Below are 72,089 nucleotides of genomic sequence, written 5' to 3' on the forward strand. Positions count from 1 at the left end.
GGAGTGTAAATGTTCAAAACAATAAGTCGGGTCATTATAATCTACTAAGGAGTACAATAATAATACAATATCTATCTGGAATACAAGTTAGATAGAAGAATATAAATAACTCTGATGGAGACTCTGTATGTCGCGGATCGTAACATGGGATGCATCTCACCGTAAACTCCCCGCAATAGTCTCTCCCTTGCGCCCAAAAGACCACCAAACATATATATACATGTACCATAAGTGTATCAAGTGTAGCATGAGTACGTAAATCAACGCGTACCCAGTAAGTATCTAGCCTAACCCGGAGAAGTAATGACGACGGGTCGACACCGACACTTACTAGAGGTCCAATAAAGCAATATACTAAATCCTAAATAGATATAAAGCACAACAGTAATAGTAGGATGAAATGGTAACCAGCACAACCTTTCAAAATTTCTTTTAACGATATAAACTTCTTGTTCTCGTATCCTATCTCAACAGCTCGGAAAATATCCAGTGCCAATATCAAATGAATAAGAAATACCATATAAAATGAAAGGCATCAGTGGATCGGACTGCTAGCGATATAACGCACGATTATGCTGAGGTCGTACGACCCGATCCCAGAAGGAATATGATACTGCCGAGGCGAACGGCCTGATCCCATCATAACGTTTACACTGTTGAGGATGCACGAACCATAGATGCATCTATTATACTGCTGAGACAAACGACCCACTCCCATAAGAGTATGGTACATGATCCTGCCGAGGCATTCGGCCCGCTCCACAAGAAAGGAAAGTGATTTTCGTATTACGAGGCATGTGCTTGCGATACAGTATATGAACACAAAGTGAGTATAACCTTTACCGATTCTCAAATAACTTGCCAACAACTCGAGGTGATAAGGCTCAGCCTAATATATATGTAATTTCTAAATCAAGTTCAATATTAATTTCATTTAATTAAGCCAGCAGAATAAGTTCAAATAATTCAAATATTACATGCTAAAGTCCTAGTCTATCCGAACATAAATATGCTTTACCCTGTACGGACTCTCATCACCCTGTGCATACGTAGCACCCACAACTAGTAGCACATAACAATTACATCACCTAGGGGTAGTTTCCCCCTTACAAGGTTTGACATAAGACTTACCTCGCTCTGAAGTTTCAAAACCGGCTTCAACGCCTCTTTAACTCCTCAATTCAAAGCCAGCGATCCGAAACTAGTCAAACAATCATGAAAACCAATAAAAATATACCCCAACATCATAATTTACAATAATTCCCAACTAAGCCCGAAAAGTCAATAAAGTCAATCCTCAAGGCCCACGTGCCCGGATTCCAAAATTTCTTAAAGATAATCCTTACCCATAACACCACGAACTCACATATACAATTTATTCCTAGTTCTATGTCCAATTTCATGGTCAAATTCCAAAAATATCAATTTTTAGGTTTTCTCTTAAAATCTCATATTTCTACAAATATTCATGAATTTACAAGCCTAAATTCGTATATTTAACCCACAACTTGTAGAAATCACTTACCTCATGATTGACGATGAAAATGGTGCTCCAGAATCACTCTAAAGTCGGCTCCCATGGAAGAAATGAAGTGGAAATGAGCCAAACCCCCATTTGTTTTAAAAACCACACTGCCCAGTCCGACCTTCTTCGCGAATGCGGCTAGTCCCTCGCGTTCGCGAAGCAATACCAGCTCCAGCTCCAAACTACCCTTCGCGAATGTGATGCCCAATCCGCGAATGCGAAGGCTAAGGAAATATCCCAAGCCAGCTGTCATCGCGAACGCGAAGCTTTGCCGTCTCACCTTATGCAAACGCGAGGCCTCAGTCGCAAACACGAAGCATAAAAGTCAGCAGCCAACAAATCTTTCTTCACGAACGCATGTATCCCTTTGCGTTCGCGAAGAACAAAACCAGACAGCAGACACCAGCAGCAACAACTTAGCCAAACTTGGTCCGAAAATATGGAACGAACCTGCTCGAGGTCTCAAATCACAACAAACAACGTCAAAACTATGAATCGATGATCAAAATCCTTCTTTAAACTTTCAAACTTCCAAACTTCGATGACCGCGTCCGAACCATATCAAAACATTTCGTATCGATAACACTAAAGTCCACTTCAAACCAAACTTAGGAAATTCTTAAACCTTCAAAATGCCAACTTTTCACAATAAGCACTGAAATGCTCCCGGGTGACCCGATACTCAACCCGAACATACGCCCAAGTCTGAAATTATCATACAAACTTATTGAAACCTTCAAATCCCAATTCCGAGGTCGTTTACTATATAGTCAAACCTTGGTCAATTCTTCCAACTTAAAGCTTCCGAAATTAGAATTTTCCAACCGAATCAACTCTGAACTTCCCGAAATTCAATTCCGACTACGCGTACAAATCATAATACATAAAGTGAAGCTACCCAAGGCCTCAAACCGCCAAACGACGCGCTAGAGCTCAAAACAATCGGTCGGGTCGTTACATTCTCCACCACTTAAACATACGTTCGTCCTCGAACGTGCCAAGAACTGTTCCAGAGTTGTCCAAAATTACTGTTTAACACCTCGTGCACCTATCCCGTGCCACCATAACCCATGTGAGCTCATTAGATTAAGCCAAACTGAAGATCGTCTCGTTAACCTTATCCAACAAGCCTTAGGGCCAAATTCCAACATCCAAAATTCTTCACGAGACCTGATTCCAACATACAAACATCGTAACAATCTCAACCCACAGTACCAAATATGATCATGCACTCATGCTAAGATCACACAATGCACCGCATAATGCGTATGTCCATAATAACATCCTCTGACTACAATAGCTGCAACTTCACGAACCAGATACATGTAGTATACCTCATAACACATATAAGCCCCGTCTTAACCCTCAATATCGCAACAATGAAAGAGATGCGCAGGAACTCATAACCACCTATTAAATCAATAACTCACGGAGTTCCTCCGCTCGACAAGAACCATTACCTCATTCTGAACTGAATAGTGACATTTTCCCTTTAATATACCTTACATAAATCTGATCGCACCGATTTCAGATCCAATAACCTCGTCTCACCCAATATAAGCTACTCAGACAATAAGCCACTTCAAATATTGATCAAGATCTCATATGATGCCATCAATGCGCCAACAAGCTATAACTTGAATATGACACATAAGGAAGAACGAACTCTGAAAAAGAACTACCCAGTACGTGTAACGAATAAAACGGTCGAACGTACGTTATGAACCCTTCTCAGAGAATGAGAAACAAAATGCACAAGAATAGATATAGGAAACCATACTCAACATCTCACTATTGCGGCATGCAACCCGATCCACACATGATACTGTTGCGGCGTGCAACCCGATCCAAACATGATACCTTTGCGGCGTGCAACTGACGAGCTCTGGGCATATATGATTTTCTGCTCGTACTCTGTCAAATTATAGTAAAATTTAACATATCGTCCCATAGAGATTGGAACCACCTAGGCTACAGATTTGTGTTGTTTTTGTCACTATTTGAGAGAATCAAATTGGTAAAGAGAGAGTTGTTAACAAAAATGGTAAAATAAAAGCAATAAATATTTATAGTTTTGTAATAAAAGATAGAGGTTGGGATATTGCGAATCAGCAAGATAAAAGTATTATAATAAAATCAAAAATTTACTATTTATTCTCTGTTTAATGAAATGATTGCTTAATTCTAATTCAATCAAATCACATAAAAGTAATCAATTAATAACACCTCTTTTGATTAGTGTAGTCAATCAATTAACAGTGAAACAAAGACCTTGTTTAAAGAATGACCACTTATTTCTAAGACATCATTCCACATAACAACAATATATAAATAGCACCGCTCGCACTTAATGTTATTAATTTATTGACAGTTAGTGACATTAAATAATAATTGACTAATAACATCTCTTTTGATTAGTGTAGTTAATCAATTGAAGTAATGGCTTCAAACAAGAATTATCTTAGTTGAGTGCACCAAGTGAGAAAAGCCTCTTTCGATTTGCCTTTGAAAAATCCGTAAACTTGTTTAAATCTTTCTCTTCTCCCGAATAAGAAATAAAATAACAAGATAAAGATTTCAGTAAGTGATAGAATTATATCAAATAATAGAAATAATCAATATCAAATACCTTGGTGTATAATGATGATAAAGAGAAAATCTCAACATAAGAAGATAAAAAAAAAATAAGATAATTATTATAATACTTTTATAGCTTCATCTAGTATCCCAACCAAAGAAAATTACTCTATTATGGAGAAAAGATAAAATAGAAAAATACTATTCCTACAATAAGAGAAATAACTTTTAAAACTAAAACAAAGCCAATTAAAGTTGGTGTTCTCTGCACAAGAATGGTTCTCCTTTCAATTGAAGTTTACGCCCTTTTTATAGAGACAAACACAATCATAGATTCCCAAGGATGTCATCCTTGGCCTGGAATGTGGTCTGGGATGTCATCCTTGGTCTGAGTTGCTCAATTTTCTCCAGTTGTTTCTTCCCACGGATGTCATCCTTGGCTCTCTTTCTTTGCTTTTGTATTCTTCTTTCTGTTCTTTTTCTTTCCCTACAGTATTTATTAGATTTACACAAATATTGAACAAAAAGTAATATATTTACAAAATAAAATATTTATTTATTTAATATTATATATACTTAAAACATACATAATTTATACTTATCAAATACCCTCATACTTGAATGTTTGCTCGTCCTCGAGCAAAGTACACAAAATAAAATATTGGCTAAATTTTTTTAAAAAACAATTATGAGAACTTTCTGCAAACAAGAATATAACCAAGATCAAGCCACGAGTTCAAATAATCTTTAATCGTACTCATGTTCACTTATTGAGAACCAAAATTATAATTTTTTTTAGTCCCAAGTGTGTCTCACCAAATGAAGAGAGATGCCCATAAATCACAATATATCAATACAAACAAAGAAGGACATTGAAAAATCTGCTCACTCTCAACAAAGAAGTATCTCAAGCCACTGAAAATTTTCATAAGCTTGACTATCATCTGTTCTCCACTAATATAGGAGTCTTTGAGTTGAGATCATGTAGGAATTTAATAAGGTTGTAATGTATGTACATGGATAGGTAAGATTCATGTGGATAAAATGATTCACGTCCCTTACAAGCACCACAATACTTTTAACAATTAAGCACCAATGTCTTTATTCTTTCTAAAACAAATTAACCTACTTTTTTTTTATTGTCTTTCCCTTTTCAACTCTTTCATTATTTTTCTTGTTTTCCTTTTTTTTGTTCTAGTTGTCAAAATTCTCTTTGTTGCTATAAATTTTTTTCCTCTTTTTTCCACAAGCAATAATTTATTTCTTTTAAAATCACATGACAACATTCTCAAAAGATTAGTAAACCAATAATCATTCTTTCATTTCTTCCTTCCACTACAACTCCCTCACACTTAGTTTTTTGAATTTTTAAAGCGCCAAAAAGAAAATAGGGTGAACAAATAGATGTGATAAAAAAAATAGGCTAAGGGTTAAAGTTTGGCTATCAAAAAAATAAGTGATAATTTATTTAGGCTCAAAGGGGCTGACAAGGGATAAATATAATTAAGGAAGGTTAATTTAGGTAATAGTTCAACAAGAAAGGCCTACTTTCATTTCTCAGCTCAAAAATCTACCTAGAATTTTGCCTCGAACCACATTCAAGACAAGTTCTAGATTTTCGAATAAGCTAGAGAACTTGGCGATATAACCTGACAACATATATATTTGGGATCAACAAATATTATAATTTTAATCACCAATAAGTAAATATGATATTGTAAAAATATTCATAAAACACGTGGATGATACTCAATTAATCCCGTTTTTTTAAATCTCATTCTCAAAAAAACCAACTTATTAGCTGACTTATGTACTAAAAATTCTAGAAAGTGTTCAACTCAAAATATTACGACCATGGCAAAGAACTGAACAAAGAAATTAATGGAGATGTATAAAAGATGTTATACTAAAAAATATAAACATACACAAATATATATTCCTCTACCCCCATACTTAAATATTGTCATGTCCCCGTGACAAATAATGTAAAAGCAAGACGAGGTAAAGTAATTTCCCTGAATGTTTTCTTTTTTCTTTTGGAGCTTGTGAAATCCAACCCCAATTCTGAATCCCTCTTTCTTTTTCGCTCCTTGGGGTTCATCGTGGAGTACACTTGGCCAAGAATATCAAAAATTATATTCTTTTTTTTCACATTCCACTCTTTCTTGGCCTTGTCTCGAGTGGATAAATAATTATACATGGTGATCCTTAACTCCATTCTGCATTTTTCACCAGAATCATTTCATGCATTTTCCTGAAAGTCTCCAATAACAAAATCCACAAAGTCATAATGATCAAAAGAAATTGAAGAATGATGGCCCATGGAAATTTTGTTTTTGTGTATGATGACCTCTTTATTCTCATTTTCTTCCAAATTAATCAATTTATGTAAATAAGAAAATTGGAGTAAGCACTCATCACCTTTTGAATTATATCCAACCAAACCTTTATTGTTAGCCTTCTCGATTGGGTCGGAATTTTCACCTTGAGTGGTAGATTCTTTCTCACAAAGCTCAATATTTTGATCAATTGATCCATCCTCACAAGATGCAATTTCATTTAAAAGCTCACCACAAAAATTCAAGGAGATTGCCATACTTACTAATTGATTTACTTTCATTGTTAGATCAACAATGGCTTTATGATTATGTGAATATTTTTAATCGGTATTTTCTATGAAATTATGCAAGCTTTTTTCAAGTTTACATTCTCCTCTTGAGGTGATTGACTCTCAATATTTTGATTCTTTTGTGAATATTGATTGTACTCCGAATTGCAGTCATATTCACTAAAATCAGTAAGCCTGCAAGAACTAGAAACAATATTAGATTGTTCATTCGATAAACCAAAAGAATAGGAATTACCGAGTTGGCATTCATGAGTAAGGTAACTTCTATCACAATATTCACAAGTAATGGACTTTTGACTGATTTTATTTATTAATTATTCAAGGTCATTCATTCTCCTAGAATCCGCATAGGAGAATGTGTTACTTGTTTGGCATTCAAAGCTTTAGTGGTTGCCTCCACAATAGTCACATACGATGGTGTCACGACCCGAAATTTTCACCGTCAGGACCGTGATGGTGCCTAATATTTTACTTACTAGGCAAGCCAACGTTAGAACAATTTATCCTTTTTAACAATTTAGACTTAATTAATGAAGAAGAACTAATTTAACTGCAATAATCCAAATATAAATGCGGAAGCTAAAACCGTAAAAAAAACATCTTCTACAAATCCCTGAACCCGGTGTCACAAGTGCACGATCTTCTACAGTAATACATACAAGGGTCTGAAATAAATACAAAGCTGTCTGAATGAAAATACACAGCTAAATAAAAATAAAGACGGGGACTTAATAACTCGTATACGTACTCGTCACCTCGCGTATACGGCGCTCATATATCACAACAGCACCAAATCCTAAGAGGATTTCCCCCACACAAGGTTAGGCAAGCCACTTACCTCGAACCAAGCTCAATCAATCGGTAACAATGCCTTTTACATGAATATCCGACTCCGAATGGCCCAAATCTAGCCAAAATCAATTACATACCAAAAATACAACTATAAGAAATTAATCTAATTAATGAAATCAAAGCTAAAGCAAGAAATTAGAAAATCGCCCCAAAAAGTCTTCTCCTCGGGCCCACGTCTCGGAATCGGGTAAAAGTCACAAAATATGAACACACATTCACTCATGAGTTCACTCGTACAAAATTTATCCAAATCCGATGTCAAAATCTCAATCAAAATCCAAAAACTCTTAATTGAAGAACTTATTCTCATTTTTCCCAAATTTTCAACCCAAATCCGAAATTAAATGATGAAATCAACCATAGATTAGTGGAATATAACCATCAAGGAGTTAAGAATCGTTACCCAAATGTTTTCTCTGAAAATCCCTCAAATAATCGCCTAAATCCGAGCTCTCAAAATCCCAAAATTAAAATGAGACCAAACCCTCGAAATTTCCTCTTTTCTGCCCAGCGATCTCACACCTGCGGACCACCAGTCGCATCTGCGACACCGCACCTACAGAATTTCCATCGCAAGTGCGGAAATGGCTTAAGGTGACTGGGACCGCTTCTGCGATCAGGTGGTCGCACCTGCGTATGCGCACCTGCGGACAATGGTCCGCTTTTGCGGTCTCCCCTTCCAACTCACTCTCCGCATCTGCGGAACTTCAAGCGCATCTGCGAGCTCGAAGATGCAGAAATTCACTCACACCTGCGACCCCTGACCATCTCCTCAATCTCCCTTCTGCACTTGGCCTCTCACACGTGCGTGCCCGCACCTGCGGCTCAGCAATTACACAAGTCCATATTTTTCGATCCGTTAAGCATCCGAAACTTACCCGAGGCCCCCCGGGGCCTCAACCAAACATACCAATAAATTTTAAAATACCATACGAACTTAGTCGAGCCCTCGAATCATATCAAACAACGTTAAAGTACCAATCACCCTCCGATTCAAACCTAATGAACTTGAAACTTCAAATTTCTACAACTGATGCCGAAACCTATCAAATCACGTCCGATTGACCTCAAATTTTGCACACAAGTCATATTCGACATTACGGACCTACTCCAACTTCCGAAATCAGAATCCGACTAAGATATCAAAAAGTTCACTACCGGTCAAACTTTCCAAAAATTTAACTTTTGCCAATTCAAGCCTAAATCAGCTACGGACCTCCAATTCATAGTGCGGACACGCTCCTAAGTCCAGAATCACCCAACGAAGCTAACGAAACCGACGAAACTCTATTCCGAAGTTGTCTTCACACAGTTCCAACTACAGTCAAAATCCTAAAGACTTAAGCTTCCTTTTAGGGACTAAGTGTCCCAATACACTCCAAAAATACAACCAAAATCTCCCGGCAAGTCACATAAGTAGAAAGAGATATGGGAAAAGCAGTAAATAGGGGATCGGGGCTATAACTCTCAAAATGACTAGCCGGGTCTTTACATCCTCCCCCTCTTAAAACAATCATTCGTCCTCGAACGAGCATAGAGACATACCTGAAGTGGTGAAAAAATGAGGATAACGGCTGCGCATATCCTGCTCGGTCTCCCAAGTCGCCTCCTCGATCGGCTGACCCCTCCACTGAACCTTCACGGAAGCAATGTCCTTTGACCTCAGCTTTCGAACCTGTTGTCCCAAATAGCCACTGGCTCCTCAGCATAAGATAGATCCTTATCCAACTGGACTGAGCTGAAATCCAGCACATGAGACGGATCACCGTGATACTTCCGGAGCATAGAAACATGGAATACCGGATGAACTCCTGCTAGACTGGGAGGTAAGGTAAGCAAGCAACCTCCCCAACACGCAGCAACACCTCAAAGGGACCAATAAACCTTGGGCTCAACTTACCCTTCTTCCCGAACCTCATAACGCCCTTCATAGTCGAAACCCGGAGCAAGACCCGCTCTCCAACCATGAATGTAACATCACGAACCTAACGATCTGCACAACTCTTCTGTCTGGACTGGGCTGTGCGAAGTTGATCCTGACTTACCTTCACCTTATCCAGGGTATACTGAACCAAGTCTGTACCCAATAATCTAGCCTCGCCCAGCTCGAACCAACCTACTGGAGACCGATACCGCCTACCATACAGAGCCTCATACGGTGCCATCTGGATGCTCGACTGATAATTGTTGTTGTAGGAAAACTCCGCAAGTGGCAAGAACTGATCCCAAGAACCTCCAAAATCTAACACACAAGCACGGAGCATATCCTCTAGTATCTGAATAGTGCGCTTGGACTGTCCGTCCGTCTGAGGGTGAAATGTTGTGCTCAACTCAACCCGAGTACCCAACTCCTGTTGTACGGCCTTCCAGAACCGTGATGTAAACTACGTACTCCCGTCAGAGATGATAGATACCGATACACCATGAAGCCTGACAATCTTGCGGATATAAATTCGAGCCAACTGCTCGGAAGAATAGGTAGTTATCATAGGAAGGAAATGAGCTGACTTGGTCAGCCAATCCACAATCACCTAAACTACATCAAACCTCCGCTGAGTCCGTGGGAGCTCAACAACGAAATCCATAGTGATCCGTTCCCATTTCTCACTCCGGAATCTCTAACTTTTGAAGCAATCCACCTGGCTGCTGATGCTCATACTTTACCTATTGGTAATTCAGACATCGAGCTACATATTCCACTATGTCCGTCTTAATTCTTCTCCACTAGTAATGTTGCCACAAGTCGTGATACATCTTCGCGGCACCCGGATGAATGGAGTACCGCAAACTGTGAGCCTCCTAGAGAATTAACTCACGCAATCCATCTACATTGGGCACACAGAGTCTGCCCTGCATCCTCAATGCACCATCATCTCCAATAGTGACCTCCTTAGTATCACCGTGCTGAACCGTGCCCTTAAGGACAAGTAGATGGGGGTCATCATACTGATGCTCCTTGATACGATCATAAAGAGAAGACCGAGAGACCACACAAGCCAACACTCGACTCGGCTCAGAAATATCCAATCTAACAAACTGGCTGGCTAAGGCCTGAACATCTAACGCCAATGGCCTCTCTACTACTGGTAGATATGCTAAACTCTCCAAAATCTCTACCCGATGACACAAAGGATAGGCCACCACATTGGCCTTCCCCGGATGGTACAAAATGGTGATATCATAGTCCTTAAGTAGCTCCAACCACCTTCGCTGACACAAGTTAAGATTCTTTTGCTTGAACAGATGCTGCAAACTCCGATGATCGGTGTAGATCTCACAAGGGACACCGTACAAAAAGTGCCGCCAAATCTTCAAGGCCTGAACAATAGCTGCTAACTCCAAGTCGTGGACAAGATTGTTCTTTTCATGCACCTTCAGTTGTCTGGATGCGTAGGCAATCACCCTACCGTCCTGCATCAACACCGCACCGAGACCAATCCGCGACGCATCACAATATACAGTATAAGACCCCGAACCTGTAGGCAATACCAATACTGGGGCTGTAGTCAAAGACGTCTTAAGCTTCTGAAAGCTCTCCTCACACTCCTCTGTCCACCTGAACGGAGCACCATTCTGGGTCAGCCTGGTCATAGGTGCTGCAATAGACGAGAAACCCTCTACAAATCGACGATAATACCCCGCCAAACAATGAAAAATTCAGATCTCCATAACTGAGGATGGTCTGGGCCAACTCTACACTGCTTTAACCTTCTTCGGATCCACCTGGACCCCATCACTCAATATTACATGGCCCAAGAATGCCACTGAGTCTAGCCAGAACTCACACTAGGAAAATTTTGCATATAACTTCTTTTCTCTCAGGGTTTAAAGCACAGTCATCAGGTGATGCTCATGATCCTCCCGAGTCCGGGAGTACACCAGAATGTCGTCAATAAACACAACGACGAATAAGTAAAGATAAGGCAGGAACACACTGTGCATCAAATGCATAAAAGTTGATGGGCATTGGTCAGCCCAAATGATATCACAAGGAACTCGTAGTGACCGTACCGAGTCCTGAAAGCAGTCTTCGGGATATCTGGCTCCCGAATCTTCAACTGATGATAGCCTGAACGAAAGTCAATCTTGGAAACCACCCTGGCACCCTGTAACTGATCAAACAAGTCATCAATATGAGACAATGGATACATGTTCTTCACTGTAACTTTGTTCAGCTGATGATAATCAATGCACATACGCATAGAACCGTCCTTCTTTTTCACAAACAAGACAGGAGCACCCCAAAGGTGACACGGCCAAATGAAGTCCTTATCAAGTAATTCATGTAACTGTTCTTTCAACTCCTTCAACTGAGGAGGAGCCATACGGAATGGAGGAATAGAGATGGGCAGAGTGTCCGACAACAAATCAATACCAAAGTTGATATCTCTTTCGAGCGGCATGCGTAGGAGATGAGCTGGAAATGTATCAGGGAAATCCCTCACTACTGGGACTGACTCAACTGTAGGGGTATCAATACTGACATCTCTCACATAAGCTAGATACGTGTCACACCCCTTCTCAACCATTCGTTGAGCTTTAAGAAATGAAATAACTCTGATGGGAGTATACTCTAAGGTACCTTTCCACTCTAATCATGGTAATCCTGGCATAGCCAGCGTCACGGTCTTAGTGTTACAATCAAGAATAGCATAATGGGGCAACAACCAGTCCATGCCCAAGATAACATCAAAGTCGACCATACTGAGCAATAATAAATCGGCTCTGGAATCAAAACCACTAAGAGCAATCAAACATGACCAGTACACGCGGTCCACAATAAGAGAATCTTCCATAGGAGTAAACATATAAATAGGGGAACTCAAGGAATCCCGATATATGCCCAAATATGAGGCAAAATAAGAGGACACATAGGAATATGTAGAGCCTGGATCAAATAAGATCGACGCGTCTCTATGACAGACCGGAACAATACCTGTAATGACAGATTCGGAACTGCCTCTGTACGAGCCGGAAGAGCATAATATCTGGCCTGGCCTCCCCCTCTAGGGCGACCTCAACCTCCCCAACCTCCACCTCGAGCTGGTTGAGCAGGTGTGGCGGTAGCTGGTGCTGGAATCATAGCCTGAGGACCCGGTGGAGTACGCGGTACCTGAGAAGTCTGTGGAGGTGCACCACTCCTAAATCTAGGGCAATCCCTCACCATATGGCGGGTGTCGCCACACTCAAAACAAGCCCTCGGAGAGCGTGGCTGCTATGACTGGCTCGGGCCAGGTCTGCTGGACTGGCTGCTAAAAGCACCTCGTGCATGAGGCGCACTAGATACTGGCGGTGCATAATAAGGCTCCTGGGGCCTAGAAAGGACCGGAATATGTTGCGGCCAAATGCACACGCAAGTATACATAGTCGTCAAGTAATAAAGTGACTAAAAGTCAGATGTCGAACCCACGAGGACTTGTGATTAGCTACTAACTAAATTAGACTATCCTAGTTATCTAAACAAGAATTAAACCTAGAATTATGTGACCTTAATCTAATTAAAATAAAAAGAAAACAAATAATGAACTCTGAGGAAAGGATAGATGATTTTTATGTTATTAATGCGATGAAAATGATCTAGGGATATGGGCTATCTAACAATCATATTGTATTCTTCAGTTGAATTGACTAATTAATTTATCTGGTTTATTGGTTGACAGGGTTAATATTGCTCATAAGAATCTATCGAGTTCTTACTCGCCTATTCAAGCTAACCTAACGCCTATATGTCTATGGAATTAGAACTAACAAGAGAGCATTTATAATTCCTGTAAATCAACCAAGCAAGGCAATTAGGTATATGCCTATCCTAACCACGAATCCATTCCCCGATGCCCAGGTTCAAGAACTTGCTCTACTCAATCCTATATGTAATCTAGAATTCCCACTTTCGAGTTCAACTCTAGATTCGTAGATAGTATTCAATTAGTGATCAAGCAATCAAATAATTAAGCACAAGATTGAATAAATAAACCAATACGATAAATCAAGAAATCAAAATTAATATTCGAATAACAATAGTCATGAAAGAACCACAACCCTAGAACGTGAAATTTTATCTCCACATAGACATGGTAGCCAAATAACAAATCATACAAAGAAACATAAAAAATACTAAGTTTGGTGGAAGAAAAGATGAAACCCGACCTCCACGGTGGCTCTGTGCTCTCCTTAGGTCAAAAGTCTGTCAAAAGTTACAAAAATAATGTTTTTATATGTATTTATACCAAGTAGGGTCGGGTCCAGACGAAAACACCTTATCCCACGCGAAATAGGACTCTAGCTCTGTAAAATTTGCACAGGCGCGCAGCATGGGGCAATGCGCCACACGGTGTGCTTGTGGGGAACTTCAGACAACATGCAATTTGAGGGTAGCAACAATTTACACAGCCGCGGCGCGCTACGCGGCGCCACATGCGACGCGGCTGTGGAAACTTGGAAACATGTAAAACATGAAAGCTGTAGCCCTTTTAAATACCTTTCCAAATATATATTGTGGAGCCCAAATGGATTTCAAAAAATAGTTATGTGCATTTTACCGGACAATGCTCAGTATGCCTGCTCGATTCTTCGTTTTGTTCTTAAAGTGCACTATCATCCATTGATCCCCGAACACAATCCCAACTTAATCCTTAGGCTTTTACTCAGACTTTAAAGCTCCAGAATAGCTTGATTTCATTCCATAATATCTACATAGATTGGAATCACTCCTACAAGGCATAAAACACACATTTAGTACAAAACACTAGTGATTAAAGCTCAAACTCAATTAAACTGCAGTAAATTAGAGTGTAATAAGCGACTAAAATACTTGATTATAACCTATCATCAACACCCCACACTTAAACCATTGCTCGTTCTCGAGCGATCAAACTACACTTTATATAGACACGACCTTTTTAAATAATTCTCCTAACTCATCACACCAAGAATATTTAAAATAGACTACGCATAAAAGTGTAACCTCTTCACCTCAAGATTTGACTCACAAGTACCACGCATTATTCACAACTCACTCACTTACTCTAACATAGAGATCAATGACATTACCTTTCCTTCATGAATCAAGTGCCCACACACAACAAAAGAGAGTAGTTCCACACACAATACAATTTAAGAACAATTTGGAACTCAATATAGGAAGAATTCACTCACTCTCAGAAATAACATTCATATGCCACAAAAGACGTACAATAGACTTACCCGTAATGTACTACTCTACTAATCGAGCTCATCCAGTCTAGGATCAAGTAAGACTTTAATTGGTTGTAATGTAGGTTACGGGACGGGTAGGATACATTTAGATATAATAGTGACTACACCTCCCTAAACACTTTAATACATACACTTCAACATTTAAAACCCCACACTTATGTCAAACCATAACTCCACCATCACATTAATATACATTAACTTCCTACTTCTTTAAGCACAATTACATCAAGTGTCACCACTTATCGAGGAATATTTGCACTACAATACAACTATTTTTTTCTTTCTTTTTCAATTCAAGTGGCTCTTACTTTTTAAAACAGTGCACCTTTCTCCTTATTTCATTAGTTCCACTCAAAAGCCAAACCACCCACCCCACACTTTAACTTTTACAAAGTTCATAACAATTCAAGTGCTTATGAGAGGTGAAAAGGTTCAAATAGATGGTTAATTCAAACAAACGGGTAAGGCTTGTAATGTGGTTGCCAAAGAAACAGGATTACGGGCTCAAAGGGTTAACTACGATACATAACAATTAGGTGGGTAAACTATATATATCTGGCTCAACAAAAAAATGCCTACATCACTTCCAAGACTGAACAAAACTACTATTTCGCTTTGCAAACACACGGGGCAAGTTCTAGACATCATATGCAATGCACAGAATAACACACAAACCTCACACACACACTCAGGATTGGACTCATCAAGACACTCCAGTCTAAGCAGTTAAGCAAAGTTAAGTTCATACAATTTAAGGTACTTATACAAGAGTCAAAAACTGGGCCTATGCGTCACAACTAAAGTACTCATTATTCTCAAGGCATAACAAAGTCAAGAGATATTGCTTCAATTCAAAACATAGCACAAGGTTTCCTACTTCTAACAAAAATAAAAACTAACTATACCCGGTTCAAACAAAACCCTTGAAAAAGAACCGCGGCACAAATAAAAACCAAGGGGGAATTACTACACTACCTACAAAGAAAATCTTTTTGTCCTTTTTCTTTAGACTTAAATCTCTCAAGAAAACTGTCTAGGAAATCCATCGTCGGGAAAAGTCCAATTTTCTGCGTTTTTTTTTATTTTTCTTTTTTTAAATTAAGCTACTAAAACTACTACTACTATACTACACCATTAATTCTACTAACTCTGTAAATAAAAATAAGAAGCTAGCTAACAATAAAAATATAAGAAACTAATAATATACTAATATAATACAATACAAAGCACAGAGAATCTTCCACCCCACAGTTAAAAGAGTGCAATGTTCCAAATGCACAAATATCGCAAAAATTACAAGGGTGAACAAGAAACTCCCTGAAAGGCCAAAGGCCGAAGCAATCGCAGCTCACGGGTACTTAGACTTCCCTCAGGCATGGTCCTTTGTGTGGTCACCCCACACTTAGTTCTCACCATCTAGCTCGCTTCTGCGCATCTTATGGCCTTGCTTCCTATACTCATAATGCTACAACATAAAACAACACTACAAATATAATAGAAAACTAAAATAAACCAAAAATAAACAAAAATAAAAGAAAGCGGTAAAGCTGGGTTGCCTCCCAACAAGCGCCTAATTTAACGTCGCGGCACGACGTGAATCACTCTTTGCCTCCATCTCGAACTTATGAATTGCGCCCCTAATTTGTCTTCAAGCTTTCTGTTATGCTCCCGGGGTGGTGAGACAAATTTAATTGGGCCAAGCAACCAATATTGCATTTTACACTTCTTGGCCTTCGGATGAAGTATGTAATTCTATCTCTCTGGCACGACGAATTCAAGAATGTAAGCACCCCGTTCCTCATCCATTGGCTCCTCCAAAGGCTCAGATGACTCGATTTCCATGTCATCATCCAAACACAATGTTGAAAAATGTATGGAATGAGGAATAATACGCCCTAACTCTAGAATTGTATTACTCTTTACATCCTCATATGTACACACATTAGAGTCTTCACATATAATATTATCTACTTCCTCACATGACTCTAGAGTGATTTCCTCAACATGGACATCATCAATACAAGTATGGGCGAATGATTTACTCTCCACTTTTAGCTCCTCAATTTGGCGTATAAGCTCCCTTTCAGCTTCACACAACTCAGAACTATTTTGTTGGGCGTTAGACGCATAAATCTTTGCAATTAATTTAGCTCCCAAGTCGTGAATATCAGTGCCAAATTTTTCAATCTTTTGTCCCAGTTTAGCTCTTCCTTTTATAAAATATTTCATCCCGTCAGTAATTTCCTCACGTTGAGCCTCATATATTTCTAATTTTTCAGCTTGTTCCACTAGCCATGTTTGGCTCAAAATCTCCACTTTTTCAAAAAAATTATTTGTTGGAACTCGCTCTCTTCATTCAATTCTTCCATATTAGCCTTCATTCTTGTGATTTCTTCCCTCATTCTTTTCATATCCTTTTTTGAGTTCATCATGTTGCTCTGCTACTTGCCTCAAAATATCCCTAATATATGCATAACGTTTCATATTCTGCACTTCATTGCCCCTATCAAACTCACAAACACTGTTAGCAAGATCATAATAAGGGCTCAGAGAAAGATGAAAAGAATTAGGACAACCATCTCAATGGCCATCTTGACCACCACACATATTATAAATATTCCACTTAAAGGATTGAGATTGTGCGCACAACTCGCTCCCGGGAACATTCTGACAATTTTTCACCAGTGGGGTCCTCCACAATATGGACTTGAATCATCAAAATAAGAATAACCATCATTCGAATAATTTTTATTCCAAGATGCCATGCTAAAATAAATAAAAAATACTAACTAAACTAAAGAAAGAATAGGAAAAAAATAAATGTCTAATCTAGAAAAATAGCTAATTTCTAAGTCCCCGGCAACGGCGCCAAAAACTTGTTGCGGCCAAACGCACACGCAAGTATACGTAATCATCAAGTAATAAAGTGACTAAAAGTCGGATGTCGAACCCACGAGTACTTATGATTAGCTACTAACTAAATTAGACTATCCTAGTTATCTAAACAAGAATTAAACCTAGAATTATGTGACGCTTATCACGCGGATAACCCGGGTTCGATCCCCGGCAACGGAGCCAAACACTTGTTGCGGCTAAACGCACACGCAAGTATACATAGTCGTCAAGTAATAAAGTGACTAAAAGTCGGATGTCGAACCCACGAGGACTTGTGATTAGCTACTAGCTAAATTAGACTATCCTAGCTATCTAAACAAGAATTAAACCTAGAATAATGTGACATTAATCTAATTAAAATAAAAAGAAAATAAATAATGAACTCTGAACAAAGGATAGCAGATTCTTATGTTATTAATGCGAAGAAAACGATCTAGGGATATGGGCTATCTAACAATCATATTGTATTCTTCAGTTGAATTGACTAATTAATTTATCTGGTTTATTGGTTGACAGGGTTAATATTGCTCATAAGAATCTATCGAGTTCTTACTCGCCTATTCAAGCTAACCTAACGCCTATATGTCTATGGAATTAGAACTAACAAGAGTGAATTTATAAGTACTGTAAATCAACCAAGCAAGGCAATTAGGTATATGTCTATCCTAACCGCGAATCCATTCCCCGATGCCCAGGTTCAAAAACTTGCTCTACTCAATCCTATATGCAATCTAGAATTCCCACTTTCGAGTTCAACTCTAGATTCGTAAATAGTATTCAATTGGTGATCAAGCAATCAAATAATTAAGCACAAGATTGAATAAATAAACCAATACGATAAATCAAGAAATCAAAATCAATATTCGAATAACAATAGTCATGAAAGAACCACAACCCTAGAACGTGAAATAACAAATCATACAAAGAAACATAGAAAATACTAAGTTTGGTGGAAGAAAAGATGAAACCCAACCTCCACGGCGGCTCTGTGCTCTCCTTAGGTCAAAAGTCTGTCAAAAGTTACAAAAATAACATTTATACATGTATTTATATCAAGTAGGGTCGGGCCCAGATGAAAACACTTTATCCCGCGCGAAATAGGACTCTAGGAGCGCCGCATGGGGAGACGCGCCATGCGGTGTGCTTGTGGGGAACTTCAAAGAGCATGCAATTTGAGGGCAGCAACAATTTACGCAGCCGCGGCGCGCTACACGATGCGACATGCAGCGCGGCTGTGGAAATTTGGAAACATGTAAAACATAGAGTTGTAGCCCTTTTAAATATCTTTCCAACGATACATTGTAGAGCCCAAACGGACTTTCGAGCAAAACATTATATGCATTTTACTGGATAATGCTCAGTATGCATGCTCGATTCTTTGTTTCGTTCTTAAAGTGCACTATCATCCATTGATCCCCGAACACAATCCCAACTTAATACTTGGACTTTTACTCAGACTTTAAAGCTCCATAATAGCTTGAATTCATTCCATAATATCTACATAGATCGGAATCACTCCTACAAGGCATAAAACACACATTTAGTGCAAAACATTAGCGATTAAAGCTCAAAATCAATTAAAGTGCAATAAATTAGAGTTTAATAAGTGACTAAATACGTAATTATAGCCTATCATCATAATACCACTGGCAGCTGGAAGAGCGGAATGAACGGGGTGACTCTCATAGCCCCTACCATGGCGAACTGCAGCTGGGGCACGAGTACCACTATAAGTGCCAGACTCTCGAGGCCTCTTGGCCTCCCTCTCCTCTCTCTCCCGAGCAAGCATACCCTCCAATCTCCTAGCAATACTCACAACCTGCTGGTAAGAAATATCCATCTCTAACTCCCGGGCCATACTAATCCTGATACTGGGGTGGAGTTCCTCAATAAACTGACGAACCCTCTCTTGAACTGTGACAAACAAGCCTAGTGCATGTCGGGCCAAATCACCGAAGCAAACTGCATACTCTGACACAGTCATAGAACCCTGGCGCAACTGCTCAAACTTCGCGCGTCATGCGTCCTTGAGGCTCTGAGGGACATACTCTCTCAAAAACATGTCCGAGAACTGAGTCTATGTAAGTGAAGTTGCCTCAGCCGGACTACTTAACTCATAAGCACGCCACCACTGATAGGATGCTCCTCTAAGCTAGAATGCAGTAAAAGAAGCCCCACTCGACTCCGCTACACCCATAGTACGGAGAATACGGTGACACTCCTTCAGAAAACCCTGGGCATCCTCTAATGCCAATCTGCTAAATGTAGGAGGGTGGTACTTCTTGTACCTCTCAAGTCTGAGCTGCTCCGCCTCAGAAACCGTTGCCCTAACCTCGGGCTGAACGGGAGCTACCAGCTGCACTGGTATGATCTCTAGATCTTGGTCTACCTGAACTCGCTGCTCTGGGGTACCGGCAATGGGAGTCTGTGCTCCTCCCCCGGCCTGAGATGTGGCAGGAGCAAGTGGAATCAATCCAGCCTGAGCTAAGGTGTTGAACATGCTCAGAAACTGGGCTAGAGTCTCCTAGAGGGCTGGTGCAGCAACATGCATCTCAGGTGTCTGCCCTCCAACTGGAGCTACTGGGGGCTCCTCTGTAGCAGCTCGTACGGGTGCTCTGGCTGCACCGCGTAGACGTCCTTAGCCTCTACCCCTGCCTCGGCCTCTCGGGCTCTATCAGGGGGCGCGGGTGCCTGGTCATCAGATCCGCCTGTACGTGTTATCACCATCTGTGAGAGAATAGAGTACAGAAGTTTAGAATTTCGAAGTCAACAATTTTGGACGACAAGGAATCAAAGAAGTGTAATCTTTCCCTACAGTTCCATAGCCTCCCGAAGATAAATACAGACGTCTCTATACCGATCCGCGAGACTCTACTAAACTTACTTGTGACTCACGACACCTATGAACCTAGAGCTCTGATACCAACTTGTCACGACCCAAACTCACTCTTTAACGTCCTGACGGCACCTAGTCCTTACGACTAGGTAAGCCTAACAAATTGCGGAAAATAACAAAACGAAAGCAAAACTTGGCAACTAACAGCAGTGGATAACTGAGTAACTAGTAACAATGCCGCTCGGCATGTACAATAACCAATACTCTATCAATACATAGTCTTCTTAAAACCCGGAACATCATAAGTCACAAGCTATAGAAGGAAACTAGAATCTCTATACACCAGAGTATAATAAAAGAAATACGGAAAGTAGATGACATAGAAGAGAATAGAGGGGGACTTCGAGGTCTGCGGACATGGAAGATATACCTTGAAGTCTCCGTACAGCAGCAAGCACTCTCAGCTAGTAGCGGGGCTGATAAGAAGTATCTGGATCTGCAAACAAAATATGTGCAGAAGAGTAGCATGAGTACACCACAACGGTACCCAGTAAGTGCCAAGCCTAACCTCGGTAGAGTAGTGACAAGGTCGGGTCCGAGCCCTACTGGGATATAATAATAAGGCAGATGCTATAATAAAAATAAAGTAAAACGGAGAAGATAACAGCAAGTATTCACAAAGCATTAACAACACCGCACAATGATATAACAACAAGGGTGCTCCCGAGATACCGTCTCGTAGTCCCAAAAGTAAATAAACAGGGAGAACTCCCGAGGTACCGCCTCGTAGTCTCAAAAGTAAATATGCAGGTAGAACTCACGAGGAACCGCCTCGTAGTCTCAAAAGTAAATGTGTAGGGAGAACTCCCGAGGAAAACTGCCTCGTAGTCTCAAAAGTAAATGTGCAGGGAGAACTCCCGAGGAACCGCCTCATAGTCTCAAAAGTAAATATGCAGGGAGAACTCCCGAGAAACCGCCTCGTAGTCTCAAAAGTAAACACACAGCTCAAACCGATAAATACAATAGTTAACAGCAAAATTTCTACAGTTAATACTGATAAGAAACAAGGAAAAGCAGGAAATCAACTGGGCATGCTTCACATAGTTCAAATAAGCAGTTAAAGCACGTAGACATGCGATATTAGACTAAATAGGATAACTACACATATTGGAACAACTCAATTAAGAATAGACTAATACTCATTTAAACGGTATAACTCAAATTAAAGGAAAAACAAGTTGCTACTTTGTAAAATATATTGGGTTTTACAACAAATAGTCGTGTACATACTCGTCACCTCACGTACACGGCGCTCACATATCACAACAGCACCAAATCCTAAGGGGATTTCCCCCACACAAGGTTAAGTAAATCACTTACCTCGAACCAAGCTCGATCAATTGGTAACAATATCTTTTCCATGAATATCCGACTCTGAATGACCCAAATCTAGCCAAAATCAATTACATACCATAAATACAACTATAAGAAATTAATCTAATTAATGACATCAAAGCTAAAACAAGAAATTAGAAAATCGCCCCAAAAAGTCTCACCGGGCCCACGTTTCGGAATCGGGTAAAAGTCACAAAATATGAACACCCATTCACTCATGAGTTCACTCATACCAAAATTATCCAAATCCGATGTCAAAATCTCAATCAAAACCCAAAAATCTTAGTTGAAGAACTTCTTCCCATTTCCCCCAAAATTTCAACCCAAATCTGAAATTAAATGATGAAATCAACCATAGATTAGTGGAATATAACCATAAAGGAGTTAAGAATCGTTACCCAAAAGTTTTCTCTGAAAATCCCTCAAATAATCGCCCAAATTCGAGCTCTCAAAGTCCCAAAATAAAAATGAGACCAAACCCTCGAAATTTCCTCTTTTCTGCCAAGCGATCTCGCACTTGCGGACCACCAGTCGCATCTGCGATGCCGCGCCTGCGAAATTTCCATCGCAGGTGCAGAAATGGCTTAAGGTGACTGGGACCGCTTCTGCGATCAGGTGGTCACACCTACGGACAATGGTCCGCTTCTGTGGTCTCCCCTTCCAGCTCACTCTCTGCATCTGTGGAACTTCAAGCACATCTGCGGGCTCGCAGATGCGGAAATTGCCTCGCACCTGCGACCCCTGGCCATCTCTTCAATCTCGCTTCTGCGCTTGGCCTCTCGCACGTGCGTCCCCGCACCTGCAGACACTCCACCGCAGGTGCGATTACACCAGAAGCTTGAAAGCTTCAGCAATTACATAAGTTCAAATATTTTGACTTGTTAAGCATCCGAAACTCACCCGAGGCCCCTTGGGACCTCAACCAAACATATCAACAAGTCCTAAAACACCATATGAACTTAGTCGAGCCCTCGAATCATATCAAACAATGCTAAAAGTACGATTCACTCTCCGATTCAAACCTATTGAGCTTGAAACTTCAAATTTCTACATTTGATGCCGAAACCTATCAAACCACTTCCGTTTGACCTCAAATTTTGCACACAAGTCATATTCGACATTACAGACCTACTCCAACTTCCGAAATCAGAATCCGACCCCGATATCAAAAATTTCACTACTGGTCAAACTTCCCAAAAATTCAACTTTCGCCAATTCAAGCCTAAATCAGCTACGGACCTCCAATTCACTGTCCGAACATGCTCCTATGTCCAGAATCACCCAACGGAGCTAACGGAACCGACGAAACTCTATTCTGGAGTCGTCTTCACATAGTTCCAACTACAGTCAAAATCCTAAGACTTAAGCTTCCGTTTAGGGACTAAGTGTCCCAATATACTCCGAAAATACAACCAAAACCTTCCGGCAAGTCACATAAGCAGAAAGAGATACGAGGAAAGAAGTAAATAAGGGATCGGGGCTATAACTCTCAAAATGACCGGTCGGGTCGTTACAAGTATAGGGAGAGAAAGAAGAACTTGCATATGGTGTTCATCGACTTAGAAAAGGCTTACGATAAAGTTTCGAGGGAGGTTTTGTGGAGTTGTTTAGAGGCTAAAGGTGTACATGTTGCCTACGTTAGGTTGATTAAGGACATGTATAATGGAGTAAAGACCCGAGTGAAGATAGTGGATGGGGACTCAGACCATTTTACGGTTATGATGGGGTTGCATCAGGGGTCGGCACTCAGCCCTTTTTTGTTTGCTTTGGTGATGGACGTACTGACGTACCACATCCAAGGGGAGGTACCATGGTGCATGCTATTTGCAGATGGTATTGTATTGATTGATGAGACGCGAGACAGTGCGAACGTGCACTTAGAGGTATGGAGGCAGGCCCTGGAATCTACAGGTTTCAAGTTGAGCAAGACCAAGACAGAATACTTAGAGTGTAAGTTCAGTGGTGAGACTCAAGGAGAGGAAGGGGAGATGAGGCTGGACTCGCAGGTCATTCCTAGGAGAGGGAGTTTCAAGTACCTTGGGTCTATTATTCAGGGAGATGAAGAGATTGATGAAGATGTCACACATCGTATTGGGGCGGGATGGATGAAATGGAGACTCATTTTCGGTATTTTGTGTGACAAGAAGGTGCCACCGAAACTTAAGGGTAAGTTCTACAGAGTGATGGTCAGACCAACGATGTTGTATTGGGCTGAGTGTTGGCCAATCAAGATCGCTCATGTCCAGAAGATGAAGGTAGTAGAGATGAGGATGTTGAGATGGATGTGCGGGCACACCAGGTTAGATAAGATCAGAAATGAGGTTATTCGCTACAAGGTGGGTGTGGCCCCTATTGAGGACAAGATGCGGGAAGCGCGGCTTAGGTTGTTTGGTCATGTGAGGAGGAGGAGCACAGACGCCCCAATGAGGAGGTTTAAGAGGTTGACATAAGAGGGCCTACGGAGAGGTAGAAGTAGGCCAAATAAGAGATGGGGAGAGGTGATTAGGTAAGACATGGCGCAGCTTCAGCTAACCGAGGACATAACCCTTGATAGGAAGGTATGGAGGTCGAGGATTAGGGTAGTAGAGTGGGTAGTCTAGAGTGTTCATAACAGTAGTATTGGCACGCAGTCTCGCTTTCTGTTGGTAGTAGATTTTTATGACTAACCATTGTTTTCTTTCATTGTTGATGACCTCATTATCTTGTTGTTTTTATTCTACTTTTATATGGCTTTTTGGTATTGTCCCTTCTTGTCTATATTTTCATTAATGTGGTGCTTATGCTTTCCTAAGCCGATGGTCTATTGGAAACAACCTCTCTATCCTCACAAGGTATGGGTAAGGTTTGCGTACATACTACCCTCCCCAGACCCCACGGTGTAGGATAATACTGAGTATATTATTATTGTTGCTGCTTCAATACGGAAGATTCTTTTTGGGCCATTTGCTTTCGCGTTGGGCCTACTTGGTTTGATGTTTAAGCCCACTGAAACATTTGTGGCTTTCATCCTAATTTGTGCCTCCATCTAGCTAGCATTGCCTGCAGGTACCATAACAATGTTCGAGACTTCGAATTGACATACAGAAAGCGGATCGAATATTTGGAGTAGAGTCCATGAAAGCAAAAAAAAGGCAAAGATCATTTTTAGTCCGTGGCTAAAACTGTTTACATTCGATAGTTGTAAAAGTATATAAAATTTGTATATTTTTTTGTATATAACATGTATAATATATATATATATATATATATACAAAAAAAAATATTTTTCGGTTATTATTTTTAAGAATGACGTAAAATATACCTTTCTCAATAAAACGATAGGCTAGTTATGAACCAACTCATTTAACTTTTTGCTAAATTTTCTCCCATGACAAGGAGAGGATAAGGTTCTTTTGGAAAAAAACAGAACTTTCAGTTTCTTTTTTTTTTTTTTTTTTTGCGGGGGTGGGGGTTATTTAGTGCATCACTTGATATAAATCAACTCATCTCTTCAGTTCTCAAATTTACAAATCTAGGTTTGAATTTATCTAAATTATACACCATATCTATAATTGATGCCTATAAATTGGTTGGTTAATAAGAGGAAACAATGAAGTGAAACTAAATTAAAATAATATTATTGTGACAAAAGCTGATTGGTCCATGTTAGTGTCAGTCACCTATGGTAATGTTTATTCAGGACAGTTAGATGGAATTTATTCATTTCTATATATTATTATTGGGTATTTTTCACTTTTCAAAAGAAAATTTACAACAATTCATTATAATTGAAGGTCATTTTTCATATTTTCAAAATATAAGTAATGGGCCAATTTGTTTTGACGGCTAATTTAAGATTAAAGAAGTTAACTGTCACAATCAAAAGGTAGAGAGAGTATTATTACGCTTAAATGGCGTGAGGTGGCTGAACCTCGGCACGGAGGAGGCGTCAAAGATGATCGAAATCGGGATTTTTCTATTTAGTTAACACCTTTTCTCATTGAGTATTAAATTCTTAGTGTACCATAGGAGGTAATCTAGCTTTAATCGATTCCCTTCTTATAGTTAAAGATTTCAGTCTGGAAACAAAAATATCAGTAAAGTATTTTCGTTCGGATATAAACATGGCAATCTACGTATGTGAAGTCTCGATGAAGCTGTCCAAGTGTAGATCCAACGCACTACTCAAGTAGGCTTTCCTACTGCCATTGAGAAAGAAATGCCCTTGACGCATTTCCATGCTATTTAGTATTTGGCCAACAATTTTAATGCTGAGCATATATAGCCACTACATTGTTATAATTAATATGAATAGATATTTTTACCCTTTCTTCGTCTCTTTTCTTTTAAACCCTTTTTTATTATCAAAATCTCAAAACCCTCGCTTCTCTCCAATACTTAAGCTCTCGTTTCTTCTCTGAAAATTTGGGTATTTAAAATCAATTGGGTGTTCAAAATATTTGTTGGGAAACACCTTTGTGAGTTGATTCTACAGATTTGGACCATTTGTGATCTAAATTTCTAGGGTTTGTCGAAAATTTGCGAAGCCGATTTTGGAGAAGACGATCTCCCGGGCTTTGTTGATTTCGTGAAAATTGAATCAAATTAGCTACTGGAATTTGTTTGTACTGACATTGGGAAGTTGTATGCCTTACTTGAGTTTGTTTTGTGGGGATTAAATGAGAATCAAATTCAGTTTCTGAAGTGTCCTTAACTTCTCGACATTAAGCGAAACAAGTAAACGTTAGGACATAATTTTCTAAACATCCTGAAATATTGAACTAGGAATCTAATATTGAGGACAAACATTTCTGAAATGTCCTTAACTTCTAGACATTAAGGGAAACAAGTAAATGTTAGGACATAATTTTCTAAACGTCCTGAAATATTGAACTAGGAATCTAATATTGAGGACAAACGTTTCTGAAATGTCCTTAACTTCTGGACATTAAGCGAACCATATTTACACAATACTCATGAAGTTAAGGGCACTATGTCCTTAACATTTACAAAGCACGCATGAAGTTAAGGATAACATGTCCTTAACATTTACACTGCACACATGAAGTTAAGGACATGATGTCCTAAAGTTTAACAACAGAAGGTACAAATAGATGATACTTTGTCCGGACGGGTGAAAGTTTATTAAAGTATTGACTAAAGAGTAAATACATTTTAAACAGTGGTTAAAGAGTAAATACAACTCTAATTAGTGGCTAGATGTGCACTTCCCCCTATTATTTCACAAACACAAAAGACATCTAATTTAGACTAAACATCATACTTAATAAATTGATCAAAAGACTATACTAGTTTAGAAAACAAACCGATAATGCTTGAAACCATTTTACACCAATTTCTTTTTTTCTAATGTTCTATTGTCGTTAAGGAACCAGTTGTACACCATTATTTTAGGGATAATGGAAAAAAAATATGGGGAACACGCAAGAAGATTACTTTTACAAGAAGAAGACTAAAAGGGAGTACAAACCAATTTATTGATAGGCAATTGCAGTTTAACGTTTACCTTAATACATCACCACGTTGAAGAAAACTCAAACTTGTATAAAGTTTTTCTTCTCATAAGGAGAAAGTTATGTTCTTAGTGCTAGTATTGTAACAGAAACTAATAACATTAATAACATAATACTAAATAAGACTAAACATAGAGTAAAATATCAATTAAAAGACAATAGCCATTTGGGAAACAGACCAAACATTAGTAAGTAGTAACTTCCCCAATTTTCTATTCTAATATGTTCTATGGTCGTCAACTCGTTCTAATTCCCTCATCCCTCCAAAAACAAAAAATCTAAAATAAGATATGCTACATATCAGCAAGATAAACTATAATTACTATATGAATGAAAATATTCCTACAACTGCACAATGACATTGTAGGTAGAGGCGGATCTAAAACTTTAAATTTTGAGGTTCTGAATAAAATTTATATATATATATTGAATTTTTACCAGAAATATACAAAGCTATTGAGTTATTTCGAATCATAAGTTGAATTATGGCTCCGCCCCTAAGGAGTAATCCATATTTTTATATAAAGATAATCCTATAAAAACATGTTCAATTTCTCCGTATAGAAAAATCAATGTTCTCTTCTCTAATTAGTGCTACATACTATAACAGAAAATAATAATGGCATTGGTAACCAAATAAGTCCATATGCTAAATATATAAGAAAACATTCCAGTTTCCATTCAAATAACACCATTTAACTAGAAGAGTATTAATTCATGTCATTTTCTTATACCTTGTACGAGTCATTCCTTCCCAGCCTCAACTCCCCCCCCCCCCTCCCTCCAAAAAAGAATCTAAAATAGGAAACGCTACATCTGAAGCAATATATACTATAATTACTATATGAACGAAAACAATATACACATTGCAGCTCATAATTGAGGCATTTGGAAAATACGAAGAACGTCTACTCCATTTGAAGGAGTCTCTCTAGTAGAATTCCATTAATGCATATCCAGACTATCAAAAATGGAAACCAAACTTCATTATAAATTGGCTGAAATCATCTCCACTAAACACACCACTACTACAATATTAACATTTGAAGTTGGCTACATACGTTAATTTTCTCCTAGAAGCACCACGAAAGAAGTTGAAGCTCAGTTCTGACGGTGATAAATTTTCTGTCACTGATAAATTTTAAAATTAATCAAGGTTATATAGGTTTTTGCTTATTAAATATTGTTGCCTACCTTCTAATTCGGTTACCATAATTAAACTTGAGTTCACTGTATATTCTAGTCCATAATATTTTTCTGACTTGAATAATATTTTGATACGTAATGGCTCATCAAGTGCAGGAAAATGTCAGTCAGAGCTATGTGGTTTATTGCAGTTATAGCCATTTTGTCACTCTTTTTATGTGGTGAAGGCCAACAAGTGAAAACACCTCAGGCAGTTGTTGCTAAAGATGGCTCCGGAAATTACACCACAATAACGGATGCCATAATTTCGGCACCAAACAATAGTTTAAATAAATACTACATCATAATTAAGCAAGGGACGTATTATGAATATATTCAAGTAGATAAATGGAAGACAAACATAGTCCTAATCGGTGAAGGCATGGACAATACCATAATTTCAGGGAATAAGAGTTACGGTGGTGATGGCATCAAGACAAGTCTCACTGCTACTGTGGGCAAGCAATCAATTGTTACAATACTCAAACTATAGTAGGATATTTTGAATCTAGATTTTACTGATTCTTTGTTTCATTTCAATTAGGTGTCAATGGGAAGGGCTTCATGGCCCAAGATATCACATTTAGGAACAATGCTGGACGAGAGAACCAACAAGCAGTAGCATTAAGAGCAGAAGCTGAATTTCTCACTTTCTATAGGTGTCGTTTCGACGGCTTTCAAGACACATTATACACAAAAAAAGGCCTACAATTTTACAGGGATTGTGAAATATTTGGCACCATAGATTTCATCTGTGGTGATGCAACAGCCGTGTTCCAGAACTGCTTAATTGAAGCACGCCTGCCACTGCCCAAGCAATATAATACAATCACAGCACAACAAAGAAAATTTGTGAACAACACAACAGGAATAGTGCTGCAAAACTGCACACTAAAAGCAACTCAGGAGTTGGAGAAAATGGGCAATGTTACCGCATATTTAGGTCGACCATGGGGTGATTTCTCTAGAACAGTGGTAATGCAGAGTTACATTGACAATTTTATCAATCCAAAAGGATGGATTGAATTTATAACCAAGTCGTTAGTTCAACCATACTATCTTGAGTATGAGAATAGAGGACCAGGCGCAATTATAGAGGGACGAGTGAAATGGGCGTTTGTCACTAGAAATCCAAAGATTGCATCCAATTTCACGGTCAGACACTTCATAGAAGGTGATAAATGGATTCCTGCCGATGTTCCGCATTATTTAGATCTTCAGGAATAGAGTTTGTGTAATACCCATGCAAGTTCCACTAGTTATCAGAATGCAAATATAGTTTATATGTATTGTAAATGCCAATTTTTTGCATTTTTGAATAAAAAATACTATAATGTTTTCCTTATTTGTTTGTGTATTTTTGTGTATAATTATTTGATCAAGTAATTAAATCAATTGATTAATTGACTAGATGATTAATAATTAATCTGTACTTATGTAGTTTGATAGATTAAATAGGGTTATAACTTGAATGGGTTAAATATAAGGGGATATAGTAGGGAAGAATTAGGCCAAATTTGAAAGAGAGATTGGTCAAGAATGCCAAATCAAGGCCAATAGAGAGGGCTGCCAGGGGAGAAGGCTAAAACGACATGTAAAACTACGTCGTTTTGGTTAGGTCACAGAGATCAAATCTCAGCCTTCCATTATCCTTGATCCAATGGCCCAGAACCAATTTTATTTGTCATATAAAAGGCCCGATGATCAGGTTTTTGGCCTCATTTCACTCTCCTAATTTCTAGTCCCCTCTCTCCTCGCTCCTTTTTTCCCCTTTACCGCCGCCGCGCCTCACCACGACCGCGCCGCCCCCTGCCACCGTCTAACCGGCCGCGGACTACCCTCACCTACCCCCAAAATAACACCATTTCTTCATCTCACTCCCCTCTACCTGATTCCAAGACCCAAATCCCTCAATTCTTACCGTATCTTCGCGATTTTGATAAAGTTAGAAACCCTAGCCCTTTTTTCTTTATGAAATTTGTCAAGTTTCGGTTGCCTTTACCCCCATAATACCTACGTGAGAGTGTATATCTCTACTTGATCTGTCAATTGGTACTGTTTTGAACCCAATTTCCGGTGATCAATTCCAGGTAGATTTCCCGGCGACCTTTTTTTGGCCACAAACCGACTCGAACAGGCTTTTCCTGTTGGTGATGAGACCATAACTGATCTCTAGTTCATCGAGGCCCACAGTTTCAGTCTCTCCCAACAAGAAAGGCGTGTTTTGAGGTTGGACAGCTGCTACCCCATGTCTTCGGCCTCTTCGAGTGCCCTCGATTTGTGAAATTCTAGCCCCTCGCTTCTTCGTCTTTGATTTTTAATTTGTTCTTTTAACTGACTGTAGGTTTTAGTTGAGAATGAGTTTCGTTTTGATATAATTCATGATTCGGTCTAATATCTGATTTCGCCATTGTTTAAGTTAATCGGTTTTGATTAGTTAATCAATGTCAATACGTTGTTTGCCTAATCGTTGAATTTTGTTGTCTCTGATTACTTGTATTAGCATTAGTTTAATTTTTGGAGTTTGGAATGCTAAATTTTCTGTTTTTGTACTTGTTAAAGTAGTAGGATTGTTTGGTATTGATAAAAGCTGAGGTAGTATCGGAATACTTGAGAGTAAATTTGATGTTTGGTTTCTTTTACTGTTTTGGAGCTGCTGGGAGTACATCTACTCTTTGCTTGTGTCTGAAATTGGAGAAGAGGACTGTCCTTTCTCACCCTTTGGACATATTTTTGGTTCAATTTTGGAGAAGAGGTCTTCCTTCACCTGATAGAGGACTCTAGAGTAAGAGAGCAAACTGGTTAGAATAGTTGTTGGTAACTGCCATTCTTTTACTGTTGTTTGGTATTTTCTGCAACTAGGTAATGTTCTTAACCTTCTAAAGTAATTTCTTTCACAATAGACAATGAAGATATTGTGCTTAGAGTAGTTTTGATCTTACACCGTTATAAGAAATGGAGAAATGTTGTGTTCTTTCTTGGAGTCTTTTTTTTTCATTTAGTAGTATTGAGCTGTAGTTTGTAAAAACTAAGCTAGTGTGTTGATAAACATGTTTAAAAGAAAAGATATAAACAAAAGAAGAGGCACTGGCAGTCGCCTCACATAAATTACTCAATTTTTTGTTCTTCTCCAAAGGACAAATTGTGTTACACTTTATAAGTTCTTTTTTAATTATTCAATGCTACAACAAGCTTCTTAAGGTCCTTTCTTTTTCTCTATCTTAATTTTAGTTATTCTACTTTATTTGTTTATTCGAGAATGAGGAAACAACCTCTCTATCTTTCACTAGTTTAGTGAGTTTATTTTGTTTATCCATATTCTTGAGATTTTTGGTCAATGATTCCATGATGTCGTTTACTATTTGGCTTAATGTGCTATTTAATGTAATTGTTGTTTTATAAGTATCTGGGTGTTGATTTATATTTTTATGAGCATGAAATAGAAAAAATGGCATGGTATAACAACCTATTAAGAAAATTGGCATAAAAAAGCCCTAGTTTTAGATATTGACACCCTATAGCCCAACTTTAAGTTTTTATTTGTTTTAATTGGTATATCATAGCCAATTTTATTGTTATTCAAAATCAGACGTAAAGTTAAGCACTTTCCGCTCTCTCCTCCCCTCTCTCCTTTTACGCTATTCTTCTCTATCTTCCCCAAATTCCAAAATTTTCAAATCACCCAAATCTCTCCATTTTTATCTGATTAATACTCTCTTATTGTGTCTTCTTAATCTTTTTCTTAACTTTTTTTTTTAAAATCAAGACTCTTTTGTAGAAATTCGAAGACAATATCATCATTCTTGCCAAGTTGAAAGACGGGTAAAAATTCAACTGGTAAGAAATCAAAATCTAAAGCAATTGTGGTCAAATCTTCATCTCTTCATGTTGATTATGACTCTGATTCGAAGATACGATGCTAAAGGAGTCGAAATCACCTCATGCAATAGTCGTTCGAAAGGACAATCAAAGGGAAAAACGGGTTGATGCATCGCATGCAAAAGACAAAGGAAAAAAAAATCAAAAATGCGTCTGGTATACAACAAAATATTGCCGTTAAACCCAAAAAGAGAAAGCGCGTTAGCACGGAGGAAGTTCAATGTGATAAACATCCTGTGAAGGTATTTTTAATCTCAATTGATTTAATGTATTTTATCTGATTTATCGTTTACATTAGCTATAAGCATTCATTATTTGCACTTGATGCTATGTAAAAGTGGTAAAGGAACAAATATAGACCTATATAGTAGTCTGATTGACATAAAAACTATTCCAAAAGAATAGACAGTCTGGACTATAGGCAATTTTATTCTACTTGAGTACAAAGAAGATACAAAATCTCTATGCATCAGCTGTAACATCCTTATAGACAACCAGGATTACTCACAAATAAATTCTAACTCAGTTCAGACACAGTTTCGATGACTTCCAATCCTAAGGACCCGTATTTTATCTGATTTAAACCTTTTTTTATTTAGTATTAGTATATTTTCTTTTATATTTGAATTCTTTTAACATACATCAGCTGTGAGATTTATGAAAATGTATAGAACTATTCTTCTGAAGATGTGTAGTTGAGGAGAATTTAATGATATACATTGTCTACATATATGGCTTAGTATAATTAATATTTTTTAATGTAGAAATGGGATTTCTATGTCGCATTGGATACAAAATTATCCTGTTCTCGTTGGAGCTCACATACCAATGTTGGGGTTGTTGATGAGTTAAAGTTGAAATTGACGGATGAGCAGATTCAAATGTTTAGGAAAACTTGTTTCGGCTATTTCCTCGATTTGCCTCTTGCTGTTGTACAAAATCAAGTTATACGGTTTGTAATGTCAAGGGAGTTGGTTCAAGATAGTGAGGATGAGTTTTACGTCAAGATCAATCATAGTACCCTGTGTTTTGGGATTAGAGAATTTGCAATTATATCTGGTCTAAGGTGTGTTGGTGAAGTCAACGATGAGGGAACTTATAGTGGATCAAATAGGCTCAAGGATGCCTACTTTCCCGATCGTAATAGAGTCAAAGGACGACCTTATTGATTGTTTTAGGGCAAAGAGATGGCAGTCAGATAATGATGCTCTAAAGATTTCGTTATTGTACTTCATATATACTTTCTTATTTTCCACAATTAGTAAAAGATCCCTTGTAAGTAATCGAGATTTTTTTTTGATTGAGAGTGGGGAATACGAGCAGTTTCCATGGGGGAATGTTATATATCAAGCTTTGATTGGTTCGGTGAGAAATAAGTTTAGATTTGTAAAGAAGTTTCATAGGTTTGGCGGTTTACCACTTGCATTGCAGATTTGGATTTATGAGTGTTGTTCTGAAGTAGATCCCAATATTGCCACTCGTGTTGCAAGCCGAGTGCCACAGATACTAAATTGGAATGTAACAGAAAGGCCTAGCTTTGAGAAATTATGCAACGGCATGTTGGGAGAATCAAGGAACAAGGTAACATTGTTAAATTTATATTCGCACTTTAAAGTATTCTGTTATGTTAAAGTGATTGTTATATTTTTATATTTACACTAAAACACAATAGTACACATTTCTATGCATAATAATATTCAATTTATGATGCTTGATATACATTTTTTATGTAGAATTTATGTACTTAGCATCATAAATTATTTTTTTTTGTTTATTGTAGTTAGTGTTTACAAATATTTCTGCAACCGTGGATGAGTTAAGTGCATTATATTTGTCCAGGAATGTTGAATATGATGTACAAAAAGGTATTGTTTCTGAGGATGTTTGACAATTTAGTGTCAATGAATCTGGTTACATAACGCCGCCTTCGAAAAGGAGCAACAAGCAGCAACAACGAAATATAAATAGTAATGCCCTAAATGATCAAAGCCTTTTGGAGGAAAAATATAGGATAAGTGACTTTGAAAAGGTATGTTTGTTTTCAAATTACATTTGTTGAAATACAATGAATATTTTAGCAATAAAAAATATTATTTTTGAACTCTGTTCAGCTGAGAAGGGAATATGAGTCTTTCAAAAAGTATGTGATGGAATCATTCAAGAAAATGTTTAATGGTAATATACCCGTACACGATTTCGATCAAAGATCCGATGAGAATGTTGAGAATGATTTTGAAAAGGTAAGAATTCTTTCCATTTAATATTTTGTGAATCTTCATTTTTTTTTTTCTTATAAAAAAAGACCTTTTTATTATTTTGTTCTAATTGTGTTCAGCTTAGCAAGGATTTTTTTTCATTCAAGAAGTATGTGATGGACTCTTTTGCTAAATTATTTGATGAAAACAACAATCTTCGTAACAGATTCGCTGAGAAGAGTGATGCAAAGGTATTCTAATAAAAAAAAAACAATTTATTTAAATATTTTAAATTTCAACAATTCATATTGTTATGTATATAATTAATAAAATCATTATATTCACTAATTGTGTAACAGAGTGATGGAATGGTTGATGAGCACGGTAATGCAGACATCGGTTCTCCAAATAACAATCAAGACCAAGGTACTAATTTTGTTCATGTGAATGAGACCACCCAAATGAATATGATAAGCCAAGTCAACCAGGGAGATACCAATGTTCTTCATGGTATATTTGGAGGCATGTTTTATTCTCTTAATTATTTTGCATTTTACAATCAACACGTAAAGTTATTTTAATATCTTTTATGATTTTTTTAACTAGACAGGTTGGATAGTGTGGGTGAATGTCAAAAAGGTTTTCCTACGTTTGATGGTGGTGATTATCCGATTCTAAGGGAGTCTCAGATTGCTATACTTGAATAAACTGCTGTTTAAAAAGCTATTGAGGTGCCAAATGACCCAATGTCAAAACAATCCACAAGAGTAAGACGTATTGAAAAATATGAGAAGTCTCTTATATATGCCACTTGATTCAGGAGATTGCAGTTCTACAGCACTAGTGCCTAAGCAATATTTTAACCTTAAGCATCCTTTTAATGTTGACAATGGGGTTGAACCTGATCTTGCTTTGCGTTGGGCTTTTGGTCAATTTGTTGATGCGGGGACTTATAAGAAACCCAAGTAAGCTAATTTTTAATATCTAGCATATATTTTATTATTTTAATAATTTATTTCTTTTTTGGTATTTATGTTTTTATATTTTTTTGTAAGAGTGGGTGCGATCTACAAAAAGGAAAAAGATTGGATTCGGCCTTATGTCTTTGGAGATCATCATATTGTCAAAAAAGAATGGTTCCACACTTTGAATTATAGTGGTCGACCTTTGGATGACACGGTATGATTTTTGTACTCCTTTTACATTAGATTATATCATTGTATAAATGTATATATATGATGTTAAATCCCGATATATGTTCAGTTATACATGTTAATTTTAAACTAATATGTATAACGCCATGTATATCATAAACTTGCATGTATATCAGTATGTTCTAAGTGATCCCTCACTTAACTGTCTTACTACTGTGGATTAAAGTTACACTTGGGAGAAATAATGTATTGTTAATGCTTCAGGTTAATAGCAAGCTTACCAGGTTGGTTTTTCTATTATTGCTTTTAAGGAATTTAGAGCTCACATGAACTAAATTGATAACATATCTCCTTACATTAGATAATGCACATTATGATAGGCTGAATTGTGTATAATTGAAGATTATCTGCATGCCTCCTTATGCCAAAGTAATTGCTCCAGAGTCATTCTTTTGTGCAGTTGTATGTCCATTGTCTAGTGAAAAATTCTGATGTTTTTATCTCCTTGTGTACAATACTTATTATATCATGTTTTCGGAGGGAAGTTTTAGAATCTTGATTTTCTGCTAGTTATGCATGCCCTTATTTGGTGGTTTACTGTGTGATGCATTACTAATTATAATTTCTGCAATCTGATACCTATTTTTCCTAGTATTATTTTGTAGAGAACTCTATGTATATATTTAACTCTCTCTCTATATATATATGTAACTAATAGTCGTACTGTCATTTATAACCATATATACATAATGAAATTAACTATATAACTGCCATGTATAATTGTATATTAAAACACTCAACTATATGGATATTGTGTATATTTACATGTATATCAAACCCAAAGTTTATTAACTACATGTATACCTTGTAGTTGATGTATTTCCCATGTTCTGACATGTATATTTCTTAAATGTATATCCTGCCATTTATATCTAATAGTAAAACACATAACTATATGTTTATATTAATTTATTTCATGTATATCAAGTCAATAATTGTATATCATACAATGTTTAACTCGAAACACATCTGTCTTTGCTTACATACTTATTTTTTTTTTTATAATCTTTAATTGTTATATTTACTGAATGAAATCTTTTTTTTTCTTTGGGCAGCATATTGATGTCATCTTCTACTATCTAAGGAAAAAAATAAAGTATGATGTTAACATTTCAAAGTCCTTCACTACAATAAATTTTTTATTTCGTGTTATGGTAAAATTATTGTATGATCAATTTCTTGCGAGCAATAGGGACTACGTTGTCATCCCTAAGGATCATGAAATAGCTGAGTATATGCGAGGCTCATACATGCCTTGCAATATTTCGTGGCACACCGTCGATCATGTACCAATTCCTATAGGCTTAAAAGATGAATGGCATTGGATTTTGGGTGTGTTGACTTTTAAGGATAGGTGCATACACGTGTATGATTCCATGAGAGGAGCGCGACATGATGCTAAAATTCGCGAGGCCGTTGAACCATATGCAGTGTTGATTGCTCGTTTCTTGGCTAGTACAGGCTTTTACAGGAAGAGACATGATATTGATTTGACCAATGAACTCTACAGAGGCAAACCACTTGCTGATCCGTTAGCTATTCACATGGTTGATGATTTGCCACAACAAGAAGACGCATATGTTAAATTTCAATCTATTTTATTTCTTAGAATAATAATATATTATTAAAGGGTGTTGAATCCTTCTAACTTATCTTCCCCTTTTTTTTTTAGTGATTGTGGTGTATATGTGGCATCTTTTGCCGAGTATTATATCCATCAAAGATCAATTCCAGCTGACTTCGATGCAGAGCAACATCGCAAACGACTTGGTACATTGTTGTGGGATTATGGCAGAACCAAACAAGAGAATGAAGATGAAAGTGAGCCAGAGTTTTGTAAAAGAAGTTTTAGAAAAAATGCTCATGTAACATTGAAGAACAATTAGTCTTATTCTTTAGTTTAGTTATCTATTATTTGGGGATCTGCAAACACATTAGTATTTTTTTGTGGCTTATTATGGCACAGTATTTTTAATCTATTATTTATCTTTTGCAGGTTAAACGTATCTTTTCCTTTTTTTTTTGTGAAACTAAGAAATTACCAGTATGTAGCATGGGTATTTTGATATTTATGCAATTTTTTAAGTTTTGCTTACTGTTTATTCTATTTTTTAATATTTAGATGTGTATGTCTAAATTTTCTTTCTCATGCTCATTTCTTTATAACATGTGAGTCAACACTTGATAGTGTGTAAATTAAGTTAGACAACAGACAAATATCGTGGACATTAAGCAAGAGAGTAGACAAATATTGGTTTTAAGCACGAGTAAATGCCAAAATTAGGAATTTGAAACGAAGGTTGCAGAATAAGAATGCACAGATTGAGTAAACATTATCATAACTGGTGAATTGTTTATCTTCTTTTTCTTTCGGATATTTTGATAACTAACAGAAATGATTCGTGGCCATTTTGCAATACCCACACCCTAGCTAATACACATTAACTGTCTTTTTTTAATACTTAGTATAATTTAAAATTGAACTATTTTGTGTCATGCTATAAATAACATGTATATCGTAAACTTGGTTATGGATATCCGTAGACAAACCACACCAGTATTGTGTATATCTCTATCCCCATGTATATCAATACTTAATTGTACAACTACATGTATACATTTAATTGAGCTAACATGTATATCTTGATTTGTATATCCATAAACAAACCACACCAGTATTGTGTATCTCTATCCCAATGCATATCAATACTTAATTGTGCAACTACATGTATACATTTAATTGAGCTAACGTGTATATCCTGATATGTATAACCGTGAACTAACTACACTAGTGTTGTGTATATCTCTATCCCTATGTATATCAATACTTAATTGTACAAGTGAATGTATACATTAATTGTTCTAACAGGTATATCTTGATTTGTATATCCATAAACTAACAACACCAGTATTGTGTATATCTCTATCCCCATGTATATCAATACTTAATTGTACAAATATATGTATACATTTAATTGAGCTAACATGTATATCCTAATATGTATATCCGTGAACTAACAATACCAGTATTGTGTATATCTCTATCTCCATGTATATCAATACTTAATTGTACAAATACATGTATACATTTATTGTATATTTGTATGTATAACAAGAACAGAGATGTATATCCTAACTTGTATATCCATAAGTAATGTTAAATCTTTCCGTGTCAATAAAATTCAGTGTTCAGTATGACAACATAGTAAAGCAACTTTATATAAAATGATTAAAGTGTTCAAAATCATGTGCCATAATATTGTTTACATGTTTATGTAGTAATATACATGATGATATACATGTCCTACACAACTTAATGTATTGACCTCGACCAGCTAAATTATATGATACATTTTGATATACATGCGAAAATGCAACCTCTAATAAATTAAAACTTGCATATACAAGTGTAGAATTTAAATAACTTGAGTGTACTTGAAAAGGAATAATATTTCATTCATTTAATAAACTTGCTATATACATAAATAATTTATCTTTAAGGTCACTCAGTGGTTATTAGGTATATTTCTACATGTTCTCCTATTGTGGCCCTCACGTCTACATTGTCCACATGAACTATTTGGCCTCTTGGATTGTGTTTCTGAAACCTTCTTCTATCTCACCTTCTTAGGTCTTCCAGGCATCTTATTCCCGACTGGTGGCAATACAACTTGTTCTAATACCTCTACAGGCATTGTTCATCTACTTTCATCTGGAAGAGGATAAATTGGAATGTCGTATGCTTTCAACATATATTCATTCTTGTAGTACATAGAGCATTAATCTTCACCCTCCAAGTTTTTTGACCTCAAAACCGCCCACGCATGCGGACAAGGGATTTAATCTAACTGGAACCTTCTACAACTACATGTCCTTTCCCTAAGGCAAACGATGAACAACCTCCCATTGTCAATAACTGAATGTAAGTTTTCAGTTGATGGTCTCACCTATATTTTATAGAAAAGTAAGATTAGTCAAAACTTTATGTAACTAATCCAAAAGATTAACCCTATTGAGTGTTTCTGTAGATAAACATGAATTTGAAATAAGGAACATGTTATATAATATAAACATACCATCATATGTTGTGATGCATCAAGATTTTCATCCAGTATAGCATTGTATTTTACGGTAAGCTTTGTAAATTTCGCTTGTGCAGTGTTTCGATTTGTGTAGTTCAACCTGTTGATCAACATTCGAATTTCTTCCAGTAATTGTTGTATCGGAAGTTCCCTTGCTTCCCTAATTGATGAATTTAATGACTCTGCAATGTTAGAAGTCATTGTCATTGTCCTGTTGACTTTTGAATGCGCTCTACACCACTTGTGATACCCAATATCAAATAAGTAATACTTTACTCTTCCATCTATTTGTTCCATCTCTGTCATATAAACTCTTGAATGGTATATGCTCTTGTCGTAGCAAAAAATATCTCTCTTAGCTCTTCTTGGTTCCTCTTATATCTGTCCTTTATGTTATTCCATAGATGCCATATACAAACATAATGAGAAACCTGAGGATACACTATTGAAGCTGCCTTCGCTATGCTCTCATTTATGTCCGATACAATGAACATGTCATCTCTGTCACTGAACGCTTCTTTGAACCTTTCGAAGAACCACCCCCATGAGGCATCATTCTCCTTATCAACAATTGCATATGCAAGTAGTAAAATGTTGCATGTTTATAATATATTAATTATATTTATTCAAGAAAGTGCTTATTATAAATATATTCTATTTATTAAGTGTATAGTATATGCACACATCAATATGGAATATTTTACAATAACATACATGCGCTAGATGGGGTGGTGGGGGTAGGGTGGGGGAGATTAAATACATATGCATGTTTAATCGATATGCACAAATTTAAAATAAATATATAAGTATAAATGGTTATACACAGAAAATTTATACATATACGTATACTCTAATATACAAAGAGATAAATGGATATACACAAATATGTTAATGAAATACAGTAGAGTTTTTCTAGAACAAACCTCCAGCATCTTGCGAGCAAGCTGTGAGTAACATTCCTCTGTACGTTGCTTTAAGGAAGCTTCCATCAACCACAACAATCGGTTTGCAAAATTCTCATCCCTTAATTGATGCATATAAGGCGGCAAAAGTATACATGAAGTGTTCTTCATCTGATTTTCTCAAACTCACAACTGACTCGGGGTTGGAATGCATCAATATATATAAGTAGCTCAGCAACTTTGCATACGACTCACTTGGGTCTTCTCTCAAAAACTTATGTGCATTTTGCTTTGATCTATTTGCCTTCTAGTAGCTTAAGTCAATACCATAATATCTTTTCATATCTTTCATTATGTCCTTTATAGTATATACTGTTTTAGGATCAACATATTTATCACAAATAATTCTTCCAATTATAGGAGCAGTAGGTACACGTTATGTAAACAATCTATCCCTCGCCGAACATGTGTGATCCTTACTGAATTTTCTAATCCTAAATATTTTTGACTTGTTTAGAGATGAAGACATGAAAAAACGCATGCAACGGTCATTGACACATACGAGGTAGTATCTAATAACATCCAAATTTATACAATAGTAAATAAATTAAGATAAACTATCGTGCATCATTACTATAAAAAACGGACGATTGTCTACAATTATTAAAGTTAGATATACATTCATACCTTTATGGACTTGATCGATCAACCTTAAACTGAATTTTTTTTCGAATAGCATAGTTTTTCAACACCATCATCAGTGTCTCCTTGTCCTTGTACAGTTGACCTTCCGAAACTGTACTATTTAGAGGATCATCTATTATTGGAGTTTTATCAAAATCTACAACTTTAGGATCATCTACGTTATCAAACCCAATCAACTGCAGTGCATCACCATTATGTATATCATATGTACTGGCAATTTATAGGCATACAGATGAATTTTTCTCGTTTCGATTAAAAGCGTGCATATCTTTCTCTTTCGTTCTCATACACAGTGGATATTCATTAAACGCATATTTTTTCTTCTTCAACTCGATATATACACACAATCCCATATCATTGTGTATCATCATTGGTGGTGAATCATCATCGCATTTGTATTGGATTTCAAGCAAATTAATTATGGTGTCAACCATCAATTGTTTTGAAATTGTAGAAACAAAATCAGCAAATTTAGTTTATGTACTAATCACCACGCCTTCAACTGAGTAATCCACAAATCAATTGTTGCTATCCCAATGTCCCCCGTGCTGTATCAAAATCGGCAAAGTAGCCACTGAATCTGTATTCTCTATAGAGAGATTGAAATCCTTCTTCAGCCGATTTCTTAGAACTTCAAAAATAAAGAAAATTGTTCTCAAAGAAAGTACTAATTATTGCATCAGAATATAGAAATTTGATATTCAACTGCCGTGATTGCTGAAAAAACTTCGCACCCTTTTTGATTTTTGAAGGAAATATAGTTTCTGCATTTGGTTTTATTTTGGTCGACTGGGTAGTTACGCTTCTGAAGGGATACATCGTGCAAGCTTGAATGGTGGGACAGAATCTTAAGATCCCCCTATTTTTGAGGGGTTTATATAATCGTGTCTGTTGGGATTTGGCTATTTTACGCCAATATTTTTGGGCTACTAGTACCAACCTAAATTTATGGGCAATAAAATGCCAATTATAGTTAAGCATTGTTATACGGTGTCAATTCCCCTTTGAAGGGGTTTTGGCATGGTATAACAACATACCCATATAATTGGCAAAAAATAGCCTTAGTTATAGATATTGGCATCAAATAGCCAATAAATATATATCACAATAATAATATGCATATCACAACCTTTTTCTTCTTCTTTGTCTATATCAACATGTATATTAAAATTTTATTTTTATTCTTTGTATATAAATAATATTATTCTTTGTATATCGATAATATAAAATTATATATATAGTTATTGATGCCTTTATATCAATGTATATCACAATAAAAATATTATATTATTTGTATATCACAGTGTATAGCACATCAGACATGTGTATACCAAAATAGATATCATAAGTTTATTTTTCTTCTTTATGTATATCAAAAATTAATTTTCTTTGTATACCAAAATATTATTTACTCCCGCAATTATATTTATTATTTTTATATTTTAGAACTTGCTTAAACATGCTATATAAAAAAAATCCTTTTTTGATCAATAATTAATAATTATATTATTTGTATATCACAGTGTATAACATAATAATAATGTGTATATCAAAAATATTTATTAAAATTTTATTTTCCTTCTTTGTATAACACATTTCAGATTGAAAACTCAAGTTCAAGACGACTCCACATATGTATCCCCTATTGTAACCCGTGTATATCTCTATATATATCAGTGATATCTCATGTATATTATGTGTATCTGTGTATATCCATGAAATATTTTGTTATATATACGATATACAATGTGATATACACGGGCGTCCATAAAATAATTATGTTGTATACACGATATACAAAGTGATATACACAGACGTCCTTAAAAACTTGTGTGTGAAATACACTGATGTACACGATATACAACGTGATATACACATGTCGCAGTTGGATTTTTAGGTCTGATGTTTTACCCGAAACCAGTCTAAATCACTTCTGATCTTGCTCAAATTTTGTATATAGCCTAGTTTAAGCATTTTCAACTAATTTCAATCACGCCCACTCATTCAATCCAAACAAAAAAGAAGAGAGAAGAAAAACGAAGTTGAAATATATTTTTTCTCTTTTAGTTTTTGCTAATCTTACTCAAATTTTGCATATAGCCTCGTTTAGGTATTTTCAACTAATTTCAATCACACCCACTCATTCAATCCAACCAAAAAAAGAAAAGAGAAGAAAAACAAAATTCAAATATATTTTTTCTCTCTTAGTTTTGCTAATCTTGCTCAAATTTTGTATATAGCCTCGTTTAGGTATTTTCAACTAATTTCAATCACACCTACTCATTCAATCCAACCAAAAAAAGAAGAGAGAAGAAAGACAAAGTTGAAATATATTTTTTCTCTCTTAGTTTTTGCTAATCTTGCTCAAATTTTGTATATAGCCTCGTTTAGGTATTTTCAACTAATTTCAATCACATCCACTCATTCAATCCAACCAAAAAAAGAAGAGAGAAGAAAATCAAAGTTGAAATATATTTTCTCTCTCTTAGTTTTTGCTTCTAATTTTCTCTGATGTGAGATCAACCCTACCTTTTCATCCCACTAATTCTTTTTGCATAATTTGCAAAAATTTTGCTAAACTATGAGAGAAAAGAGAAGAGATAGAAGAAGAAATATAAGGAGAGAAAAGGGGTGGGAAGCCAAAATAAGAATGTAATTTTTTTTTGAAAGAGAATATAAAAGAGAGTAGTTTTTTTAAAAAATTTGGCTATATAATATCAATTGTTCGGGTCTATCTTTGCCAAACCTAATATAAGGTTAAAAAATTATCATTTCCTGTTATGTGTTGTTATAGAATGCCAATTAGTGATTTCAACGGGTCCAGCAGCCTAGCAGCAAATAATTTGCCTAATGGCCGTGTGATATCCAAAACGGGCCATTAACCGAAATCCTCAATAGTTAGCACATATTTTAAATAATGGTTTACCCATATCTTAATGATAAATTGGATTACATTCTTGTAAGTAAGTGTTTGTCTATTTTTCACTATTAATAAATAAATAATTAAATTTATCCAAAAGTGCTAAGCAATCATTAGACACCTTTTAAGTAATATTTGTCGTCTTTACGGATTCGCTTGTGTAGCGTGATTTTAATATTCAATAATTAGTTTCATAAATAATTTCATATTGTTTTTCAATAGCTTTAATTACTTCTTAATTTTAATAATTGGTTATCAAGATTTGGAATTTGCTTGCGAGGCGCGATTATGACAAACTAATAAATTTTGTCTTTATCACACATTCACTTGCGTTGTGTGGTTATGCTAATTTAATATTATACAAAATGACCTTTAATAATTCTAATAATCAAGCAATAAAGCAATAAAAGCATATAAGAGGCAAAGCATAACTTCAACACACACATACAACAACCCAATAAAACCCTACAATTGGAGTCTGGGGAGGATAGAATGTACACAGACCTTACACCTATCCCAAAGGGATAGAGAGACTGTTTTCGATAGACCCTCGACTCAAGTAGACGAAAAAGATAATATATCAGTACTATCAACAAAAACTATAAAAATAATAACAGCATCATAAATACCAAAAAATAGATAAAAAGCAATAACAATAACATGTAAGTAAGGCTCGGTACTGTGAGCACCTAATTTTTGACTATATTTGAATTTTTATCACCTTCTACTATGTAAATATTTTCAGAAATTTAATATATATATATATATATATATATATATATATATATATATATATATATATATATATATATATATATATATATAGATAGATAGATAGATATTTTTTTAGCTTTGTTATATTTTTTTTATATAGGGTAAAAATTAATAATAATTTAAAAGTTCAATTATTACTATTAGTATTATTTTTATTTTTATTTTTATCTTTATTTTTAAATTAAATGAATTAAAAAACCGAAAATAAATAAATTTATTATTAGTTTTTTTTGTAAATTTCGGATGGGAATTAAAAAATAGTAAAAGTAGAAATATAAAATCAAAAAGTAAAAGTAAAAGTAGGTAGAAATTGTTTAATAAAAAAAAAGTAAAAGAAAGTGGAAAATTAAAAAAATAAAAGTAAAAGAATGTGGAATTTAAAAATAAAAAGTAAAATAAAGTTGAAACTAAAAAATAAAAGTAAGGATATCTGATTTTGTTTTTAATAAAAGTAAAAGTAAGTGAAAATTAAAAAATAATAAGTAAAATAAGTGAAAAATAAAAAAAGAAAAGTAAAATAAGTGGGAAATAAAAAAAGAAAGGTAAAAAAAGTGGGATTTTAAATATATTAAAAGTAAAAAAAGTGATAAATTAAAAAATAAAAGTAAAGGAAAGTGAGGAATTATTTATTTTTAAAAAAATAAGAAAAATGGGAAGTGAAAATTCTTTTAATTAAAAAATAAAAAATAAAAATGAAAATTCTGAATTTTTTTCTATAAATAGAAGAGAAATGTGAGGAAAAAAAAGTGGAGAGAATGAGAAAAAAAAGAGGGAGGAGGGAATTGAGAGAAATTTATTTTTCTTCTTCTAGGATAAGGAAATTTCTACTCGTGTCAATCTTTCTTGGCTTTCTTTCGAAAAATCCAGCAATTCATCACCTAAACTCTAGCCCCGAACCAACTGAAAACCAAGCTAAAAAGCACCACAAAAACGAGCCAAAAACCTAGCGAAACAGTCCCCTTTTGTATAGAAAACAATAGCTTCAAAGTTGAGTCATCGAGTTCGAGCTCCATTTGTCGATTTTGGTTGAGGCTCCCTTTACATCCTTGTCCATTGTCCGAGCTTCAAAATAGTCTTGTAAAGGTCCATTTCTCTCATCATTATTTTATTAAGATATTATGCTTGAATATATAATTTGATCTTATTTAGATTCATGAAGATTGAATTTTTTTTTTCTGTATTAATTGTTAGGTTTCATTAGCTTTGTTAAATTTTGCTACTTTCTTGATGATTAATATGAAGATTGATAAAAAAAAAACATGATTTTTGGGCACGTAGTGAATATTTGAACTTTGGGAATAAAATCTATGTTTGCTAGTTGAAATAGAAAAATGAGGTTTGGACTTAAAGAAAATAATGATTGGGCCCGGTGGTTGGACTTTGCTTAATAAAACATGTACTGCTGCAATTGACTAATTGATAGGGGAGTAGCTTGATGAACTAGTAATTGAGCATACTCATTAATTGGCTTTAAAAGGCCAATTATACTACGATCCAATTTAATTTATCTGGTCCAAAATAGTTTCTGTCATGCCCAATTTAGTAAGAGCAAAAGCTGGCCCATTTTCCACAATTGATTTCCATAGCTCTTGACCTTACATAGATCTCAAACCCGTAAGGAAAAACAAATCATGAACACGTACTAGTTACTTTAGGCGCGATTAATAAATCATCGTGACTATGGGTATGGTTCCCGTGGCATAGTCACGATGCGTAAACCCCAACTCAAGTGCACGTTTCACGCGACTTGACTTCAACTTCGAATAATAATAAAAATAAACATGTTGTAAATCGCGGGTGCGTTTCACGTGACGCGATTCGCAATATGTACAAAAACAAATGAGTTTGCGACATCGCGACTTGTTCAAATAAGTTTTATAAATAATTAAAAGCGGTTAAAAGGAATAAAAATACACATATAGGTTTAAAACATGTATTAAATCAGTTAACTTGGCCAATTATTAATAGTTGAGCGATCGTGCTAAAACCACGAAATTCGGGAGTGCCTCACACCTTCTCTCGGGTTAACAGAATTCCTTACTCGGTCTTCTGTGTTCGCAGACCATAAATAAGAGTCAAATTTCCTCGATTTGGGATTCTAAAATAAATTGGTGACTTGGGACACCATAAATTATTCCAAGTGGCGACTCTGAATAAATAAAGAATCCTATCGAATAATGTCACTTTAATTAAAAAAACTCTCCTACCCCTACCCCATCGGAAAAAAGGAGGTGTGATAGCTTTGGCGACTCTACTGGGGACAAGAACCCAGAATCTCTGGTTCAGGGTTCAGAATTCGAGCTTAGAATAACTGTTATATTTGGCTTTTGTTTATTATCTGATTTTTACGTGTTTGAGCCTAATGTGCTAAATTTCGCTTTTTACCGCTTTGATATTGCCGTGAACTGTATATAAAATTGTTACGACACCCTTCTTCTCTCTGAGTCTTCTAAATCTTTTGGGAAGCGTGCGCTTCGCGTGACTTCTTTTCTATTAGAGTCATACCCCTAATTTCAGAACGAGGATCGGACAAGTTGCAAAGCCGGTGAAGCTTCTGTATTCCCGGTACGCTGCCCCCCCGGCTCGAGTTGTCCGCTCGGGTAAGCCAGTCTAGAACAACATACCCAGAATTTAAATCCAGAATAACATTGCCTCACGTCGGATCCCTAGTAGGAACGTTTGTTTGCATCACGTGTATTTGACTTTGGGGACTCAACACAAGTGTTGGGTCCGTCTAGGACAGGTGTACCCAATATAAAAGATCATCCTGATGCATTTTTACGTGCTACTTGTGCATATGTTTGTTTCGGCTTGCATGTTGACCGGTTTCTAGAATAGGGAAAGAAAATAAAAAAAAAAATCAAAATAAAAAATAAAAAATAAGAGTGAAAGCTAGGTATTTGAAAAATTTCGAAACTATGCCGAAAGTTTGAAAAAAAAAAGAGAAAGAAAATAAGTTAATATTTTCAAAAGTCATGCTTCTTCCCCTGTTCCGTCAAAACTGACCGAACTACGCGGGTCTGATTCTCACCGGATGTGAGATACGTAGGCAAACCTCATCGGTTCCGGACCTAATTTTCAAAAATTCAAAAATATTTCCCTTTAATTCCTTCTTTATAAGTTTTTCTTTGACACATAAAATCCAAAATTTTTCCTTCTTTTATAGAAGTTTTTCTTTTGGAAATTTAAAAAAAAAAGTCAAAATCTAAAAATATTTTTCTTTAATTCATTCTTTAGAAGTTTTTCCTTAGAAAATCCCAAATAAAAAAAAATTTAAAACCCAAAAAAAAAAATCATTATAGAAGTCTTTCATTTGAAAAAAGAAACAAATCAATTCAAAATCCAAAAATATTTTCTACCTTTCTTTTAGAAATCTTTCTTCCAAAAAATTTATAAAGAAAATCCAAAATAATTTTTTCTTTCTTTTCAAAAATTCTCAAAAAAAGAAAAAAACAAAGAAATCGAAATCAAAAAAAAAAAATCTTTCATCTTTATAAGTCTTTCGAAAAAATAAAAAAATAAATCAAAATCCAGAAAAAAAAAGAGTTAGTTTATTTACTTTATTCCTAATCTTTCCGAACTACGCAAGATCTGATTCATGCGGCGTCATGATACGTAGGCAATCCTCATCGGATTCGATCATTGACATCAAATAAACTGAGTGAAAAAAAAGAGAAGAAAGAAAAGAGTGACAAAAATAACAAAAAAAAAACAAAGAGCAAAAATAAAACTAAGAAAAAAAAAAGAAAAAGCAAGAGTGAAAAATCCAAAAAGAGAACTTTGTGTCGAGATTGACAAATAAAATCGCGGAATATTTTTGTGAATATGCTGTCATATGGCGCGAGCAAGCCGCCAGGGGAAAGCCTCCAATGGACGAAACATAAATGGTTACGATCTTCCTACAGGCCCAAAAGGCGAATTACTTCCAGAACATGATGTCTGCTATGGGTAATCCGTTCGCCGAGGCTATCAAAATTGGGGAGATGGTCGAAAATGGTTTAAAAACTGGCCAAATTTTGAGTTATGCTGCCTTTAAGACCACATCACAGGCCGTTCAGAGTGGTTCGGAGGGTTTGATAAACAAAAATTGGAGAGATGAGGAATTTGATACGGCACTGAAGGCCCTTACAACCCTTACCGAGATAGAGGAAAAGCCAAAAACAGTCGCCAAGCCTGAAAATTTCCTATCAGACGGGAGTCTCAGTAGCCAGTCTTGCTATCCTTTCTGCATTCGGATTATCTCAGGGTGTGATCTGGATGTTTTACTTTATTGTCTTACTTTCCGGTGTAAACCCATCTATCTTTAAAATTCAAAAAAAAAAATCAATCGAAATCAAATGAAATTAATATTTCATTGTCCAGGAATGTCTCTTTTCTTAATTTTGTCACTTCTGTTATTCTTTTTTCAGTTCTGTGAAATGCAGATTTCAATAACATGGCATGCTTGCGGACTTTATGCCCTGATCCTAAAACGCTGTCAGACTTCGAAATAATGAATCAAAAATCAGAATGCAATGAAGATAGTTTGAAGGAAATAAAATAAAGAATCAGAACATCTAAAGAAAAATTAGCTTCGGATTGGAAAGGTCCATACATTGCACAAGAGTACTGCCAAAAGAGAGCGTTATACTTGGGACACATCGAAGAAAATGTCCCTGAAATAACTGTCAACGCAGGTGCAGTCAAAAGGTACTATGTTAGATCCTCTATATAGCATTAATGTTCTCCGGTTGGGATGAAGAAGGCTTTCTTTCTCACTATCTAAATATTTAACCCTTTGCAAACCCTTTTAAGCCGGCTCTCATTTTTTGATTACCCTCATTGGAACCCGGAAGTCATTATTGAAAAATAAAAAAAAATGAAAAGAGAAGAAAAAAGAAATATAAAAAAAAGGAAGAAAAGACAGAAAATGAAATGAAATGAAAAATGAAAAAAAAGAGAAAAAAGGAAAGGAAAAAGAAAGAGAAGAAACCAAAACAGAAAAGAAAACCAAAACAAAAGAGAATCAAAAACAAAGTTCTCGTCCTTGAACTACGTTTGACTTGATTCCGAAAGGATACGTAGGCAGCCTCTCTCTGGGATTCAGTCACACCAAAATAAAAATTCACATTCCCCAAAAGTTGAAACTGGGGCAAAATTTATAATGGTTCGGCGATGGTTTCGCCCGAAGGATTCCAAAGTTGTAAGTCAGTCCAAATCCTTTTCACCCAAACCTTTTTCAAAGTCCTTCTGATCAATCAATGAGAATGTTCAAGAATTGGAGGATACAGTCACAGGATCTGATGCAACCAAAATGAGAGAAATGAAATGAGAGAGTCTTATTGGTGAAAACCGTCACGGGCACCGTAAGGCGATGGGAAGTAAAGAAATTAGAATGAGAGTCTTATTGATGAAAACCCTCACGGGCACCGTAAGGCGATGGGAAGTAAAGAAATTAGAATGAGAGTCTTGTTAGTGAAAACTCGCAAAGAGCACTATAAGGCGATGGTGAGAAGAGAAATGAGAGAGGTCAGTTGGTGAAAAACCGCAAAGGGCGCCACTGATCGAAAAGAGGATCTTCACAGCCATTGGCATTGACACAGTCCTAGGCAAGGTTTCTCGGTTTCAAGGCAAAAGTTGTGATGAATTTCTGAGAATCAGACAGTTTACACATATCAGACATCTAGTCCAAAAGGCATGTCATATTCATTGAAGTCCGCATGTACTCCAGATAAGTCCTTCTTTCCTTTCCCCGAAAGGGCCACTTCTTGTCTAAATTCATTCTCTATTCTACTGTTTGTTTTTCTTTGAATCCCTTTCGGTCTAATTCTGTTCCCAAATTAAGATAAAGAAAGAATGGTAAGACTGATTTACAGGGCTCTCGTTTGATACAAGCTAATATGAAGAAGAAAAAAAAGGCACCCACAGCCTTGGCAGGGGCATCAAGTCAACCCCGACTGGCCATGGCGGTCGATCCTCCAAAATCAAAAGCTCTTAGAAGGAAGAAATCAAATTAAAGTGCCTACTAAGGCAAAATGAAGTTGAAAAGGTTAAGTCCCACGTGGCTAACCGTCTTGGCAAGGTTTGAAAAGCCAAAGGTTCCCCAATGCTCTGAAATTAATTTTAGAAGAAAGAAGTGAAAAGCCCACAAAAGCAAAATGAAGCTGAAAAAGGTTAAGTCCCACGCGTAAAGTTTTGGAAAAGCCAAGGGTTTTCCAGAGCCAGAAATGAAATCGGTGTTCAGGGAACAACCAGTTGCAGCTAAAAGTACCATCAAAGAAGACATGCCGAGATCAAGTGACTGAAACACTCAAGGCCGCAAAACCAACCACCGTTTCAAACTAACAAATTGTTCTTTGTTTGAACCACAGGAAACATGTGCAATCCAAAAGCAGCCTTGCAAGAAGCAGGTGCAACTAAAAAAAGAAAGAAAAAAGAAAAAAGAAACAACGCGGGAGCTAGAAACTGCTTTGAAACAACGACAACTCCAAAAGGGAAGTCTTCTCCAAACTCTTTCCCGCATTTTACTCATTATCTTAAAAGAAAATATATGAAATTAAAAAGAAAGAAAATAAAAGATTTAAAAAAAACCAAATCATGATAGTATAGGGTCTCCAATCCCTAGTTGCATTTTCCAACATAGGGTTTTCACTCCCTAGTTGAGATTATTTTAGATATAGGGTCTCCACTCCCTAGTCTCTTTTCCAACATAGGGTCTCTACTCCCTAGTCTCTTTTTCAACAGAGGGTCTCCACTCCCTAGTTGATGTTATTTTAGTCATAGAGTCTCCACTCCCTATTGATTTTTCCAACATAGGGTCTTCACTCCCTAGTTGATGTTATTTTAGACACACGGTCTCCACTCCCTAGTCCTTTTTCCAACATAAAGTCTCCAATACCTAGTTGATGTTATTTTAGACATAGGGTCTCCACTCCCTAGTCCTTTTTCCAACATAGGGTCTCCACTCCCTAGTTGATGTTTTTAGACATAGGGTCTCCAATCCCTAGTCTGCTTTTCCAACATAGGGTCTACACTCCCTAGTTATTGATTATTTTAGACATAAGGTCTCCACTCCCTAGTTGCTTTTCCAACATATGGTATCCACTCCCTAGTTGATGTTTTTAGAAATAGGGTTTCTACTCCCTAGTCTGTTTTTCCAACATAGGGTCTCCACTCCCTAGTTGATGTTTTTAGACATAGGGTTTCTACTCCCTAGTCTGCTTTTCCAACATAGGGTCTCCACTCCCTAGTTGATGTTTTTAAACATAGGGTCTCTACTCCCTAGTATGTTTTTCCAACATAGGGTCTCCACTCCCTAGTTGATGTTTTTAGACATAGGGTCTCCATTCCCTAGTCTGCTTTTCCAACATAGGGTCTCCACTCCCTAGTTGATGTTTTTAAACATAGGGTCTCCACTCCCTAGTCTGCTTTTCCAACATAGGGTCTCCACTCCTTAGTTAATGATTATTTTAGACATAGGGTCTTTACTCCCTAGTCGCTTTTCCAACATAGGGTCTCCATTACCTAGTTGATGTTTTTAGACATAGGGTCTCCACTCCCTAGTCTGTTTTTCCAACATAAGGTCTCCACTCCTTAGTCTCTTTCCCAATATAGGGTCTCCACTCCTTAGTTGATTTTATTTTAGACATATGGTCTCCATTCCCTTGTCTCTTTTCCAACATAGGGTCTCCACTCCTTAGTTGATTTTATTTTAGACATAGGGTCTCCACTCCCTAGTCTCTTTTCCAACATATGGTCTTCACTCCCTAGTTGATTTTATTTTAGACATAGGGTCTCCATTCCCTAGTCACCCTTTCCAACATAGGGTCTCCACTCCCTATTTTATTTTATTTTAGACATAGGGTCTCCACTCCCTAGTTTCTTTTCCAACATAGGGTCTCCACTCCCTAGTTGATTTTATTTTAGACATAGGGTCTCCACTCCCTAGTCTCCTTTCTAATATAGGGTCTTCACTCCCTAGTTGATTTTATTTCAGACATATGGTCTCTACTCCCTAGTTTCTTTCCCAACATAGGGTCTCTACTTCCTAGTTGATCTTTCCGACATAGGGTCTCCACTCCCTAGTTGATGTTATTTTAGACATAGGGTCTCCACTCCCTAGTCTCTTTTCCAACATAGGGTCTCCACTCCCTAGTTGATTTTATTTCAGACATAGGGTCTCTACTCCCTAGTTTCTTTCCCAACATAGGGTCTCCACTCCCTAGTTGATGTTTCCAACATAGGGTCTCCACTCCCTAGTTGATTTTATTTTAGACATAGGGTCTCCACTCCCTAGTCTCTTTTCCAACATAGGGTCTCCACTCCCTAGTTGATGTTTTTAGACATGGGGTCTCCATTCCCTAGTCTGCTTTTCTAACATAGGGTCTCTACTCCCTAGTCTGTTTTTCCAACATAGGGTCTCTACTCCCTAGTTGATTTGATCTTAAATGCAGGGTACACCACTCCTTGATATCTTTGCCAATATAGGGTATCACATTCCCTGGCCATATTTTTTCAACATAAGGTACACTAATCCTTAGTTGAGACATCCTTTTGACAATAAAAGAATACTATCCAAAAACAATATATGACTTTTTTAAGGGTACACCACTTCCGACCTTTTATTGCTTTCAATAAAGAAGTAGTTTAGAATTTTGTTACAATAACTCACGAAATTTTCCTAGTGCAAACTGGGGCAAAATAATTCTGTTCGTTTGCTAGTTTTGGTGTCTGAGTAGGTTTTATCTCGAGGCACAGGGTTCGAGATGACCAAAAAAAGAAGTCTCAATTCAGAATAAAAGAAAAAAAATAAGTGAATCCAAAATGCAAAAGCAGTTGAAAAGATGTGGAATGCTCAAGACATGACTGAAGCCACGAGCATTGGAGTCCCGTTTTGATTAGAAGAAGCTATAGAACAATGAACTGGAACCCACAGCTAGTGAGCATCAAGGTTTAGATCAGAGTCTGTATGAAGAACCAGTCAAGACTCAAGATCAAGTTTCAGAAGACTCATAGATAGGAATCTTGTAACTCATAACTCATAGGCTTGTTTAGTTTCTTTTTTATTTTGATATAATAGCAGGACAGCGGACTGGAGCCTCGACGGAACCTCACCCGACTCCTCAACTCATCATTCCACTATTCTCCTTGAACTACACGCGACCTGATTCTCCTATAACCCGGGATATGTAAGTTGTCCAAAATCAGGACTCGGTTGCACCCTATCTTTTATTTCTTTTCCTTTTGAATAATGGCTTGGTCAAAAATTAGTTACATGGCTCACTTAGTCTTTGCCTAAAAACTCTTCATGTTTCCAAGCAAAGAGGGGCAGCTGTGAGCACCTAATTTTTGATTATATTTGAATTTTTGCTACGTTATATATATATATATATATATATATATATATATATATATATATATATATATATATAGCTTTGTTACATTTTTTTATATAGGGTAAAAATTAATAATAATTTAAAATGTCAATTATTACTATTAGTATTATTTTTATTTTTATTTTTATCTTTATTTTTAAATAAAATGAATTAAAAAAACGAAAATAAATAAATTTATTATTAGTTTTTTTTTTTTGGTAAATTTCGGATGGGAATTAAAAAAATAGTAAAAGTAGAAATATAAAATCAAAAAGTAAAAGTAAAAGTAGGTAGAAATTATTTAATAAAAAAAAGTAAAAGAAAGTGAAAAATTAAAAAAATAAAAGTAAAAGAATGTGGAAATTTAAAAATGAAAAGTAAAATAAAGTTGGAATTAAAAAATAAAAGTAAGGGTATCTGATTTTTTTTTTATAAAAGTAAAAGTAAGTGGAAATTAGAAAATATAAAAATAAAATAAGTGAAAAATAAAAAAAGAAAAGTAAAATAAGTGGGAAATTAAAAAAATGTAAAAAAAAATGGGATTTTAAATATATTAAAAGTAAAAAAAAAGTGATAAATTTAAAAATAAAAGTAAAGGAAAGTGGGGAATTATTTATTTTTAAAAAAATAAGAAAAATGGGAAGTGAAAATTCTTTTAATTAAAAAATAAAAAAATAAAAAAAATAAAATAAATCTGAAAATTCCGAATTTTTTTCTATAAATAGAAGAGAAATGTGAGGAAAAAAATAGGAGAGAAGGAGAAAAAAAAAAGAGGGAGGAGGGAATTGAGAGAAATTTATTTTTCTTCTTCTAAGATAAGGGAATTTCTACTCGTGTTATTCTTTCTTCGGCTTTCTTTCGAAAAATCCTGCAATTTATCACCTAAACTCCAGCCCCGAACCAATTGGAAACCAAGCTAAAAAGCACCATAAAAACGAGCTAAAAACCCAGCGAAACAGTCCCCTTTTGTATAGAAAACAACAGCTCCAAAGTTGAGTCGTCGAGTTCGAGCTCCATTTGTCGATTTTGGTCGAGGCTCCATTTACATCCTTGTCCATTGTCCGAGCTTCAAAACAGTCTTGTAAAGGTCCATTTCTCTCATCATTGTTTTATTAAGATATTATGCTTGAATATATAATTTGATCTGAATTGGATTCATGAAGATCGAATTTTTTTTTCTGTATTAATTGTTAGGTCTCATTAGCTTTGTTAAATTTTGCTACTTTCTTGATGATTAACATGAAGATTGATAAAAAAAAATATAATTTTTGGGCACGTAGTGAATGTTTGAACTTTGGGGATAAAATCTATGTCTGTTAGTTGAAATTGGAAAATGAGGTTTGGACTTAAAAAATAATAATGATTGAGCCCGGTGGTTGGGCTTTGCTTAATGAAACATGTACTACTGCAATTGACTAATTGATAGGGGAGATGAACTAGTAACTGGGCATACTCATTAATTGGCTTTAAAAGGCCAATTATACTACGATCCAATTTAATTTATCTGGTCCAAAATAGTTTCTGCCATGCCCAATTTAGTAAGAGCAAAAGCTGACCCATTTTTCATAATTGATTTCCATAGCTCTTGACCTTACACAGATCTCAAACCCGTAAGGAAAAATAAATTATGAACACGTGCTAGTTGCTTTAGGCACGATTAATAAATCATCGTGACTATGGGTATGGTTCCCGTGGCATGGTCACGATACGTAAATCCCAACTCAAGTGCGTGTTTCACGCGACTTGATTTCAACTTCGAATAATAATAAAAATAAACATGTTATAAATCGCGGGTGCATTTCACGTGACGCGATTCGCAATATGTACAAAAACAAATGAGTTTGCGACATCGCGACTTGTTCAAATAAGTTCCATAAATAATTAAAAGCGGTTAAAAGGAATAAAAATGCACATATAGGTATAAAACATATATTAAATCAGATAACTAGGCTAATTATTAATAGTTGAGCGATCGTGCTAAAATCACGGAATTCGGGAGTGCCTCATACCTTCTCTCGGGTTAACAGAATTTCTTACCCGGTCTTCTATGTTCGCAGACCATAAATGAGAGTTAAATTTCCTCGATTTGGGATTCTAAAATAAATCGGTGACTTGGGACACCATAAATTATTTCATGTGGCGACTCTAAATAAATAACGAATCCCATTTCGAATAATGTCACTTTAATTGGAAAAATTCCCCTACCCCTACCCCCTCGGGAAAAAGAAGGTGTGACAGGTACTATGAAAAGTAGAAGAATAGTGTGGACACAACAATAACCACTTGCAGTATAGGACACAACACTATCAGACTAGCCTCTCACCCGGTACGAAGTAGAGAAGTGCTCTACTATCTTTTAACATACAACCCTAATGTTTGACCTCCACACCTTCTTATCAAGGGCATGTCCTCGAAAATCCGAAGTCTTGCCATGTCTCGCTTGATCACCTCTCCCAAATATTTCTTGGGCCGCCCTCTATCTCTTCTCGTACTTGCCAAAGCTAACCGCTCACATCTCCTTACTGGACATTCTGCCTTCTCCACACATATAAGAGGCAAGGCATAACTTCAACAAACACATGAATATTTAAAATTGATTTAACGAAAAAGGTTCTGATATACCCCTTTATTATTAGAAAATTATAAAATTATCTTCTATTATACTATTGGATCAAAAGAATCTCTATCGTCTTACTATTCAAATATATATACCCCTAACTTGATGACTAGACACTTGACACGCATTCAGGGTTGTTGGTCCGTTTGGTTTTAACATTTGAGCAAAATGCAATACATAACAGTGCTAAATATTACACTAACGTGACTCAGTAACATTAAAAAGTGAGGGAGATGATACAAGTAATTAACATTGTTGCACCACGGTATTCAAAGCCTGAATCATAGGCTCAAAATCCGGGAACTCTTTAGATGTTTTAATTCCACAAAAATCATAAAATACTTGTTGCAAATTCTAAATGTCATTTTTCTAGCAAGTTAATTTTAATATAAAGATTGAATATAAAGGTAAAAAGACAAAGAAGGCAATAACTTGTAAATCAAACTTTAAGATAAATCATGTAGTAATTATGACAGCATCTTATAATTAAGATGAAAGCTTGTTTATCATGTTTTACTAAATTATTTGTTTTAGGGCGCAACACTAAACGAGATGCTTTTACGAATTTCTTAACAAGTTTATCAAAGATACTGTTGTCTCAACAAAATGAAGAAAATCGTCGCTCTTTGGTTTTAATGGAGATTTGCGAATAGGCGGTTCAGCGAATGATTCTTCACAAGAGCTGGAATCATCCGTGGCATCTATTGCAAAACTCCGGGCAAAAAAAAACTCATTTGCATCTAAGTATTCAATAGAAGATGTAATGTCATCCACTGCTTCATCATAATTGTCCTTACAAATTTGAAGACATTGCTTGAGAACAACTTCTTTAGTTTGCTGCAATAGAATTAAGACTTCATTATAAATGTTCTTAGCCTTAGCTAAAGACAATTGAAGCATAATTCTTGTCAAGCCTTTTTGATCAGCAGAAGAGCTCTTTGGGTTCGCTCTAAGAGATTCGACACATAATTTGTAGTCACTAGACTTTCGGCAAACATCGTCAATCAAATCTCCCAAAGAAGGATTTACAAAAGAGTGAGAGATAAAGAAGATCACTAGTAATATTTTCATTGAATTCATTTTTCATATATTTTTTGAGTCATTGAACTGTTTTTATAGCATATAATATTCACAATTATGGTTCTACATTAATGGAGAAGATTATCCTGATATTAAAGTATGAAGATTGTGGGAATCTAAATTTGCTTTTGTGAAAAAATAATAATTATTACTCATAAGGGTGTGTTGTTATCTTTTAATTTAGGAGAGTAATCTATAGTTCATTCCAAGAATGCTTTGCAATAAAACTTTTTTCCTTTAAATGACTAGTAAATCTAGATAAATTAATTGTGCAGAAAAAGGTTCAGGGTATGTAATTCATGACAAATTTTTTTAGTGTTATTTAACACATGATCAACTTCCTGTGTTTTTTTTCTTCCTTTATTTTAGACCTCAAGAACTTCAGAAATGTAATGTTTGTTTACCCGAAAAACGGATAGAATTGAGTTTGTACGTAGTTCTAAGGATATATGATATAACTTGATACAAACCGTAGGGATAAATAGAAATATCAAATATGGATTGTAAAGAATGCAAAGTAAACAAGGTTGTAAAGAAGATGATTTTTCGGACTAAACAAGTTGAATCAATTTATGAAGCTTTAAAGAATAACTCTTCAATAGAGGAGAATATGGTACTTGGATTACAATATAAGAAAAAACTTGGTCCTTACAGAAATAATAACCATCCTCTTTATAGTAGAGGGATCTTACTTTAGATATAATTAAAAATATATAGTGGGAGACCCATGATAAATCAACTTTTTCATAATTCCTGCCAAGATTCTCTCCTCTAGTGGGATTGCAATGGCTCTTGTCTATGAGCTCGATATTGACTCGAGTTTTCAGTCTTGACTCGAGCTCTCAATCTTGACTTGAGCTCGATTCTGACTCGGATCCTTGAATTGATTTGGGGTTATTGTCGGTCGGTCTCTGAATCATAAGCTCGATAACTTTACTTTGCATCATAGTTCGATTTGGATTCGAGCTCGACATTGATCGGTCCCCCGGGCTCGAAGCTTGCTTGTACCATCTTCGGAACCCATCTCAAAGTCTTACTTTGATCCATTATATTTTGATCTCGATCAATCGTACGAAGGACGAAATCTATTTCGACCATATACAGATAGTCCCCTCGTTTCTCGGGAAGGATGTGGTGAGAAACGATATGATTTCTCAACGGCTCGATCGGATTATAAGCTGACGTTTACACTGGGCTCGACCATGACGCACGTGATAGTTGTCCCGTCGATTTAGTCTTTCAAGGCATTTACTGCATGTTAGATGGTGGTCTGTCACCGCTGATACTGAACCGCCATTGCTTTAACCTATAAATAACCCTTCCTTTTATCATTTACCACTTTTACATCTTCAATCTTCCAAATTTTCCAAGTTCTTTTTCGTATTCTCTCAGTGTTCGCAAATCTGTGATTCTTCTTTGCAAAATTCTTCTTCTAAATTATCGAATCTTTGTCACCTTCTTTAAATCCAAAATGGTGAAGACATTAAAAACCGTCCCCCAAAAAGAAAAAGCTTCTTCTTCCTAATCCGCCGCCGACAAAATACTGGTGGATCCACGTCCTGAGGAGTGCGTTGCGGCGGCGTATGTTCTTACCTCCGATTTCAAACTTGATAAAGGTTTGCCGGTTCCTGGCCGATGTGAGCCCGTATCGAGATATATTTGTTCGATAACCCGGGAGCACATCGAGTGGATAAAGAAATATTGTAACTGGGAAAACAAAGAAGTGGTAGTGCCGTCTCCTGAAGAGGATATTACTACTCACGTGAGAGGGTTTTTAAGCGTGTATACTTACCCTTTCTCCTGAAGATACATCTTTCCTTTTGGCGAATTGTTATTTTGATCCGATATTTTGTGAGTAAAATCAAGGGGATGCCTTTCACCCTCGATCATCTTGTCCGATTATATCGTCCTCACCTTTTTCGAGGAGGGTTAATAAAACTCCAATGTCGAGCTACCAAGGCTCTATTCTCGAGTATAGACGAGGATAAGGATTGAAGCTGGATGGGAAGGTTCGTTCGAGTAAGGACTTCGGACCTGATTCTGACCGAAAAGATGCCTTTTTCCGAGGAGTGGAACATGAAGCATAATTGTAATTCTGTTGTTATCTCCTATTATTTTGTTCTTTCATTTCTTTTCTCACCAATATTCCCCTTTTGTGATGCAGCGGTTCCCTGGATGCCCGGCGCAGTGCCCAATCTCAATAACTGGGTACGTGATTTGGTTTCGACCTCCTCATACACCGAGCGCTCATGGCGCGACTTGTCAAAGAGTCGATGGGAGGACAAAAATTACGGTAAGCACCTTTCTCATATCTTTTGGTAATTTGAATAAGATGCTTTTCACACACTTCAATAAAATTTTCCGTATGCAGGTGTGGGCAAAGATGCAGTTTTGAGGCCCTCATCTATCAAGGAAGAGGCTTCGGTCTCTATCTCAAAGCCGGTGAAAAATAATAAGAGGAAACGAGCCCATGTCCTCGAAGATCAAAAATCGAAGAAGAGGACTGCTCGTAAGCCGAACAAGAATATCTTTCCTTCGACCGTAGCATCAGTTCTGTGTCTGAGGGATGAAAAAGAAGAAGAGAACGATGGGTCTGCGCTGGCGGCCCGAACAAAGAAGACCACCGACGTCCCACAAGCAGTTGGGTCGATGGTGGTTCATAAGGCTCCACCTCGAACTGAGGATATATCGGGGAGAGATTCGAGTAGAGTCCCCGAATTGCCAGAGATCGACTCCCATCGAAGCCGACGGATGGAGGATATGTCTGAAGGGGCTCTTCCCAAATCTTTTCGAACCAAAGAGAATGCCTCAGGTGATTCATTTGGGGCAGTAGCAATCGAAGACTTGCCCACCTTCCCTACTTTTTCCGCAGGGGCGATTCGGGAAGCCCAAGCTTTGGGGGCCCTCGAATTAGATAGGTCTCATGATGGAGAGGATCCTTTTTGTGACCTGTTTATCAGTGTCGAAGACACTACCGGTACAATTAACGCATCAGATCTTTTTCACGGAGTGCGGCAGGCCTTGAATCAGGTAAGCCTTAAATTATATGGCATTACCTTTAAAATTGCTTTTCTTTTTTGATTTCGTTTCTTCTTTCTTTACAGGCTGCAGCAGTTCATCGAGAATCATGTTCTTGGTCCCGAACTGAGCTGCGTCGATACGAGGCTGAGCTTCAACGGGTTACGGAGGAGAGGAACTCATTAAAACTCCTCTTAGGCCAAAGGGGAGAGGAAATAAAAGACCTCCAAGCTGAGTTGGCCAGGGCTCACCAAGATCAGATCGATCTATCCGAGCAAGTAATAATGCTTTTAAAAGCCTATGGGCTCGATACCGGAACGATGGCTAATTTTTCGGTCTCACAGCTACAGCAGAAAATTGAGATGATCGGAAAACTCCGTAAAGAAATCGATGTGATAAGAGCGGAGTCTTTGAAGTGGAAAGAAAGAATGGACCGCTTTGCTGCAGAGAAAGAAACCGCTCGAGCCCAATTGTCATCGACCGAAAACCAACTTCAAAAAATGAAGGAGAAAAGCTCGGTCCAAGAAAGAAGAATAGAGGAGCTTGAGGCTCGGTTGGCCTCTGAACTTGCCAAGGCCGATGCGGATGCACTCGTGGACGTCTATCGGGACGATGCTGAAGCTGCCCAGGTCCAAGCAAGAGAGGCAGCTGAGACCACCGATACTCGAGCACATTGGGTCGCTGAACTTGCTAAGTGCCGATCTCGGAGGGAGACCCTCGAGGAGATCTATGCTCGAAGTTTCTACTTCGCTGAAGAGATAAAAAGGGCTAAAGAACTCGAAGCTGATGCTGAAGCGTTGGTTTCCGATGACGATGATGATGATGATAATGATGATGACGATGGGAGTAAGAGCGGGTCCGAGAATGGGGGGGAGCCCGATAGAGAAGAGACCGCTCCTGCGGATAACCAGGAAGCTTAGTCCTTAATTTTTATGTTGTAATCAATCATGTAAAAAAATTTGTATATAAGAAATATCCCTTTTTACCGACTTGCTTCTGTTCTGTTTCCTGTCTTGTGAAGATTTTATTCACGCCTTATGAATATTTTTCCAAGGATTTAGGCAACTTAATCAAATTTGGACTTCGTAGCCTTTATAACCGAGTGAGTGCTTACTCAAACTTGAAATAAGGTAGTTCATATGCTTAGTAGTCGAGTTGAGTGATTGTTTGAACATAGGCTTACTCAAACTTGAAGTGATGTAGCCCTTAGGCTTATTAGTTGAGTGAGTCATTCGAACTCGATGTAATATAGCCCGTAGGCGTAATGGTCGAGTGAGTACTTGCTCGAACTCGAAATAAACGTAGCTCGTAGGCTTAGTATCAAGTGAATGATTCGAACTCGAAGTAATGTAGCCCGTAGGCGTAATGGTCGAGTGAGTGCTTGCTCGAACTCAACATAAAAGTAGCTCGTAGGCTTAGTAGTCGAATGATGATTCGAACTCGAAGTAATGTAGCCCGTAGGCGTAATGGCCAAGTGAGTGTTTGCTCGAACTTGAAATAAAAGTAGCCCGTAGGCTTAGTAGTCGAGTGAATGATTCGAACTCGAAGTAATATAGCCCGTAGGCGTAATGGTCGAGTGAGTGCTTGCTCGAACTCAAAATAAAAGTAGCCCGTAGGCTTAGTAGTCGAGTGAATGATTCGAACTCGAAGTAATGTAGCCCGTAGGCGTAATGGTCGAGTGAGTGTTTGCTCGAACTCGAAATAAAAGTAGCCTGTAGGCTTAGTAGTCGAGTGAATGATTCGAACTCGAAGTAATATAGCCCATAGGCGTAATGGTCGAGTGAGTTTTTGCTCGAACTCGAAATAAAAGTAGCTCGTAGGCTTAGTAGTCAAGTGAATGATTCGAACTCGAAGTAATGTAGTCTGTAGGCATAATGGTCGAGTGAGTGCTTGCTCGAACTCGAAATAAAAATAGCCTGTAGGCTTAGTAGTAGAGTAAATGATTCGAACTCGAAGCAATGTAGCCCATAGGCATAATGGTCGAGTGAGTGCTTGCTCGAACTCAAAATAAGAGTAGCCCGTAGGCTTAGTAGTCGAGTGAATGATTCGAACTCGAAGTAATGTAGCCCGTAGGCGTAATGGTCGAGTGAGTGCTTGCTCGAACTCAAAATAAGAGTAGCCCGTAAGCTTAGTGGTCGAGTGAATGATTCGAACTAGAAGTAATGTAGCCCGTAGGCGTAATGGTCGAGTGAGTGCTTGCTCGAACTAGAAATAAAAGTAGCTCGTAGGCTTAGTAGTCGAGTGAATGATTCTAACTCGAAGTAATGTAGCTTGTAGGCATAATGGTCGAGTGAGTGCTTCCTCGAACTCGAAATAAAAGTAGCCCGTAGGCTTAGTGGTCGAGTGAATGATTCGAACTCGAAGTAATGTAGCCCGTAGTCGTAATGGTCGAGTGAGTGCTTGCTCGAACTCGAAATAAGAGTAGCCCGTAGGCTTAGTGGTCGAGTGAATGATTCGAACTCGAAGTAATGTAGGCGTAATGGTCGAGTGAGTGCTTGCTCGAAATCGAAATAAAAGTAGCCCGTAGGCTTAGTAGTCGAGTAAATATTTCGAACTCGAAGTAATGTAGCCCGTAGGCATAATGGTCGAGTGAGTGCTTACTCGAACCCGAAATAAAAGTAGCCCGTAGGCTTAGTAGTCGAGTGAATGATTCAAACTCGAAGTAATGTAGCCCGTAGGCGTAATGGTCGAGTGAGTGCTTGCTCGAACTCGAAATAAGAGTAGCCCGTAGGCTTAGTAGTCGAGTGAATGATTCGAACTCGAAGTAATGTAGCCCGTAGGCGTAATACTCGAGTGAGCGCTTGCTCGAACTAAATCCTGTTTGCATAATAAATCTCGAAATAGAGGAATGTTTCTTGGATATAAGATATCGGTAAAGAAGAGAACTTTCTTTGCAAGTCATTATACATGTGTTCATGTTTGTTTTGAGTCAGGGCTCGGGCCAATTACATGAGCATGGTTCGTTTTGACCATTTGGCTCTTACAACTTTTCCTATTGGAACCCTGTTGTTACGAAATAACTTTCTTGCATCAGAACTTGATATATTTGAGGGCTAATGCCCCCCAGTATTCAAGGTCGATTGTAAAGAGGCCTCAGATACTGTCGAATTATTTCTAAGTTTAGCACGATCACTGGTTGCCTCATTAAAAACCTTGCCGAAAAATCCACTTGGGATAAAACAGGTCTAAGGGATAAAGAGTGCAACTCATACTTTCAGACCTAGGGCTTCGTGTTGAAGGATCCATCCTAGCTCCTGATCGGACTCCTGCAGGGGTTTGTTTCGAAATGTAAACGAAATATGGGAGGGTCGTACCTTAGCAGTAGTATCATTTCAGGTGCGACACATTCCAATTGCTTGATATTTATTTGCCGTTTATAATACCGAGCTTGTATGATCCTTTTCCGACGTTTTCGAGAACCTGATACGGTCCTTCCCAGTTCGGTCCTAGTTTTCCTTCGTTTGGATTTCGGGTACTGAGGGTGACTTTCCTTAGTACTAAGTCCCCGAGTTTAAAATGGTGAAGCTTGGTTCTTCGATTATAGTATCTTTCGATTTGCTGCTTTTGGGCGGCCAATTGGACGAGAGCAACTTCTCGTTTTTCATCCGATAATTCGAGGCTAGTGTTCATAGCCTCGTTATTTGACTCTTCTGTTGTATACCAAAACCTGGCACTGGGTTCCCCGACTTCGACTGGAATCAAGGCTTTAGATCCATATACTAAGGAGAACGGGGTCGCCCCCGTACTAGATTTTGATGTTGTTCGATATGCCCAAAGAACTTCGGGTAGGATTTCTCTCCATTTTTCCTTAGCGTTCAGCCTCTTCTTAAGGTTTTGAATGATAGTTTTTTTTGTTGATTCGGCTTATCTGTTCCCACTGGGGTGATACGGTATTGATAATATCCTCTTTATTTTGTGGTATTCGAGGAATTTTGTCACTTTGCTGCCGACAAACTATTTCCCATTGTCACACACTATTTCGGCGGGTATCCCGAATCGACATATGATATGATCCCAGATAAAGTCTATAACCTCTTTCTCTCTTACTTTCACGAAAGCCTGTGCTTCAACCCATTTAGAGAAATAGTCAGTCATAAATAAATTGAATTTAGCTTTACCTGGGGTCGATGGCAGAGGGCCAACGATATCTATTCTCCATTTCATGAATGGCCATGGGGATATGACTGAGTGAAGTTGCTCTCCGGTTTGATGGATCATTGGTGCAAACCTATGACATTTGTCACATTTTCGAACAAACTTATTTGCATCTTTGCTCATATCAATCCAATAATATCCTGCCTTGATTATTTTTCGGACTAATGAATCGGCACCGGAGTGATTCCCACAAGTGCCCTCGTGCACCTCACGAAGGATGTAATCGGTGTCTCCTAAACCTAAGCATACTGCCAATGGTCCATAGAATGTCCTTCGGTATAGCGTTCCATCAGTAGTTAACGTGAATCGAGCAGCTTTGGTTTGTAGGGCCCTCGAATCTTTAGGGTCCGATGGGAGCTTTCCCTTTTTAAAGTATTCAATATACTTATTTCTCCAATCCTAGGTTAAGCTCGTAAAATTTATCTCGGCATGACCTTCTTCGATCACGGATCTCGAGAGTCGAACGATAGTCCCCGAGCTTAACTCACCTTCCTCGACCGATGATCCCAAATTCGCAAGTGCATCAGCCTCACTGTTTTGCTCTCGTGGAACATGTTGTAAAGTCCATTCTTTGAAATGGTGCAAAGTGACCTGTAGTTTGTCCAAATACCTTTGTATTCTATCTTCTCGAACTTCGAAGGTTTTGTTTACTTGATTTACCACTAGCAAAGAGTCACACTTGGCTTCAATGACTTCTGCTCCCAAGCTTTTAGCTAACTCGAGACCTATAATCATGACCTCATACTCGGCTTCGTTGTTAGTTAACCTGGTAGTTTTGATAGATTGCCTGATAGTGTTACCCGTGGGTGGCTTTAAAACAATGCCTAGCCCGGACCCCTTCACGTTCGAAGCCCCATCCGTAAAAAGGGTCCATACCCTCAATGATGTACCTGATTTCAATAAGAGTTATTTTTTCGACTTCGGGTACGAGGGTTGGCGTGAAATCGGCCACGAAATCTGCTAAAATTTGAGACTTGATGGTCGTACGAGGTTGATATTCGATATTGTACCCACTGAGTTTGACGGACTATTGGCCAATCGGCCTGATAGTTCGGGCTTGTGCAAAATATTACGAAGCGGGTAAGTGGTTAATACGCATATGGGGTGACATTGAAAGTACGGTCTTAACTTTCTAGATGCGCTTATCATTGTAAGTGCCAATTTTTCTAGGTACGGATATCTAGTTTCTGCTTCTCCTAAGGTTCAACTTATATAATAAACGGGAAATTGCGTACCTTGCTCTTCTCGAACTAGGACACCGCTTACTGCAATTTTCGATACTGCCAAGTACAAGCAAAGTTTTTCGTCTGTTTTTGGAGTATGAAGTAGTGGTGGGCTCGATAGATATTGTTTTAATTCCTCTAATGCATGTTAGCATTCCAGGGTCCAAGCGAAATCGTTCTTCTTTTTGAGTAGAGAGAAAAATTTGTGACTTCGATCTGGTCCTCTGCGCGCATGGACTTAACTAGAATGTCATCAATATAAACTTTCATTGATTTACCTATTTGTTCTTAGAATATTTTATTTACTATGAGTTGGTAAGTAGCTCCTGCATTTTTTAGCCCAAAGGGCATCACATTATAACAATATGTTCCATATTTGGTGACAAATGAAGTGTTTTCCTGGTCTTCCGGGTTCATCTGGATTTGATTATATCCGGAATAGGCATCGAGAAAGGTAAGGATATCGTTCGCCGGCCGTGGTATCGATCATGCGATCGATGTTGGGCACTGAAAAGGAATCTTTGGGGCATGCTTTGTTCAAATTCTTATAATCTACACACATTCTAAGTTTGTTCCTTGTTTTAGGCACTACAACTATATTGGCTAACCATTCGGGATATTTCACCTCCCGAATGGACCCTATCTTAAGAAGTTTGGTTACCTCGTCCTTTATGAATGCGTGCTTGACCTCGGACTAGGGTCTTCTCTTTTGCTTCACCGGTCTAAACCTAGGGTCCAAGCTTAGCCGATGTGTCGTTATATCCGGTGAGATCCCTGTTATATCTAAATGGGACCAGGAAAAGCAATCAATGTTATCGATAAGAAATTGAATAAGTTTTTTCCTAAGTTCGGGTGTCAACCCCGTTCCCAGGTATACCTTCCGTTCGGGCCAGTGCTCGATTAGTGTGACTTGCTCTAATTCCTCAATCGTTGCTTTGGTAGCGTCGGAATCATCGAGAATCACGAAGGATCGAGGGATCATTTGATCATCATCTTCGTCGATCTTCTGATTGTCTGGTCAGGTTAAAGCCGATGTCTGTGATTGCTATTTGGTGTCTCGTTCCCCTTTTGAGCCCGATCCCTTTACTGGCGAAGGCGAGGATATTGGATTCGCTTCCTTGACGGCAAACATTTCTCTTGCAGTCGGTTGTTCTCCGTACACTATTTTGACTCCTCTCGATGTTGGGAATTTAAGGACCTGGTGTAGGGTTGAAGGTACAACTCTCATGTTGTGGATCCATGGCCTTCCAAAAGGGGCGTTGTACCTCATGTCTCCTTCGATTATGTGGAACTTCATTTCTTGGATGGTCCCGGCCACGTTTGTCGGTAGAACTATATCGCCTTTAGTGGTTTCACATGCCATATTGAATCCGTTTAGAACTAGGGTTGCAGGTACGACCTGGTCCTGTAAACTGAGCTGTTCTACAACCTTCAATCTAACGATGTTTTATGAGCTACCTGGATCAATTAACACACGCTTAACTTTAGTTTTATTCATAAGTACAGATATTACCAGTACATCATTATAAGGTTATATGACTCCTTCTGCATCTTCATCACTGAAGGACAAAGTTCCTATGGGTGTGTAATCCTGAGTTCGAGACTGCTTTTCTCTCACAATCGATGTCTTAGTGCTTTTAAGCACCGGTCCCTGAGGGGTATCGGTGCCGCCGACGATCATGTGAATGACGTGTTGTGTTTCTTCTTGTTCGTTTTGCTTGCCGAAATCTCTATTTTTAAGATGGTTCTTCGCCCTATCGCTTAAAATTTCTCAAAGGTGACCTTTGTTGAATAACCGGGCTACCTCCTCTCTTAGTTGCATGCAATCTTCCGTTCTATGGCCATGGGTGCCATGATATTCGCACATTTGATTGGGATTCCTCTGGGCAGGATCGGTATGCATGGGTCGAGGCCATTTAGTGTCTTTGATGCATCCGATAGCCGACACGATGGCAGATGCATCGATGCTGAAGTTATACTCCGATAACCGAGGCGCTTCCTTAGATCCGGTAGGCCTGTCGAACCTACTTCTGTTCTTCAGTCCCCGAGACCCTTGACCTCGATCACTTCTTTTGTTATTTTGTCTGAGGTTATGTCTCAATTCACTGATTCTGCGATTTTCATTATACGGTCGATATCGATCCCCGATCGGACCTTGTTCTCGATTAATATCCCTTCGAGCAGCGGGTTCAGACCCCAATTGATCATCTTCAACCCTAATTTTTGATTGGTACCGATTATGCACGTCGGCCCACGTGATGGCTGGGTATTCGATCAGGTTATGCTTCAACCGCCGTCGAACTTCGTTCGTTTAAACCTTGAGTGAGAGCCTGAACAGCCCAATCGTCTGTGACTGGTGGCAGATCCATTCGTTCCATTTGAAAATGAGATACGAACTCCCTCAGCATCTCGTTATCCTTTTGTCTTACTTTGAAAAGGTCTGATTTCCTTGTTGCGACTTTTATGGTGCCAGCGTGTGCTTTTACAAAAGAATCTGCTAACATGGCAAACGAGTCGATGGAATTTGGTGGTAGGTTGTGATACCAAATCATTGCTCCCTTCGAGAGGGTCTCTCTAAATTTTTTTAACAACACAGATTCGATTTCATCGTCTTCCAAATCATTTCCCTTGATGGCACACGTATAAGAAGTGACGTGCTCGTTGGGGTCGGTTGTTCCGTTATATTTGGGAATTTTGGGCATACGGAATTTTTTGGGGATTGGTTTTGGGGCTGCGCTCGAGGGAAAAGGTTTTTGCACGAATGTTTTAGAATCCAACCCTTTTATCATTGGTGGAGCTCCCGGGATCTGATCGACCCTGGAGTTATGCGTTTCTACTTTTTTATCGTTGGCTTCGACTCGCTTTGTGAGCTCCTCGAGCATTTTAGCAATTTCGGAAGTAGTCCCCGATTCTTTCTCATTTGACCTCACTATGGCTGGCTCCGTTCCGTGGGCGATTTCTCGAAGCGGACTGGGCTTTGGCCTGCTCGGTAGCTAGGTTTGGCTCTACAACTGAGCTATTGCTGCTTGTTGAGCTTGCAATATTTCGAAAATCATGCGTAAGCTGATGCCGTTTTCCTCGACGTTATGGGTGTTTCGAGCTGCAGACCGTGTGCCATCATGAATGCTATTTTCAGGTTCAGAATGTACGTTCGCCTCAATGGCCACATATGAATTGATATCTATCGGTACTCCGATCCGAGCTCCAACGGCATCGACAAGTGGTCTTTCGGCACTAGGTGTCAAGTTCTTGTTCTCATCTTGAAGACCAGCTTCGTTGTCGATAGGTAAGGCCATTTGATTGGTAGTTAGTCGTTGCTAATCCGAAATCTGAGATACTTTCGGAAACAAGCGTAAAACGGTATGTTTTTGCAGATTCGTATCAAATAACCACTGTTATCCTTAGCCCCACGGTGGGCGCCAAACTGTTTACCCGAAAAACGGATAGAATTGAATTTGTACGTAGTTCTAAGGATATATGATATAACTTGATACAAACCGTAGGGATAAATAGAAATATCAAATATGGATTGCAAAGAATGCAAAGTAAACAAGGTTGTAAAGAAGATGATTTTTCGGATTAAACAAATTGAATCAATTTATGAAACTTAAAAGAATAACTCTTCAATATAGGAGAATATGGTACTTGGATTATAATGTAAGCAAAAACTTGGTCCTTACAGAAATAATAATCATCCTCTTTATAGTAGAGGGATCTTACTTTAGATATAATTAAAAATATATAGTAGGAGACCCATGATAAATCAGTTTTTCTATAATTCCTGTCAAGATTCTCTCTTCTAGTGGGATTGCAACGGCTCTTGTCTATGAGCTCGATATTGACTCGAGTTTTCGGTCTTGACTCGAGCTCTCGATCTTGACTTGAGCTCGATTCTGACTCGGATCCTTGAATTGATTCGGGGTCAATGTCGGTCGGTCTCTGAATCATAAGCTCGATAACTTTACTTTGCATCATAGTTCGATTTGGGTTTGAGCTTGATAATGATATCGAGCTCGACATTGATCGGTCCCTTGGGCTCGAAGCTTGTTTGTACCATCTTCGGAACCCATCTCGAAGTCTTACTTCGATCCATTATGTTTTGATCCCGATCAATCGTATGAAGGCCGAAATCTATTTCGACCGTATACAATGTTAAAAAATATATAAAAAGAAATGATATTCAATTCATGATTTCATATTTAGTTTGATAATCTTTGCGCTTTGGAACTTCGAACCGCTTTTCAGGTATCAAAATAATACTTCATCTATGCCAAAAAAAAAATGGGAAAAAAAGCAAATGGAAGAAAGATATTGAATTTTTTGAGGTTAGCGTAATATTCTATTTCAATTCTTTTAACATGTAACAAATGTTCTGATATTAGCATAGTAGATTGTGCTAATCTCTTTCCAGATTAAGGCTGGCAATTGGGCCGGTCCCGGCTCGGGACCGCGGGCCAAACGGCTAAACGGGCCAGGACCGTTTGATCCGGTTTTAGCGGGCCTGGTCCGGTCTCGTGGGCCGGTCCTATGATTTGGGCCGGTCAGGCTTGGGACCGTGGCCCACCAGGGCCCGGGACCGGCCCGGTCCCTTAGCCGTTGGGCTGTCAAAAATAGCCGTTGGCTATTTATGAAATAGCCATTTAACCCCCCCCAACTCTGTTTTGATCCCAAACTTTTTATAATTACACTTTTTCTCTATTTTCAACTATAAATACCCCATCATTATTTTATTTTTTCTTACATAATCATCAATCTATCACAATCTCTCTCTAATTTACTTCTATAATTGCTACTATTGCTTACTTTATTGTTACAATTTGTGAAACAATTGTGAAGTTGGTGAATTGAAGTCTTCAACGATAATCAATTTCCAACAAATTGTTCGTCAATTCGGTAAACTCGTTCCAATTCTTAAGTTTTAATATTATAATTTTATTTGTTTTATTTACTTTGCTTGATTAATTAAGACGGCTTATTCCTTAAAAAATATGTTTGGTAAAAATAAGGAAAAATCGAAGAGTGGTGAATCTAGTGGCCAATATGTTCCTCTTCCACTTCCCCCGGCTCCCCGACCCAAACATGTTACCCGTCCTACACCTCCTATTTTTGATAGCGATAATAGTTTATTATAATTTACCGAGAGTCAATTTTGCCATAATATTGCACCCGGTGAACAATTAAACCATGAATATATGAATGCTCTTTATGGTAATCCAACTATTGATGAAAATGATGATGAAGAAATAGATTTTGATGAAACGCAACCGGATGACGATACACCCACTAGTCCTGCTCCTGAAGTTAACCCAACTAATAATAATCCAGATGATCCCCCGTCTGACCCTCCTAT

At 37.3% G+C, this 72,089-nt stretch overlaps 4 protein-coding genes across 17 annotated transcripts; 2 read left to right on the forward strand and 2 right to left on the reverse strand.

Moving 5' to 3' along the window:
• The first annotated feature begins 28,743 nt into the window (after nt 1–28,743).
• On the forward strand, nt 28,744–29,849 carry LOC107792167 (pectinesterase/pectinesterase inhibitor PPE8B-like). The gene is made up of 2 exons (XM_016614359.1): nt 28,744–29,080; nt 29,167–29,849. Exons 1-2 carry the CDS (start codon nt 28,744–28,746, stop codon nt 29,847–29,849), a joined length of 1,020 nt encoding a protein of 339 aa, XP_016469845.1.
• Nucleotides 29,850–30,362: 513 nt separating this feature from the next.
• LOC107792168 (uncharacterized) lies at nt 30,363–37,842 on the forward strand. Of its 14 annotated transcripts, none has more exons than XM_075251290.1 (9): nt 30,363–32,743; nt 33,266–34,082; nt 34,341–34,530; nt 34,613–34,741; nt 34,837–34,947; nt 35,056–35,222; nt 35,307–35,661; nt 35,752–35,875; nt 37,583–37,842. In XM_075251290.1, exons 4-7 carry the CDS (start codon nt 34,649–34,651, stop codon nt 35,401–35,403), a joined length of 468 nt encoding a protein of 155 aa, XP_075107391.1. In that variant the 5' UTR covers nt 30,363–32,743; nt 33,266–34,082; nt 34,341–34,530; nt 34,613–34,648; the 3' UTR covers nt 35,404–35,661; nt 35,752–35,875; nt 37,583–37,842. The 14 variants fall into 14 exon arrangements, with proteins under 14 accessions (XP_075107391.1, XP_075107390.1, XP_075107392.1 ...); XM_075251289.1 differs by having other exon boundaries at nt 35,307–35,427; nt 35,517–35,661; nt 35,752–37,842; XM_075251291.1 differs by having other exon boundaries at nt 35,056–35,218; nt 36,966–37,842.
• A 1,907-nt stretch (nt 37,843–39,749) lies between these two features.
• Nucleotides 39,750–40,289, reverse strand: LOC142179775 (uncharacterized). The gene is made up of 2 exons (XM_075250646.1): nt 39,987–40,289; nt 39,750–39,857 (listed from the first exon to the last, which is right to left on the reverse strand). The coding sequence occupies exons 1-2, from the start codon at nt 40,287–40,289 to the stop codon at nt 39,750–39,752; spliced, it is 411 nt and encodes a 136-aa protein (XP_075106747.1).
• A 1,294-nt stretch (nt 40,290–41,583) lies between these two features.
• Nucleotides 41,584–58,343, reverse strand: LOC107781203 (pectinesterase inhibitor-like). The gene is made up of 2 exons (XM_075250647.1): nt 57,855–58,343; nt 41,584–41,775 (listed from the first exon to the last, which is right to left on the reverse strand). Exons 1-2 carry the CDS (start codon nt 58,341–58,343, stop codon nt 41,584–41,586), a joined length of 681 nt encoding a protein of 226 aa, XP_075106748.1.
• Between the last annotated feature and the right edge of the window lie 13,746 nt (nt 58,344–72,089).

Source organism: Nicotiana tabacum, chromosome 4 (genome assembly GCF_000715075.1).
Source record: "Nicotiana tabacum cultivar K326 chromosome 4, ASM71507v2, whole genome shotgun sequence".
NCBI classification, from domain to species: domain Eukaryota; kingdom Viridiplantae; phylum Streptophyta; class Magnoliopsida; order Solanales; family Solanaceae; genus Nicotiana; species Nicotiana tabacum.

What these genes read in the sequence shown, in the direction of transcription:
- LOC107781203 (XM_075250647.1), bottom strand. Translation starts at nt 58,343, where the DNA reads ATGAATTCAATGAAAATATTACTAGTGATCTTCTTTATCTCTCACTCT. An exon ending in TTCATTTTGTTGAGACAACA is followed by an intron (nt 41,776 to 57,854) that starts GTATCTTTGATA and finishes GATGCACTGCAG; the next exon opens with TTGATTGGGTTTGATAACGT.
- LOC142179775 (XM_075250646.1), bottom strand. Translation starts at nt 40,289, where the DNA reads ATGGAACAAATAGATGGAAGAGTAAAGTATTACTTATTTGATATTGGG. An exon ending in ATGCATCACAACATATGATG is followed by an intron (nt 39,858 to 39,986) that starts GTATGTTTATAT and finishes TATAAAATATAG; the next exon opens with GTGAGACCATCAACTGAAAA.
- LOC107792168 (XM_075251284.1), top strand. Translation starts at nt 35,483, where the DNA reads ATGAGAAGTCTCTTATATATGCCACTTGATTCAGGAGATTGCAGTTCT. An exon ending in GGGACTTATAAGAAACCCAA is followed by an intron (nt 35,662 to 35,751) that starts GTAAGCTAATTT and finishes TTTTTTTGTAAG; the next exon opens with AGTGGGTGCGATCTACAAAA. An exon ending in GTCGACCTTTGGATGACACG is followed by an intron (nt 35,876 to 36,965) that starts GTATGATTTTTG and finishes TTCTTTGGGCAG; the next exon opens with CATATTGATGTCATCTTCTA.
- LOC107792167 (XM_016614359.1), top strand. Translation starts at nt 28,744, where the DNA reads ATGTCAGTCAGAGCTATGTGGTTTATTGCAGTTATAGCCATTTTGTCA. An exon ending in AAGTCTCACTGCTACTGTGG is followed by an intron (nt 29,081 to 29,166) that starts GCAAGCAATCAA and finishes CATTTCAATTAG; the next exon opens with GTGTCAATGGGAAGGGCTTC.